General features: G+C 37.5%; 3 protein-coding genes and 2 pseudogenes across 4 annotated transcripts; 3 read left to right on the top strand and 2 right to left on the bottom strand.

Moving 5' to 3' along the window:
• The first annotated feature begins 247 nt into the window (after positions 1-247).
• On the top strand, positions 248-5,306 carry LOC118054255 (putative disease resistance RPP13-like protein 1). 2 transcript variants are annotated; one of them, XM_035065751.2, is made up of 5 exons: positions 248-825; positions 963-4,663; positions 4,791-4,867; positions 4,960-5,034; positions 5,123-5,306. In XM_035065751.2, the coding sequence occupies exons 1-2, from the start codon at positions 317-319 to the stop codon at positions 4,603-4,605; spliced, it is 4,152 nt and encodes a 1,383-aa protein (XP_034921642.1). In that variant the 5' UTR covers positions 248-316; the 3' UTR covers positions 4,606-4,663; positions 4,791-4,867; positions 4,960-5,034; positions 5,123-5,306. The 2 variants fall into 2 exon arrangements, with proteins under 2 accessions (XP_034921642.1, XP_034921643.1); XM_035065752.2 differs by having other exon boundaries at positions 1,041-4,663.
• A 6,349-nt stretch (positions 5,307-11,655) lies between these two features.
• Positions 11,656-13,318, bottom strand: LOC118054292 (protein LNK2). Its single transcript, XM_035065810.2, has 2 exons — positions 12,942-13,318; positions 11,656-12,129 (listed from the first exon to the last, which is right to left on the bottom strand). Exons 1-2 carry the CDS (start codon positions 13,034-13,036, stop codon positions 11,763-11,765), a joined length of 462 nt encoding a protein of 153 aa, XP_034921701.1. The 5' UTR covers positions 13,037-13,318; the 3' UTR covers positions 11,656-11,762.
• A 6,222-nt stretch (positions 13,319-19,540) lies between these two features.
• On the top strand, positions 19,541-25,737 carry LOC118054596 (putative disease resistance RPP13-like protein 1; annotated as a pseudogene).
• Positions 25,738-25,986: 249 nt separating this feature from the next.
• Positions 25,987-28,145, top strand: LOC140955446 (putative disease resistance protein At3g14460; annotated as a pseudogene).
• A 5,575-nt stretch (positions 28,146-33,720) lies between these two features.
• LOC118054597 (protein LNK2-like) lies at positions 33,721-43,016 on the bottom strand. Its single transcript, XM_073408376.1, has 9 exons — positions 42,684-43,016; positions 42,437-42,557; positions 41,578-41,830; positions 41,429-41,470; positions 37,212-37,259; positions 35,914-36,265; positions 35,481-35,821; positions 35,244-35,398; positions 33,721-34,048 (listed from the first exon to the last, which is right to left on the bottom strand). Exons 3-9 carry the CDS (start codon positions 41,674-41,676, stop codon positions 33,721-33,723), a joined length of 1,365 nt encoding a protein of 454 aa, XP_073264477.1. The 5' UTR covers positions 41,677-41,830; positions 42,437-42,557; positions 42,684-43,016.
• Positions 43,017-59,313: the final 16,297 nt, after the last annotated feature.

Raw genomic sequence — 59,313 nt, forward strand, 5'->3', positions numbered from 1 at the left:
AGAAAAGAAAAAAGAAAAGTTTGGGGAAATAAGCTGGGGTGTTGCATATATATTATATATATTATTTATTATATTAAGACACAAGTCATCAATATCAACCCCTCACCATATTATTATATTAATATTCTAATGTACTCCGTATCAGATTCCTCTAATTCCAAAGAAATTGCATTCAAATATGTGCAGTAAAAATACTTTAGATTTTTCGTCTTTTTCTTATCGTCAGTATGGGTCAAATATTTTTTAAAAAAATTAAGAGGGCAATTGCCTCCTTTTGCTCTTACGTGGCTCCGCCACTGCCAGCAACCCTTACTAGATGTTCATGGCGTCTTCTTCTTCTTCTTCTTCTTCTTTGTCTAGACCTGGTTGGGGTTACGATGTATTTCTAAGTTTTAGAGGTGAAGATACTCGCAAAAATTTTACGGATCATCTTTACACTGCTTTACACCATGCAAGAATCCATGCATTTCGAGATGACGACGAACTTCGTAGAGGTGAAGAAATCTCCTTGCAACTCCTCAAAGCAATTCAAGAATCCAAGATTTCTATAGTGGTTTTCTCTAAGGGCTATGCTTCCTCCACTTGGTGTCTTGATGAACTTGAAAAGATTCTTGATTGCAGACACACAACTGACCAGATTGTTCTACCTGTTTTCTATGATATCGATCCTTCTGATATTAGAAAACAGACAGGGAGTTTTGCTGAAGCCTTTGATAGACATGAAGAACGTTTTAAGGAAGAAATGGAGAAGGTCCAAAAGTGGAGAAAAGCTCTTGTGGAGGCTGCAAATTTATCTGGGTTGGATCTTCGCAGTTTCGCAAATGGGTACTTTTTTTCTTTCCCTATATCAATAGCAAATGCTTATAACTTTTACTCTTATTACATTTTGTATTTTAAATTTGCATTAAATTCAAAAGATTATCTTTCATCCATGAGTGATGACTTTCTTTTTCTATGCACAGGCATGAATCAAAATTAATTCAAAAGATTGTTGAAGAAGTTTCTAGTAAACTGAATTCCAGATTTTTGTTTGACGATAGGCCGCTGAAGAGGTTGAAGACAACAATGATATCTGGCGGTGGGCTGCTTGACGATGCTGAGGAGAAGCAGATAACAAATAAAGCTGTGCGGGATTGGCTGGCCGAGTATAAAGACGCTGTCTATGAAGCCGACGACTTCTTGGATGAGATTGCTTATGAAGCTCTACGGCAGGAGTTGGAAGCTGAAGCTCAAACCTTCATTAAACCACTTGAAATAATGGGGTTGAGAGAGATAGAAGAAAAATCAAGAGGCCTCCAGGAGAATCTAGATTACTTAGTAAAACAAAAGGATGCCCTTGGTTTGATCAACCGCACTGGAAAAGAACCATCATCGCCTAAAAGACGAACAACTTCTCTGGTGGATGAACGTGGTGTTTATGGTAGAGATGATGACAAGGAAGCAATACTGAAGTTGCTTCTATCAGATGATGCAAATGGACAAAACCTAGGTGTCGTTCCCATAGTGGGAATGGGCGGGGTTGGTAAAACCACGCTCGCTCAGCTTGTATACAATCACAGCAGAGTACAAGAGCGGTTCGGTCTCAAAGCTTGGGTTTGTGTTTCTGAAGATTTCAGTGTTTCGAAGTTAACCAAGGTTATCCTTGAGGGGTTCGGTTCAAAGTCTGATTTTGATAATCTGGATCCCCTCCAGCTTCAGTTGAAGGAGAGATTGCGGGGAAAGAAATTCTTGCTTGTTTTAGATGACGTTTGGAAGGAAGATTATGCTGAGTGGGACAATTTGCTTACCCCCCTGAAGTGCGGAGCACAAGGGAGTAAGATTCTTGTCACAACACGGAATGAAGGTGTAGCAACAGTCATGAGAACTGTTCCAACTCATTATCTAAAAGAATTGACGGAAGACAGCTGCTGGGCCGTGTTTGCCACCCATGCATTTCGAGGTGAAAATCCCAAAGCTTATGAAGAGTTGCAAGAAATTGGTAGAGCAATAGCGAGAAAGTGTGAAGGCCTTCCTCTAGCTGCAATTACACTCGGTGGTCTGCTACGCACCAAAAGAGATGTCGAGGAGTGGGAGAAGATATTGGAAAGCAATCTATGGGATTTAACCAAAGACAATATCCTCCCAGCCTTGAGATTAAGTTATCATTATCTCCTGCCACATCTGAAGCAGTGTTTTGCTTATTGTGCCATATTTCCAAAAGACCATGAATTTCAAAAGGATGAATTAGTGCTCCTGTGGATGGCAGAGGGCTTCTTAGGCTGCTCCGTAGATGATGAGATGGAAAAAGCAGGTGCTGAGTGCTTTGATGATCTCTTGTCAAGGTCGTTTTTCCAGCAATCAAGTGCCTCTCCCTCATCATTTGTGATGCACGATCTCATGCATGACTTGGCTACACATGTGTCCGGTCAATTTTGCATCGGCCCAAATAATTCTTCCAAGGCGACTAGAAGGACCCGACATTTATCACTCGTAGCAGGTACGCCACATACTGAAGATTGTTCTTTCAGCAAGAAATTAGAAAACATCCGTGAAGCCCAACTTCTACGCACATTCCAAACTTTTCCACGCTATTTGGGGTGTCCTCCCGAAATTTATAATGAGATCTTTCAGTCAACACCTGGGCGCCTACGAGTGCTATTCATGACTGGTTGTAGAGGTGCAACTTTGAAGTTTTGTTCAGCTAGCAAGTTGAAGCATTTACGGTATTTGAATCTTTCTCGGTCAGATTTAGTAACGTTGCCTGAAGAAGCGAGTACTCTTCTCAATTTGCAAACGTTGATCTTGGAATATTGCAAACAACTTGCTAGTCTACCTGATCTTGGAAATTTGAAGTATTTACGACATCTGAATCTTCAAAGAACAGGAATCGAAAGGTTGCCTGCATCTCTGGAAAGGTTAATCAACTTGCGGTATCTTAACATCAAATACACGCTTTTGAAAGAGATGCCACCACATATAGGTCAACTGGCAAAGCTCCAAACGTTGACTAACTTTCTCGTGGGAAGACAGAGTGAGACTAGCATTAAAGAATTGGGAAAGCTACGACATCTACGGGGAGAACTTCATATTCGGAACCTTCAAAATGTGGTGGATGCTCAGGATGCTGTTGAGGCAAATTTGAAAGGTAGAATGCACCTTGATGAGCTGAGGTTTACATGGGATGGTGACACTCATGACCCGCAACACATAACAAGCACACTTGAGAAATTAGAGCCAAATAGAAATGTGAAGGATCTTCAGATTGATGGTTATGGAGGTATAAGGTTTCCGGAGTGGGTAGGAGAGTCCTCTTTCTCAAATATAGTGTCCTTGAAGCTCAGTAGATGTACAAACTGCACCTCCTTACCACCGCTCGGGCAATTAGCTTCTTTAGAGTATCTCTCAATTGAAGCATTCGATAAAGTTGTGACTGTGGGCTCTGAGTTCTATGGGAACTGTACTGCTATGAAGAAGCCATTTGAATCCCTCAAAACATTATTTTTTGAAAGGATGCCAGAGTGGCGGGAGTGGATTTCAGACGAAGGCAGCCGGGAAGCCTTCCCTCTTCTTCGGGATCTTTTCATCAGTAATTGCCCCAACCTTACAAAGGCTCTACCTGGTCACCACCTTCCACGTTTAACAACACTTTCAATTGGAGGATGTGAGCAGCTCGCGACTCCACTTTCTAGGTGTCCAATCATCAATTCAATTTACTTGCGCGATGCTTCTCGTACTCTGGGCTGGAGGGAATTAGATTTACTTTCAGGGTTGCACTCTCTCTATGTTTCTCGATTCAACTTCCAAGACTCCCTACTCAAGGAAATCGAGCAAATGGTTTTTTCACCCACTGATATAGGAGATATTGCAATCGACGGCGTTGCTTCTCTCAAATGCATCCCACTGGACTTTTTCCCCAAGTTAAATTCTCTTTCTATCTTTAACTGTCCAGATCTCAAATCACTCTGTGCACATGAAAGACCTCTCAATGAGCTCAAATCTCTTCATTCTTTGGAAATCGAGCAGTGCCCTAAATTAGTTTCATTTCCCAAAGGAGGATTACCTGCTCCAGTCTTAACACAACTTACGTTACGACATTGCAGAAACTTGAAGCGGTTGCCTGAGAGCATGCATTCCCTCCTCCCATCCCTTAACCATTTGCTAATAAGTGATTGTTTAGAACTTGAGTTGTGTCCAGAAGGGGGTTTTCCCTCCAAATTACAATCACTTGAGATTTGGAAATGCAACAAACTCATTGCAGGCCGCATGCAATGGGGTTTGCAAACGCTCCCTTCACTTTCACACTTTACAATTGGTGGCCACGAAAATATTGAATCCTTCCCTGAAGAGATGCTTCTGCCCTCAAGTCTTACATCTCTTACAATCTATTCCCTAGAACACTTGAAATATCTTGACTACAAGGGACTTCAACACCTCACCTCTCTTACAGAATTGGTGATATTTCGCTGCCCTATGCTTGAGTCCATGCCAGAAGAAGGGTTGCCCTCCTCCCTTTCTTCTCTTGTAATTAACAATTGTCCTATGCTGGGTGAAAGTTGTGAAAGGGAGAAAGGTAAATATTGGCCCAAGATTTCTCACATTCCTCACATAGTTATTTCCCAACATTAGCGGAGCAAAAAAGCAGCAGTTAAAAGGAGGTTTTCTTTCAACCGTCCAACATATTGAGGTATTGCTACTAAATAGTTTATTTTCTTTTCAATAATCAAAGGCAATTTCAGTTAAAATTTGTCATGTTCCACTATTAATTCTATGCTTATTTTTGGCTGGATCCAAATCCAACTTTCCACTTACAGTTCATGAAGGGATTCTCACCCTTCCTTCTTGCCAGAACAATATGCACAGGATAAAATTGATCTGCTTGCTCCCTCAGGTATGACTCATTGTGAACTTTTCCATTCGATGTTCTTTCTCAGTTACTCTGTATTTCTCCACCATTATTAATTCTTTGCATTTTCATGTCAGTATCACCAATTGCGCATTGCAGAGTGGAGCACCATAGTTTCACAAAACAAGATTGCTTTGCCTGCAAACCAACAGGTTTTTCAAATATCATTACGTAGCTATTTGTGTATTTTACGTATCCTTTTCATGCTCTTGGTCTAAATCCTCCATTGTTTCGTTGCAGGATTCTGATCCAAATTTTCCGCTACAAGCAATGGCGGCTCAAAGTTTGGATGATACACAGATATTGTCCATGTCGTATGTTTTTATTTGTTGTGTGTTGAAATACAAATTTTCTTCCCAGCTATTGTCTCTCATTCATCTTCATATATAACATAAATAATCACAAGATCCTTGTTTTTATTCTATTTCATTATCTTTTTTTTGCTATAAGTATTTTTTCGAACCCTACTATTGTTCCTCTATCATGTTCTGCTGCAAATAAACATCACAAGATCCTTGTTTTTCGATCGGGAAAAACTGGAAGAAAAAGGCACAGTTAGTATTTTAATTCAGTACATGGTTTGTAAGGATAAATTCACTGTTGTTTTTTTTTTTAACTGTAACTTACGATCCAAAGGGCTTCTATTGTTCAGAATATATTGAGGTATTAGCTAAACTATGCCAAGCAAACAGAATTTGCATGTCCCTGGGAAGAGTGGATGTCATGCTAGAAATATAAATAACTGATCCCTCCTGAATTTTCACATGTTATTCCTTTCTCCTTCCTACTAACAGAAAACCACACAATGGCTTTACTTTAGGCAATCGATATCATGGTTAAGTCATGGATTTGACATCAAGGATAACTTAATTGATGCATTATTGAAGTGATGACTAAATCATGTAAATCCATATTCACCCAACATCCAAGTTTATTCTCATTCCAAAAAATAATAGCAAGAGATATGAAGAGACGAAGAGGAATTTAAATAATATAATTTCTCTTTTCTGTCGCCATTTTCCATTCCAGAAATGTACTCAGGAAGTTTTAATAAGTTCAAGTGTAAGGTAACTTTTACCCTTCCCAGCTCTAATTAGGTTTCGCTGTCCTTCCAAACTAATTTAAGATCTAATACGAGGAAAACACACTGTATTAGTGAAAGGATCACAATAACAAGATTTTCCAACTTCAATTCACTGATATAACTTTTCTTGAATCCTGGACAAAAGAACTTAGAACATCAAAAGATCATAGCAGGATTCTAAAAAACAGGGATTGTATTTGATGCGGAACAATAAATAACAAGAATTAAAGCAAGAAAAGAAAGAAGCTTTAGAGAAAGAAAGAAACTAAAGAAGAGAAGAAAGGGGATTGAAAATATGCAAAAGCTGCAATTTTTTATTAATCATCAAAAGTCCCTCTCAAAATGACAAAAGAACATATAAATAGTAAACCCTAAAAGTAAACCCTAAAACATCCTACTATTGGGCTCGGCCCATCAAATCAAACTATTTAACATAAATAACAATGAGTAGGCCCAGGTGGGCTAAATAAATAAATAACAATGAGCAAGCCCAAATGGGCTAAATAAATAAAATAACAATGAAATAGGCTCACATGGGTTTAGTCTCCCAACCAAAGCGTGACAGGCTGGGCCATCCTATGTCGTCTCCGTCCATATACTCGTGTAATCTGTGGTGTGGGCCTGGTGTCCCCACCAACTCTCCCGGGGTTAGAAAAACTCGACCCTGTCGAGTGTAGCACTGGCCGACTCTGATAGTACTCCCAAAGATCTGGGTCAAGCTGCTGCAAAGTATCTCTAGTAATCCAAGTGCAGTCTGAGTCAGGCCGACCCACCCAGCGAACTAGAAACCATTGAACCTCACCATTCCTGTTAAAAACAACTTGTTCATCCAGAATAACATCAATATTATCCTTTTGTGCTGATGTCAAGGTGAAAGGGATAGAGGGTTCAATATCATCATCAGTAGGGGAGTTAAGTTGTATCTCAAATGGGTTATTTGGAATCGAAAGTGGTTTGTGGTATGCAACTAGATCCTCAATGTTAAATGTAGAGCTAATGCCAAAATCATGTGGTGAATCAAGAACATAAGCATTTGTACCAACCCGTTGTAGCACTTTGAAAGGCTCGGCACTACGTGCATGCAATTTTTGATTAGCTCCCGAAGGAAATCGTTCGGGTCTAATCCGTATCATAACATAGTCTCCAACATTAAACTCATTAAATGAAGACCTACAGAATGCAAGCTTGTGCTGAAGAAGCAAGAGGACAATTGCCCGCATAAATGGCAAAGGGGGTGATTGTTAGGATATTGTCATTTAGTGGCAATACCCCACCACCAAGCAAGTGGAAGCACCACTAGTGCCACAATTAGTGGCATGTTTTAAGGCATTATTAGCCCCTCCATGTTGACCATGAAATGCCTATAAAAGAGGCATAATTATTTGAGAGCAATGAGAGAGTGAGGGATAACGTGAGAGAGTGAAAAGAAGATAAGAAGAGAGAAAGAGGAGCTGCTGCCATGGGCAGCAGAGTGTGTGAGCAGTGAGTTGAGTTGGAGTGGATGTAATCCTCCCCCTCCATGTATTTATTCTATCCTTTCTCTATCTCTAATAAAATGAACCTCTCCCGTGGATGTAGGCGATTTTCCGAACCACGTTAAATATTGTGTCAGTGTGTTTAGCCTCCAATGGACAAATATCAGAACATCACTGTTCGGAATCCCCAACAATTGGTATCAGAGCACATGGTTTAAAGGGGTGTTTGATTTTGCTCAAAAATGAAAGTTGTCAAAATTGTGTTTTGACCATACCACTGTGTAGAGGAGGAAGAGACGGAGCCACTATTGAAAACCACGTCAAAATTGGACGTAAAAAACGGCTGCACACTCTGTCACGCGCCGACGTGGAGACTGCCCCCGCGTACAGATGCGCGCCACGTGTCACACGCGTCTTCTTCACCCGGATGAGCTGACCCAGCCCAAATTCCAAAAGACCCGACCCATGTGCTAGACCCGGATAAGGATGATGTCATCATGACACCAATATACATAGTCAGCAGACACGTCATCAAAGCGGGACCCACCTGCCACGTCACCAGCCGCGAGTCGAGCTAAGCCGAGTCGAGTTGAGCTGAGCTGTTTGTGAGCCGAGCCGAGCCGCGAGCTGAGGGAGAAGATTTTGTGCAGCGGAGTCTACGTGCAACCAGATCTAAGATTGAATCTGGGTCGTTCATCAGGCCAGAATTGTTTTGATCAAATCGTAGCCGTCTGAAATGTGATTTGGACAATTTCAGACTTGTTTCCAGCTAATTTGATCGTTTCGAATGCAATGGTACAATCCAATTGTTGAGATTTGTGACCTAAAGTGGTGGTGGTGAATTATTAAGAGAGATTGCTCGATAAAGAGGCATCTGAAGGTCATCATGGTGGTCGATGGAGATGATGAAGAAGAAGGTGCACATGTTTACCCAATTACATGTGCTGAACTGCTAAGTAGGGAGAATTTTAACTGCCTTGAGGGAAGGCAAAATTAGGACACTCTGAACACCTGATCATGTGGACAATTAGAGGTGTAGAGTGAAAATTAATAAAGACCAATCTTGACGAATCTAAGAACTGGTAGTCTCGCCAGATGTTGAGAAATCATGTATTAAACCAATATATTCCAAATCACTTGTAAAGGAAAGCCGCAACAAAGCTAGCAAATGGTTGTATATACAGAAAGACAGTACGATGGATAGATATGGCCTAAGAAGTTCTGTCTAGGAGGTTGGGTTTTAAGCAGGACCAGTGTGACCCCTCCAATCTTTCCTGGGAACTTGCTTAGTGGAAGGATTATCCATACGGTATTATTTTCATATATATAGCAGTTTGTATTGAAACAGCTGAAGACTAGCAGGATGGCGGCTGTTGGGTTCCGTATGTTCAAGGATCTGATGGAGAGGTGATTTCTCCAAAGAAGTGAGATTCGGTGACTGTGATTTCTCGAGGGGAGAATTGATGAAGACCTTGATAATGGAAGAGAAATACAGCAAGGGGATAAAGATTGGCACCCTATTTTGACTTGGACAGGTGTCGTGACAGGATGAGCTGCTGTCAAACATAAGCAAGGAATAGGGAGAAATCTGGAGAACAGAAATTGCACGAGGGCACGCAGAGATTGTGCAGGAGTACCCGTAGGATCCAACGAGGTACTATAATGAGACAACAGATGTAAGGAGAAGAAGAGATCCTAGATGAAGCTCAGAGCAGAGACTATGTAGAAGTTGTACAATAGGAAGTCTCTTGTGCTCTTGATGAAGACAACAACGAAGACCTTTCCAATGCATGCAAGGATGGAAAAAGAGTTATTGCAGAGGCACCTAATTGAGGGGGTGCAAACGTCTGTGATAAAAGGCAACCGCCTATGATGATAGGCGAAGACACCAAAGAGAGTTAGTGTAGGTGGAGCTGTCAAGCAGAAAGGCATAGAAGCTCCAAACATAGAAATCAAGGTGGAGGATTGCGAGGAGTATGTATACCGCAAGTTTCTCTTTCTATATATTCAGTGGTAGTGATCTCCCATAGTCCACATGGTGATAGAATTTTAGAGCCACTTTGAAGCATCTTAACTGAAGGAGGATGCGACCACCTATGAAAGGTGAAGACACCTTAGAGAGAAGGTGTAAAGGCCATGATAGGAGCCTCAGATCAGACCGCCCCATGACAATAGGCGAAGACACCTTAAAAAAGGTGTGTGGGCCGTGATAGGAGCCTCGTTTCAGACCGCCCCATGACAACGGGCGAAGACACCTTAGAGAAGGTGTGAGGGCCGTGATATGAGCCCAGTTCAGAACAACCCCAGAGCCAATGTGATGGCTGGATAAGAGTGGACAAGTGTATAGCCAACGAAGTGGCTATGATGAGTATGAAGACAAATACAAGATTGACTTTCATGGATATTGCCCCCATACTAAAGATCAATGAGCTAGAAGACATTTGCCTTGGAGAATAAGTAGGTGACTTGTGGAGCATTAAGACGTGGCTGCTATGAAGGAGCAGAGGGCATGCGCAGGTTCTGGGAACAAGCTGACTCTTGTCAAGGTGGTGATCTCGGTAATGACATTGTAATACTTAGAGTATGAAGACAGATATGGATCAACCTTTAATGGGCTGCCCCTATGGTTAAAGGTGGAGAGCTACCTGGACTCTTAGGACTAAGAGCAAGAAACTCACGGAAAAGTAAGGCGTGGTTCCTAGGGTGGAACAAAGGGTAGGCACAACTCCTGGATGAGTAGACTCTTGGAAGAGTGGTGAGCTTGTGATCACATTGAAATACTCAATAACTGTCGCACTTGGGAATATTCGTTTGAGGGGGTATTGTAAGCCTTGGTGTAAGGCTTGGAAAATCATTCCGGACTGAGCATGATTGATACGCTCGAAGGAGAATGTTACGTTGAAGACGCTTTCAAAATGGTAAGCTTGGAAGACCTGCAGAATGCAAGCTTGTGCTGAAGAAGCAAGAGGACAATTGCCCACATAAATGGCAAAGGGGGTGATTGTTAGGATATTGCCATTTAGTGGCAATACCCCACCACCAAGCAAATGGAAGCACCACTAGTGCCACAATTAGTGGCATGTTTTAAGGCATTATTGGCCCTTCCATGTTGACCATGAAATGCCTATAAAAGAGGCATAATTATTTGAGAGTAATGAGAGAGTGAGGGATAATGTGAGAGAGTGAAGAGAAGAGAAGAAGAGAGAAAGAGGAGCTGCTGCCATGGGCAACAGCCCTGCTGCCATATGCAGCAGAGTGTGTGAGCACTGAGTTGAGTTGGAGTGGATGTAATCCTCCTTCTCCATGTATTTATTTTATCCTTTCTCTATCTCTAATAAAATGAACCTCTCCCGTGGATGTAGACGATTTGCCGAACCACGTTAAATATTGTGTCAATTTGCTTAGCCTCCAATGGGCAAATATCAGAACATCACTAGGCGGAATCCCCAACATTTGGATCATCACATGCTTCAGATTTTGAATTTAGTAATAGCAAATCCATTGATAAAAAGGATTAAAAAATATTAAATTATTTAAGTAATCTGCAACGGATTTTTCATTGTTGACGCGGCAAAATCAAATCTGCAACTGATTCAAAATATAAATTAAAGCCTTAATTATATAAAATCTTCGTTCTCTCCTTTTCTGCATCTTCAAAAATTCAAATTTTTTTCTCCATCTCTTTCTCTAATCCATTCGCCTTCTTCAAAAATTCAAAATCCAAAAACTTTTGATTTATCTTTGATTAAAAAAATTTATTCCATATAAAGCTGAAGTTAAAAAACAATTTTGGAGTGCAGGTAAGGCTTTTTCCAGTCAAATTTATTTTATGGTGCACAGGGTTATTCTTGAAGTTAACTTTCATAAAAGAAGCAGATACAAAAAGAGGAGATAATATAAAATTCATCCGTATTGGAATCACAATTCAGAATCAAGTGAAAGTGGCCAGTGTCACTTGCAAATCTACTAATAATTATTGGAGCATCACCCTTTCGCACAATCAACAGAAAGGATTAAAGCACAGAAAGTCATCATCTCGAGAACTCACAGCAAAGAGTTCAATGTTGTAGTGGATATGTAGCTATATTAACAACATTAATACTTCTAGAATGCACAAATGCGACTTCTTGATAGTTACGCTGCTAAAGACATTTACAAATCCCCATCAATACTGGTGTTTATTCCTCATGACCCTCATTTGGTGATGATCCAGTGAGCTGACAATAAAAGAAAACCTCGGCATTACCAGTAAATCGATATAATCACCATTGCAAGCATAATGCATGCATGGAAGAGATTCAGGTAGGAATTATCCTTGTCTTCATTGAGAGGCTTTAACCTCCCTAGCTCCTTCATCTGCAGGCCCATTGTTTGATGCATCCTCTGAAGCGTTTAAGCAAGGATTGCTTTTACACTGACTCACAGGTTGAACATTGGTCAAGAGACTAGAAAGTTGAGACCCCTTTTGCGAAAAGTTTGGTTTACTTTTTGGAGTCTCAGGCAGGCTTGCCGTTGACAGCTTTGCTAGGCCCATTGTCTTGTGCTCACACGGGAGCTTGGTTGAAAAAGGTGATTCAGGTGTATCAGGATGCTTCCCAGAAATATCCATCGGTCTATGAAACAGCAAATGAGCCACAGTCCGGTCTACGGGATTGGTCTCTGTTTCCACCTCAGGCATCTTAACCACCCTGCAGTAGACTCATAAAATCCATGAGGAAAATGACAGGCAAGTTTGAGATTGCCATACTCTAAACAAATTGATAAACACTTGATTAATAACTTTGTGCAAACAAATTGAATAATTTGAATTGGGAAGGACGAGATGTAAAAGAACAAACCTGTTGGAATAAGAAACAATCACATTGTCGTAGGCAACAAAAAATCAAGTTTCAAATCAAAACAGTTTAGAAATGCATCAAAATAATATTTTTTATTTTTTTAAAAATTATTTTTAACACCAACATATCAAATCGATATGAAAACATAAAAAAATTTATTTTATACAAAAAAAAAAAAATTGAATTTTGAGGGAACCAAACATGCTCTAGCTACAAATGTCAGTTTAATATCTGCCTCTACCTAGGTTGGCCTACAATACCAAAGCTTCTCTCAACTAAATCAAGACATGATGACCAGCACTCACAATCATAACAGAACCAGTGGAAGCGAACTACTACATATTTGATCAACAAGGTCAAATTCAGTCAAGTTTTTAAGGAAATCCAGTGAAAGAGGAACCTAAAATTTTATGTTTAGATTTTCTTCAACTTCGAAGAACAAGCGCTGCCTTAATTGAATTGTTTCAGTCACTATTCCTCCATTGTAAATAGAGGATACCACTTTCAATATTCATTTCTAGAACGAGAAAGGAAAACAGAAAATGGTGATGGCATTAAAAGATCCTAATTTAACATTGCCATAGAGAAAAAATGTTAAGAAAAAAGAGAGGATAGATTAAATTTGAAAACAGAAGCATGAGAAATGCATTGCCTTAACCAACCTTCTTTGACTGCTGCTTTCCTCTTTTGCAGCAACTTGTTCGTCCCTGCTACTATTGTTTGTACTGCCAATATCACTAGCATAATGCCTTTGCATTGCACTTTGAGCCAGCCGGAACAAGCTATCCCGAATACAAAGTCTAATTCTGACATCTAACTGTTGTAAAACATTGGCTTGGAATCGTAACCAAGCACAAATTATTTAGCAGGGAAAGAATGCAAAAGTACTTTGAAATAATATCTTGAAGCCTGTAGAGTACCGTGTCCTCCATTGAATACTCATTAACCGGCAGAGAGACTGTATTGGAATCGTCTTGCTCAATAGGTGAGTTTGGGTCAAATGAAGCAAGTGTACTTAGATCCTCTACTTCAAGGTCAGCTCCTTCATGACGCGGAATAATAAATAAAAAGAGTTAAAGCAAGAAAAGAAAGAAGCTTTAGAGAAAGAAAGAAGCTAAAGAAGAGGAGGAGAGGGGTTGGAGATGTGCGAACGTCTGCAAATTTTCATTCATTCAAGAGTGTCTTTCCAAATGACAAAAGAGCATATAAATAGTCTCAACCTAGAACATCCTGCTATTGGGCTCGGCCCATGAAATCAAACTGTTTAGCATAAATAATAAAAATAACAATGAGCAGGCCCAAATGGGCTCAATAAATAAAATAACAATGAGTCGGTCCAAATGGGAAAATGATACATCTTAATGGGAAAAAGATGTATCATTAACCCAAAATGACATGCCCTACCCAAAATCTCTCTTTGACTGCTATAGATGTATCATTAACCCAAGACACACTATAGGGCTTAGGGTGTGGGACAGACTTTAAGCCTAAGTGGGATACACTACCCGATGAAACTGCATTGATACAACTACCACTGTCTATAATGATCTTACACCCTTTATCTCCACATTTAATGTAAGTGTAAAAAATAGCAGTCCTTCTCCAATCCTCAGTTCCTTTAGGTTGTGTTAAAGCACATCTAACCACACCTAACCTGGTTGTCTTGATTTGAGTGGGTATAGACCTAACACATCCTATCAAGTTAGACTCATCATCCTCATCATTGAGATCTTGAAAATCATCGGGATTGGGTTCATATACCTTATCATCACAATTATCTTCATCACCCACATCCTCTTGCCCCTTGATGAACAATGCCTTATTAGGGCAGCTAGAGGAAATATGACCAAAACCCTGACACTTAAAACACTGAATTCTTGAAGTTCTAGGTGCTTCATGAAAAATACCCTTACCCTTGTCTTCTCAAGGTATCTAGGAAATCAAAGGATTGGGTTTACGAGGTGGGACACCTAATATGGAGTTATTACTACCAGGTTGAGGTCTAGAAGGGGTATTACGAGTGTCCTGATGTCTTGTCCATTGGCTTTTTGTGACCAAGTCATAATTTTGTACTAGGGTATAAGCTTCATCAAGGGTGGAAACACCCCTAAGCACAACCTCTCTTCTAAGGTCATCGTTTAAGCCTTTTCGAAATCTACTTAGGGTCATCACTTCATCCTCCCTAACAGCACACCTCACCCTATACTCATCAAATTGTGCCACATATTCATTGGCAGGCTTGCCTCCTTGTCTCAGGTTATTCCACTGGTCCAAAAGATTTCCTCTATAAGAACGAGGCAAGTACTTTTCTTCTAGCTTAGTCTTCATTTCAACCCAATCAGTAATAGGGGGTTGACCCCTCCTAATCAAAGACTCTTCTACACTTTCCCAATAGAGCTGAGTGGTTCCACTAAGTTTCATCTTTGCAAATCTTACCCTCCTATTTTCAGATAGATTATACCAGTCGAAGAATTGATCCATATCACGGATCCATTTATCAAAAATCCATGGGTCAAGTTGACCCTCAAAAGTTGGGGCTTCTACCTTAATATGCCTCATGACTCGCTCGTCAGGGTCATCATATATGTGATGGCCCTGATTACGGTTGTACTGATAGTTCCTAGGATGAACTGGTCTTTGACGGTAGTCATTGGAATGCTCACTATCATTAGGGTCATCAAAGTCATTATGACCCTGGTGTTGGTTATGGTGTCGGTTCCTACGAGGAACTGGTCTTTGAGGATTTCTATGGTTGTCATTTGAATGTTCACTCTCACTAGATTGTCTTACTTGCAAAGTTTCTATGGACTCCATCCTCCTAGAAAGATTGTTCATCTGATTAGACATGTTGCTCATTTCCATTCGCATAAGTTGTAATTGTTCTTGAATATCTCTAAGAACATTACTGGAGTACGGGTCCATGGTAGCTATGACTTCTAGATTGTTTACTAGGCGACCACTACGTAAATGCATGCAAAACTAATCCTGAGACTGAGATCACAAAATAACACTTGCAAGTAAAATGCAAAATAAAATTATAACTAATAATAATAAAATAAATAAAGAAAAATAAATAAAGAAAAATAATTTATTATTATTATTATTATTTTTTTATTTTATTTTTGAAACTAAGTAATGATAGATTAAACCAGGAAAAGTGCAAGCGAGCAATGTAAGTCCTCTAAATGCACACAAGTAATCCAAACACAATGTTTCAGTTTTCCCACTAATTTAACCAAGCTCCACAATTAACTAAGAGGATCAGATCTTCAATTACTCAAAATTAAAGTAACTCAATTTAAAAGTGGACTATGTAATCTAGTTATAAGCAAGCACAAAGAATAATATTAATGCTAACTGATTAACAAGTGTAAAACATACCAGAATGAAGATTTTCAATGGGTAAAAATTTTGACCGTATGATGTGGCAGTGAAGGGTTACATGGCAGCTGACATGGCAGGATGTGCTGACGAGGCAGACAAGGCTGACGTGGCAAACCTGATGACGTGGCAGCTGTCGTGTCTAGGTTAATTAAAATCCAGCGTTTGTTCCTTTCTTCCTTAGCTTCTGCGACCTGTTGCCGCTGGCTTCTGTGACCTATTGTCGCTGCTATCTGTGGCGATGCACGAAGCCTGCTGATTCTGATGGGTCTGGCGGTGCAAAGGAAGAGGCGGTGGTGTCTGTGGTGGTCGCGGCTGCTGGTTTGGAACTGAAGACAAGGAACTGTTATAGGCGCGACGTTGTGGGTTGTTGAAGGCAGTGAATCGGCGTCTCCTTTTGATCGTTAGCTGTGACTAGCGCTGATGTTGAATGGCCGATCACTCTGTGGGATTGATGTGCAGGTATACCGATGGTTGCGGCTGATGGTTTGGAACCGAAGACAAGGGCGGCGCTGCGGGTTGTTGTGGGTGGTTTTGTGCTGCTGAAGTCGGAGATCCACTGATGTCTCTTGCGGTGTCAATCTGGTGGTTGCCGCTGGTCTGTGTCGGAGGTAGCAAATCGGCGTGGATTGGTGGACTGATGTGCAGGTCTTCTCGGTGGTGGGTCTTCTGCTATGACTGGTTGAGGCGCGCTGATGGCAGAGGCGTCGTTGTGACTGGCTGAGACGTCGCAGATGCAGGGGCGCCGCTGCTGGAAAACCCGATCGATGAACAATAAATTTTTTTTTTTTTGATGAACAGTTACCTTTTTTTTCCAGACTAATCTAGGGTTAAACATAACACATTGATCGATTAATTGTAAGGACAATTAAAAGCCGTGCTCTGATACCAAATTTGACGCGGAACAATAAATAAAAAGAATTAAAGCAAGAATAGAGAAAGAAAGAAGCTAAAGAAGAGGAGGAGAGGGGTTGAAGATGTGCAAAAGTCTGTAAATTTTCATTCATTCAAGAGTGTCTTTCCAAATGACAAAAGAGCATATAAATAGTCTCAACCTAGAACATCCTACTATTGGGCTCGGCCCATCAAATCAAATTGTTTAGCATAAATAATAAAAATAACAATGAGCAGGTCCAAATGGGCTAAATAAATAAAATAACAATGAGATAGGCCCAATGGGCTTAGTCTCCCAACCAAAGTGTGACAGGCTGGGCCATTCTACGTCGTCTCTGTCTAAATACTCGTGTAATCTGTGGCCTGGGCCTGGTGTCCCCACCACTTCAACATGCTGAATTTGATTTTCTTAGGAACACTTTTGATGAACAAGCTGCTGCTGCTGTTTCTGAATGGCAAGCATTGCCTGAATTTGTGGCCGCCTCCTTACTTTGAATCTGCAGATGATCATTAAATTAGAAGGGAAATTTAATTTTGCCCTGTTTATCTAAAATAGTGCAAGTTCTCTGCAACGATGATTCCTGTGAATTTGTAAAGAACTTGTTTTTCTTCTATTTGTCCTTGAATAAACTTATTGCAACTGATTCAAAAAATAAATTAAACCCTTAATTATATAAAATATCCCTTCTCTAGTTCTCTCCTTTTCTCTTTTTCTGCATCTTCAAAATTTCAATTTTTTTCTCCACCTCTTTCTGTAGTCTATTCCCCTTCTCCAAATTCAAAAACTTTTGATTTATCCTTCTCTTTTATTATTTAATTTTTATTAAAAAAAAATTGATTCCTTATAAAGCTAAAGTTAGAAAACAATTTTGGAGTGCATACCTTCCCTTCTCAGCAAAATTTTATGGTGTTTAAGAAATAACTAGTACCATCTTATTAATTATTCTTCGAACATACTTTAATAAAAGAAATTGAAGAGATAATATAAAATTCAGTATCTATAAAAAAAAATATATAAAATTTACAATTTTTTTTCTAGTTACATCTCTTTATTTTTTAAATAAAATTTCCAAAATAACAAATAAGATTAAACAAATTATCCATGAACACCATAATTATATCTTCCCAAAGATGTAAGCCTTATATCACGGAGGAATGTACGAGGGATTCAAAAAACTCTTTCCTTTGTCTTTTTAATTCTTTTTTTTTTCATTAGTTTATTTATTAAGTCGCTTATTAGCTTGAAAGTTTTCCTCGCCTTGTCCAATCTTCGCTAGAGGGGCTTGTTCTCAGACCGAGGAATTTGAAAGAAGAAGTGGATGACCGAAGAGGGCAATTTAAGTAACAGCTTTGGCTTTCCATATCTTATACTAGTTTGTTTGATTCCAGTTTTGCTTCAACTCTCAACAACACTCCCTTCTTTCGTTGCTCGACATCATTTAAATGAACATGGCTTGATTACCTTTTTCAAGCAATGATGGAGTAGGAGTGCAGTTAAAGAACACACCCTAGCTGTTTGACAAAATGCCGATGAAGATGATAGTCATTTTAGTGATGCTGCTTGTAACAACCCAGGTAAGAAAACTAACGACCTCTTGATGTGTTTTTCTAGGAAATAAATTAAATGTTTTTATTTGTTCATGTGTTTTCTTCAGGAGGTGGTGCTAACCAGAGAAAGCTAAAGCAGAGGAGGACGGCCAAGAGGTTGGAAAGGGGAAAGGATGGAGCCTTTTGTTAGAGGTCTAGGTGCTGAAATGGCCATGACATTGGGGCTGGGACAATGGGCTGTCCAAGCCGAGGCAGAAACACAGCAACATTGGATGCATAGGTGCTTGTAGCTGGCCAGTTGGTTTGTGGGGGCTGACCTAAGTACAACCAAATCTTAGGGTGGACTGCCCGACGAGTGTGGGTTGCTTAAGAAAAGCATGAGGGATGAACTGCCTAAGAGATGCATGGGTATAAATAGCTGTGTAGTATGCAAGACATAGTTTGTTCCTCTTTCTTGTAATGTGAGGGAGTGTGATACAATTGGTTGTAGGCAAACACAAGCAAATTTGTGAGGAAAGAATGAATCTAACTGGGGCTGGATTGCCTCACATTGGGTTGAGAATTTGAGTGAAAAAATAGACCCCGCGACACCTTTCATTGTGGAGACTGTTGTTCAGGACAAATAATTAGTGGAATGGCTAATGGCTAAGTTCTTAAATTGGATGACCGGCTTAGCAATTAAAGGTTTACTGGCTACTAAAAAAATGATATGAATTATTAACAACAGAAAATTAAATAAAAAAGAAGCTGATAACTGAAAAATCAGCAACGAAAATCCAATGTTCTTTGGATCTACTTGGAATTGCTTCAATTGACATGAGAAACCTACAACCCAAGCCTTCATAAGCAAGTGAACATAACCATAGTTCACAACTGTTAGTTTTAAAGAAAGAAAGGAGTATAACAGAGGTAGAAGTTTATGGATATGGAGAAGGGAGAAAGATAGAAATAGTAGATAAGGGAATACAAACTGGGAATTCAAATATTATTATGCAGCAAGCTTACATTAAATAGAAATAGAGAAAAAAAACTGAAACCGAGAATTAAGCCATGAACATCAACGTGTGCCATGAACAGCAAACGTGTGCCAACAAACTAAACCACTTCCTAAAAGACTAGGACAAACTAAAAACAGAATGAAAGCATAAAATAATTTCTGATACTTTAGACACGTTGCAGTCCTAAAACAATCAACTAACAACAACAAGGAAGCATCCGCGTTTTGGAATCACAATTCAGAAGCAAGTGAAAGTGGCCAATGTCACTCACGAGAGCAGGCACTTAATGATTTTGCCCTGTTTATCTAAAGTTGTGCAAGTTCTCTGCATTGATGATTCCAGTGAATTTGTACAAATCTTGTTTTCCTTCTATTTGTCCTTGAATAAACTTATTGCACTTGTTGAACAATCTTCTTTCTGGACAATCTTTGCACTCATGGATGCTGCACCAGGGTAAAGCTACAAATGCCAACGCTGATGAAGAGTTACAAGAAATTGGTAGAGCAATAGTGAGGATTGTCTGATGTTCATCTATAATAGCAGCAGATAAATAATTGTAGCTGAAGAAAAGAATGGTGTGCGAGAGCAATTTCATAGAAATGAAACTGCTTGTATTGGACGTGAAACTGCTTGCCTACAATATTTGTGTTTTGATCTTCTAGCCTTTTTTCAAAGATGGAATTTCTCGGAAAATGTATGATCTAGAGAAAAGGCTTTTGCGAGTTCTGTATATTTTTTCTGTATATTTTTCTGTGGTGGTCGCAGCTATTAAATTATTTTTATTGACCTTTTATGCTGTTTGTCACTTTCCTTCGCTTTTCCACTCTTACCACGGTTTTTGCTGTTAAATTCCAAAAACCAAAGCTATTAGTATATTTGAGTGTTTGTTTTTCGTATTTTAAAAGAGTTTTTTAAGAATTTTAAATTTTTTTATTTTAAATTAATTTTTTAATTAACTCAATAATAGAAAGATGTCATCCCCCTAATACAAAACTCTAAAAAAAAACAATGATCGTGCCACCACCGGTCGGTGCATTGTCTGGCTTGCCTTATACGTCGGCATTAGAAAATCGTAGTTAGGACGACCCTTTCTGAGATGGTAGCCGGCCTTGACTAGTTCCAAAAGAAAAGGATTACAAGACAGCTTCATGATAATTCTCAAGATGGAGGGCCCTAAGCATGAAACTTCATTCCTTTTAACAGACTTTTCCCTTCTTGTTTTATAATATATATATATATATATATATATATATATATATATATAGACAAAGAATTAATCACATGATAAATCCATGCGATTCTACAATTTAGCATGACCTTAAGTCTCTGTTGGCCTATCAAAAATTAGTGAAGTAATTCGGCGCCAGTCATATTCCTGACGTTCTCCTGGAGCTTCCTTATTTGACAAAACCTGGACGTCGGAATTATAGCGTTTGATCAGGTTGGAACTTAGACACTCTCGCTTTAGAATTTTCAACCCATCTAGAAGACTTTTATTAATGTGATTGCTGTGTTAGCCAAGAATTAATAAGCTTTTGAGGATTTAAAAATCAGCAACTTCCTTCTTTTTGTATCTGACGTCTTTTACCTGGCAGGATAGAGAGGCTCCTTGGCAACGAATTCTCCTCCCCCCCCCCCCCCCCCACCTTCCCAGGGATCCCAATCCAATGTCCTGTCAAAAGATGTCATCTATTCAAAAGAAGCAAGACTATCTTGTAGAACTTTACCTCCCAAAAAGAGTGGATCAAAGGTTGTTAAAATTGCGATTTTTTTGACATGGCATGGAAAATACAATACAAACTCGGATCGTAAAATTATAAAATTGCAAAGAATTTTAAAATACATTAAACAAAAATTCATTTGCTTCAAAATAAAAATTTCATACATAGTTCAAGCACCTTAAAATACAATACTTCAAATAAAAATTGCATACCCATAATTTAAATAAATTTTTCATTAGCTAATAATTAATTAAGCTTAAAACAAACAATCTGTTGGTGTGTCATATAAACTAAAAACCAGCTTCAATGCCTTCATCTTCCTTCATAAATTCATCAATATCAATACCATCAATTAGAGGATTATTTAGTGTCACTACTAGTACGCAACATCAATATTATGAACATTAGAGCTACTACTAGTACAAACACCAATATCATCAATTTGAATCTCTAAATCATCTTCAGTACCATGACTCTCCATTTCAACATCATTAGGAATTTCTTATTAATCACTTTCATCTTCATTACTATTTTTTCTTCGTGTTGCACTGTCAATAGCACCAAGCAAATCAATGTTCGAATGTTTTTCTCCCTCGGTTATCCAATCATCATCAGATGAAAGATCATCTTCTACACCAAAATCATCAGCTTGCTTTTTGACTTGATTATTATTCAATTTTAGATTGCCCATTAAAAATACCAAGTCATTTATTTTTTTCTGGTGCAACCGTTTTCTTCATTTTGTATGAACCTAAATAAAACAATTCAAAATTTATAGATTTTTATCAAATATGTCAACATTTTAAATAATAAAATAAAAAACTCACAATTTCAAATGCACTCCAGTTACGCTCACATCCAAATGAAGTACAAGTCAAGCTTATAACTCGAATTGCAAACCTTTGTAATTCTAGACATTCATCCCCATAAGAATCCCACCATTGAGCTAGAGTTTTTTTATCTCTTGCTGTCTTAGCAGCCTCAATGCCAAACAACCATTTTGCATCTTTGAATGATTCAAGTTGCAAGTCAATTTTGCACCTTTCACTTGCATTAGAAGCCATCCATTTCTAAGCACTGATATAATCCATTTTTAATGTTGGCATTAACCTTAAAATTAGGATTATAATGATAATGAGGATTCAAATAATAAGTTGCTGCATGTAAGGGCTTGTGGAGTTGAAGCTCTCATCTTGTATCAACAATATTCCATATAGGTATATAACTATATAAAAAGAAACAATAAAAAGATATATCATTATAATTTAGGAATATCTCAATTTAAAAGTATCTCTAAAAACATTTATGATTTATTTATTTAATTTAGCATTTAGTGAAGTCTTTCCAATCAAACCCTTTGTCAAAAAGATGTAATTTCTAGGGACAAATAAATCAAAGACAAACCTAGTAAATTTTCAAAAAAGAAAAAGATAGAATATCATTTCAGTTGCGGCTTGGATACGTGTTTCAAAAATATTTTTTTAAAATTTTTTATTTTTTATTTTAAATTAATAAATTTTTATTTTTTTTAGATATTTCAATGTGTTAATATTAAAAATATTTAAAAATAAAATTTTTATTTTAATATATTTTTAAATAAAAAAAATAAGAGACAACCGTTACCACTTAGATGGACTCCTAAGCATAACAAGTTAAGAGTTAAAAGCCCGAGAGAGAAAAAGCTTTGCCAGTTCTTTACGCAAATTCTTTCCCCTTCTGTCACCCGAAACAAAATCCCTCTTCTTCTTCTTCTTCTTGTTTTTTACTCTTCCTTCGTTACTTTGCAAGAGGAGAAACCATGGCCGGGGCTTTAGTAGAGGAGCTTTTCTTTCTTTTTCCTTAATGTTTTGTTGACAGGATGCCTCTCCCCAGGTGGTTGCCTTCTTGAGAGCAAAAAGTCAACGATAGGCTGCTAACGAGGTTGGAGACAGCAATGACATCTCTCAGGGTGGTGCTTCGATGCCGAGGAGAAGCAGATAACAAACAGAGCTGTGCGGGATTGCTGGACCTGCTTAAAGACGCTGTCTATAAAGCCGACGACTTCTTGGATGAGATTGCTTATGAAGCTCTACGGCAGGAGTTGGAAGCTGAAGATCAAACCTTCACAGGTCAGACCAGAAGCTTCTTTCTTTCATAACCCACTTGAAATATTGGGGTCGAGAGAGATCGAAAAAAATTAAAAGTCCTTCTTGCAGGATCTAGATCCCTTAGTTGAACGAATGGCAGCCCTTGGTTTGAACAACCGCAATGTAGAAAATCCATCATCGCATAGAACACCAACAACTTCTCTCGTGGATGAATCTGGTGTTTATGGTAGAGATGACAGGGAAGCAATACTGAAGTTGCTTCTATCAGAGGATGCAAATGGAGAAAACCCTGGTGTCGTCCCCATTAGGGAATGGGCGGGTTGGTAAAACCACACTTGCTCAGCTTGTATACATCTACAGCAGAGTACAAGAGTTTCGTCTCAAAGCTTGGGGTTTGTGTTTCAGAAGATTTCAGTGTTTTGAAGTAACCAAGGTTATCCTTGAGGGGTTCGGTTCAAAGCCTGCTTCTGATAATCTGGATAAGCTCCAACTTCAGTTGAAGGACAGATTGCAGGGAAAGAAATTCTTGCTTGTTTTAGATGACGTTTGGAATGAAGATTATGCTGAGTGACAAGTGCTTACCCCCCTGAATTACGCTTCCACCTCTTCAGAGCACAAGGGATGAGTAAAGATTCTTGTTACAGCCTACTTGACGCAATGAAAGTGTCAGCATCACCATTGTCATGAGAAACTGTTCCCCTAACTCATCATCTAAAAGAATTGACGGAAGACACTGCTGGTCGTTGTTTGCCAAACATGCATTTCGTGGTGAAAATCCCAATGCTCATGAAGAGTTGCTAGAGATTGGTAGAGCAATAGCTAGAAAGTGTAAAGGCCTTCCTCTAGCTGCAAAAACACTCGGAGGTCTGCTACGCACCCAAAGAGATGTCGAGGAGTGGGAGAAGATAATTGGAAAGCAATATATGGGATTTACCCAAAAGACAATATTCCTCCCAGCTTTGAGATTAAGTTATCTTTTATCTCCCGCCACATCTGAAGCAATGTTTTGTTTATTGTGCCATATTTCCAAAAGACTCTTTATTTCAAAAGAATGAATTAGTACTCCTGTGGATGGCAGAGGGCTTCTTAGTCCCCTCCGTAGATGATGAGATGGAAAAAGCAGGTGCTGAGTGCTTTGATGATCTCTTGTCAGGGTCGTTTTTCCAGCAATCAAGCTCATCATTTGTGATGCACGATCTCATGCGTGACTTGGCTACCCATATGTCCGGTCAATTTTGCTTCAGCTCCAGGTTGGGGGAAAATAATTCTTCCAAGGCCAGCAGAAGGACTCGACATTTATCACTCGTAGTAGATACGAGAGGCGGTTTTTCAAGCACAAAATTAGAAAACATCCGTGAAGCCCAACATCTACGCACATTCGGAATTTTTACACACATTTGGATGTGTCCTCCCGAATTTGATAAGATCTTTCAGTCAACACATTGTCGCCTACGAGTGCTATCCTTGTCTAATTGTGCCACAGGTACAACCTAGCTAAGTGCCTTTGTTCAATTAGGGCAAGTTGACAGCATTTGCGGTATTGTCTTTCCAGGTCAGATTTAGTAACGTTGCCTGAAGAAGTGAGTGCTCTTCTCAATTTGCAAACGTTGATCTTGCATGATTGCCATCGACTTGCTAGTCTACCTGATCTTGGAAATTTGAAGCATTTACGACATCTGAATCTTCAAGGAACACGTATCGAAAGTTGCCTGAATCTCTGGAAAGGTTAATCAACTTGCGGTTATCTTTAACGTCTCAGGACCACGGCCTTTGAAAGAGATGCCACCACATATAGGTCAACTGACAAAGCTCCAAACGTTAACTGACTTTCTCGTTGGAAGACAGAGTAAGACTAGCTTTAAAGAATTGGGAAACCTACAATATCTACGGGGAGAACTTTCATATCAGAGAACCTTCTACAAAATTGTGGTGGATGCTCGGGATGCTGGTTGAGGTTGAGGCAAATTTTGAAAGGTTAAAAGCACCTTGGATAAGCTGAGGTTTTACATGGGATGGTTTGACACTCATGACCCGCAACACGCGTAACAAGCCACTTGAGAAGTTAGACAAATAAAAATATCAAGGATCTTCCAGATTTATCACTGTTATGGAGGTGTAAGGTTTCCGGGAGTGGGTAGGAGCCTCTTTCTCAAAATATAGTGTCCTTGGAGCTCATTAGATGTACAAAACTGCACCTCCTTTACCACCCTCGGCAATTAGCTTCTTTAGAGCATCTCTCAATTGCATCATTCGATAAAGTTGTGACTGTGGGCTCTGAGTTCTATGGGAATTGTACAGCTATGAAGAAGCCATTTGAATCGCTCAAAACACTATCTTTTAGAAGATGCCAGAGGTGGCGCGAGTGGATTTTAGACGAAAGGCAGCCGGGAAGCCTTCCCTCTTCTTGAGTTTCTTTTAATCAAAGACTGCCCCAACCTTACAAAGGCCCCACCTGATCACAATCAAAGAATTGAAGGATTTTGGCAGCTCACGACTCGACTTCGGTTGCGCTATCTCGATGTTTCTGGACTCCACTTCCTAGAGTCCATAATGGAAGAAATTGATGGATCGCAGAGAACACTAACAACTTCTCTGGTGGATGAACGTGGTGTTTATGGTCGAGATGATGACAGAGAAGCAATACTGATGTTGCTTCGATCAGACGATGTCTTTGGAGGAAACCTAGGTGTGGTTCCCATAGTGGGAATGGGCGGGGTTGGTAAAACCACGCTTGCTCAGCTTGTATACAATCACAGCAGAGTACAAGAGTGGTTCGGTCTCAAAGCTTGGGTTTGTGTCTTCAGAAGATTTCAGTGTTTCGAAAGTTAAACCAAGGTTATCCTTGAGGGCTCGGTTCAAAGCATGCTTGTGATAACCTGGATCAGCTCCAGCTTCAGTTGAAGGAGAGATTGCAGGGAAATAAAAATTCTTGCTTTGTTTTAGAATGACGTTTGGATAATGAAGATTATGATTGAATGGGATGGTTTCTTACCCCCGAAAGAAAAGGTCTGAAATTGTACGGAGCACAAGGGGAGTAAGATTCTTGTCACAACACGCAATGAAAGAGTAGCATCAGTCATGAGAACTGTTCCAACTTATCATCTAAAAGAATTGACGGAAGACAGCTGCTGGTCCGTGTTCGCCAAACATGCATTTCGTGGTGAAAATCCCAATGATTATGAAGAGTTGCTAGAGATTGGAAGAGCAATAGCTAGAATGTGCAAAGGCCATCCTCTAGCTGCAAAAAAACTCGGAGATCTGCTACGCACCCAAAGAGATGTCGAGGATTGGGAGAAGATATTGGAACGCAATCTATGGTATTTACCTCTTTGTTACGCGCTCAGACGCACTGAACAGGAGGGTTACCTGCTCCAGTTTTGAGAGGACTTCGTTTAGAAGGTTGCAGCAACCCGAAACTGTTGCCTGAGAGTATGCATTCCCTCCTCCCATCCCTTACCCATTTGATAATAAGAAGTTGTACAGAAGTTGAGTTGTGTCCGGAAGGGGGTTTTCCCTCCATTTTACAATCACTTGAGATTCGTAATTGCAACAAATTCATTGCAAACGCTCCCTTCTCTTTCACACTTTGAAATTCATGAAGATGAAATTGTTGAATCCTTCCCTGAAGAGATGCTGCTGCCCTCAAGTCTTACAACTCTTGTAATCGATGACCTAAAACACCTGAAATCTCTTGACTACAAGGGGCTTCAACACCTCACCTCTCTTAGAGAATTGAATATAGGTTAATGCCAGAAGAAGGGTTGCCCTCCTCCCTTTCTACTCTTTTAATTTTCTAGTGTCCAATGCTGGGTGAAAGTTGTGAAAGGGAGAAAGGTAAAGATTGGCCCAAGATTTCTCACATTCCTCGCATAGATATTCGGAGCATTTAAAGGAGCTAATACATGAATCACATTCGTCCAACATATTGAGGTACTAAATAGTTTATTTTCTTTTCAGTAATCAAAGGCAATTTGTCAAGTTCCACTATTAATTCTATGCTTATTTTTGGCAGGATCCAAATCCATCTTTCTACTTACAGTTCATGAAGGCTCTGTCGCCCTTCCTTCTTGCCAGAACGATTACTTTGTATTTCTCCACCATTATTAATTCTTTGCATTTTCATGTCAGTATTACCAATTGCCCATTTTCACAAAACAAGATTGTTTTTCAAATATCCTTTTCATGCTCTTGGTCTAAATCCTCCATTGTTTCTTACTTTCTTTGCAGCATTCTGATCCAAATTTTCCTCTACAAGCAAGGGCGGCTCCTATGTTTGGATCAATGAAAATACAGATATTGTCCTAGAAAGTTGTTTTGTTTTTATTTTGTTGGATGTTGAAATACAGATAATATCTTCCTATTGTCTCTCATTCATCTCCATAAATAATAATCATCATTCTATTTCAATATCTTTTTTGCTATAATTAATGCTACAATTGTTCCTCTATCAAATGCGGCAAATAAACATCACATGCTTCAGATTTTGAACTGCCAGCGCCACCCTTAAAAAACAAGTGTCCATCTTAAAAGACAACGGGCCTAGCAGAGCTGAAAAGGATTAAAAAATATTTAGGTAATCTGCAACAGATTTTTCATTGTTGACGCGGCAAAATCAAAATTCAAAATCTTTTCCCCACCTCTTTCTCTAATCTATTCCCCTTCTCCAAAAATTCAAAATCCAAAAACTTTTGATTTATCTATTTTATTATCACTTAACTTTGATTAAAAAAAATTTCTTGAAGTTTACTTCCATCAAAGATCTTTTATAGATATAAAAAGAAGAGATAATATAAAATTCATCCGCGTATTGGAATCACAATTCAGAATCAAGTGAAAGCGGCAAATGTCACTCGAGAGAGTAGGCACTTGCAAATCTGCTAATAATTATTGGAGCATCATCCTTTCGCATAATCAACAGCAAAGAGTTCATTGTTTTGCAGTCGATACGTAGCTATATTAACAAATGCGACTTCTTGATGGTTACGCTGCTAAAGACATTTACAAATCCCCATCAATACTGGTGTTTATTCCTCATGATGATCCAGTGAGCTCACAATAAAAGAAAACCTCGGCATTACTAGTAAATCGTCACTGCAAGCATGGAAGAGATTCAGGTAGGAATTACCCTTGTCTTCATTGAGAGGCTTTAACCTCCCTAGCTCCTTCATCAGCAGGCCCATGGTTCGATGCATCCTCTGAAGCGTCTAAGCAAGGATTGCTTTTACACTGACTTACAGGCTGAGCACTGTTAATGGTAATAAGACAGATGCTCATGGAAACAATTCAACTGCAGCTGTAAGCCAGCAACGTGGAAACCAACATGGAAACGAATCAGCCCTCATGGAAACAAATCAACTGCAGCAGTCATCAGCAACATGGAAACAAATCAAAGAGACGTTGGCTAATTAGAATCGCCAGCAACAATGGAAACAAACCAACTCTCATGGTAACAAGACACAAACAGAAAGAGACGTTGGCTTGTTATGGAAATAAATCAACAGCAGCAGCAATGAAGTTTATGACAGGAACCAGAAAGAGAAAGAGACGTTGGATTGTTATGGAAATAGATCAGCTAAGAATGGCAAGTCAATGTATCCAAATTAAGCAACTTGTAATGTTATAAAAAAACAGCAGCTCGTATAGAAGAGCAAGTTGTATATTCACGTTTAATATTCAAAGAAACAGAGAAAACCTTTCTTCCATTGAAACATCCTTATCTTTCTTCAAATTTCCGCTTGGTATCAGAGCCCGTGTGAATATACATCTTAGCAGAACCAACAACATGTCAACTCTGTCACTCAATGTTGGTAATTTCATTACCCTCAAGCTCAGCCCCACAAAATTATCCACTATGGAGAGAACAAGCCTTAGCTCTTGCAGAAAGTCAAGACTTGGTTGATCATCTCATCAATGAAGATTCAATCCCAAACAAATATACTGTACCAGATTCTACAACCACCACAGATTCTTTACCAAGACTAACAGAAGAATATATTGTTCTGGAGGAAGGCAGATCGACTACTTCGTGGCTGGTTGATTGGTACTCTTTCAGAACATACATTAGGCCTTGCAGTAGGCCTAGACACAGCCTTTGCTGTCTGGAGTGCTCTAAAGAATGAATATGCAGAAGACTCCCAAGAACGAGAATTCACCCTCAGACAACAAGTCACCTATTTTCGCAAAAAGATGACAGAACCGTTGGAGAACACATTCGAATCTTCAAAGGACTATGCGATGACCTTGCAGCTATTGGGAAACCAATTTCAGATAAAGAAAAAATCTTTTGCCTCCTCACAAGTCTCGGCCCTCAATATGAAACCTTCACTACCACAATGCTGAAACCACCAAGACCTTCTTACTCGGAGTTGGTCTCTCAATTACAGAGCTTAGACCAAAGAAGAAGCTGGTTCACCAATCAAACAAATAACTCATTCACTCCTCAGCTGGCATTCTACGGGCAAAAGCACCAGCGCCCTCAACATCATTTTTCAGGAAACCATGGCAGCAGACAAGGCTTTATATCTACCGGGAGAGGATTCCATGCACAACAACCTAAAGATAAAACTCATACGTACACTGCCAGATCCACTTCAGATTCAAAAACAGAAACGACCTCCTCCATCTGGAGAGCATCGAATGACTCCTGCAGAACGTGAGCTATACAGAGATGAAACCTGCCAGTACTGTGGTGTTCCAGGTCATATTGCAAAGATATGCTGGTGGGTGCCTAAACGATCAAATCAACACGGAGACCTACCACAAGCTTTGGCTGCTCTCACCTTGGACAATACTATCACTGAAACGGAATGGATCTCTGATACAGGAGCTTCCAACCACATGACAGGTAATCCAGGTATGTTAAAAAATATTCGCAATCACTATGGTTCAGACTCTGTTCTTATTGGTGACGGTTCTTCTATATCAATACATGGTGTTGGAGATTCCTCCATCACACAGAAAAATAAAATACTGCCACTTAATGATGTATTGTTAGTACCCGACTTGAAAAAAAAATTTACTCTCTGTAAGTCAGTTAACATCTCAATTTCCTGTTAATTGTGAATTCTCTGACGTTGATTTCTGTATTAAGGAACGACAGACAGGACAACCCGTGATCACAGGATGGCGCAAGGGTGACCTCTATGCTCTATCCACCATGCCTGAGCTCTACTTTTCTAATCGTTTCAGATCAGGACCAGCAGATATCTGGCATCAACGCCTAGGACATCCACATTTTTCTGCTTTACAATTATTGCACAATAAAAGTTTGATAGATGTTAAAGGAACCACAAAATATGAACATGTTTGTGACAGTTGTCAATTTGGAAAACTTTTTTTCGATTACCTTTTTTTCGTTCTGAACATTCTAGTTCTGGTATTTTTGAAAAAATCCATTGTGATTTATGGGGACCTGCTCCTGTTTTATCAATAGGAAAGTTCAGATATTATGCGTGTTTAGTAGATGATTTTTCTAAATACACTTGGATAATCCCATTACTACATAAGTCTGACTTTGCTGATGCTTATTTTGCCTTTGAGCATTATGTTACTCGACAATTTAACAAGCATATCAAGGTCTTTCACTCTGATGGAGGGGGAGAGTTCATAAATTCCAAACTATCATCACACTTCCTCTCAACAGGAGTGGTTCATCAGATATCATGTCCTTATACACCGGAACAAACAGGTATAGTAGAAAGAAGACATCGAGTAATACGAGAACTAGGTATGACCATGTTATTTCATAGTGGTGTTCCTTTATCTTTATGGGTTGAAGCTTTCACTACTGCTGTTTATCTTATGAATAGATTGCCTTCTTCCGCACTTAAATTTGAATCTCCATATTTCATGTTACATGGTAATCATCCTATATACTCATCTCTTAGAGTCTTTGGGTCTAAGTGCTTTCCCTACACATGGGATACAAAACAAAATAAATTTGACCCAAAAACAGTTCTATGCATTTTTGTAGGATATAGTGATAAACATAAAGGATACAAATGCTTTCACCCTTCTAGTAAAAAAATGATTATTTTCTCGTCATGTAGTCTTCGATGAGTCATTTTTTCCTTATAAACAAAAAATTCAGAACTACATCACTCCATCTCCTACACATGTTATAAGCATTTTTGATTCATGGCTGCCACCTACTATCTCTAACTCTGCTGCAGAAATACAACCCCCAATGTCCACTCCACCATGCTCAAGCTCATCACTAAACACTTTACCATTTTCTCTTAATTTACCTGATGTTTATGCAGAACAACATGCTAGTGCCGTTGAAATTGCAGAACACCACAATGCGATGGATTGGCAGAGCAAGTCACTATACCATCTTGTCTCAATTTACATGATGATGTTATTACTAATACAATTGCAGAGCAGCAGGACAGTGTTGATGTAGTAGCCGAAACACAACAAGAAGAACACAACCATGCTGTTGGAGTGGGAGAACACAACAATGGTGTTTGGAATGTCAGAAAAAGTAACTGTACCATCTTGTCTTAATTTACATGCTGATTATGTTATCACTAATACAGTTGCTGAAACAGTAGCCGATACACAACAGGAAGAACACAACAATGTTGTTGGAATGGCAGAGCAACACCTTAGAACTGATAATATAACTGAAATACATTTGGTAGAATCTGACCATGAAGATGAAATGCATCGACAACACCTCTCTCACTCACAACCCAATCCTGCTTCTCTGGAATCAAACTTGCAACTTGGTTATTCTCCACGTGCAAACCCCTCCTTCACATACCATGGTTACTAGATCACAAAGAGGCATCCTTAAGCCTAATCCAAAATATGCCTTAATATCCTCTAGGACTTCAGCAACCATTCCACGTGAGCCTTCTAACTTTCGGTCTGCATTAGCTCACCCTGGCTGGAAAGCTGCAATGGACGAGGAACTTGACGCTCTCCATAGAAATCAGACTTGGGAACTTGTCCCTCGCACACCTGTCATGCATGTTATTGGGTCTAAATGGGTTCTAAAAACAAAACTCAAACCTGATGGTTCATTAGACCGCTTGAAAGCTCGATTAGTAGCAAAGGGGTATCACCAAGTTGATGGATTGGACTATATTGAGACTTACTCTCCAGTTATCAAACCAGGAACTATTCGTATGGTTCTCTCCATAGCACTAGTTAACAAATGGTCCATACGTCAACTTGACGTGAAAAATGCCTTCTTGCATGGTTTTGTTTCAGAAGACATATATATGGAACAACCTCCAGGAACAGCTGATCCACGGTACCCATCACATGTGTGCAAGCTCAAAAAGGCTCTTTATGGTCTCAAACAAGCACCCCGTGCCTGGTTTGATCGGTTTAGTATCTTCCTTCTTAAATATGGGTTTTTTTGTAGTCTTGCAGATCCATCACTTTTTATTTTTCACTCTAACTCTGATACTTTAATCCTTCTTCTTTATGTTGATGATATACTCCTCACAGGATCGTCTGTTTCCTCTGGTTACGCACCTGATTCAACTGTTGAGCTCCGAATTTGCAATGAAAGATTTAGGACCCATTCATCATTTTCTTGGCATTGAAATTACTCACACATCTGAAGGACTCCATCTCTCTCAATCACACTATGCGCTGACAATCCTGGAACGAGCTGGTATGGTGGACTGTAAACCAATGAGCACACCGCTTGAAGCTAAGACTAAAATGGCAGCAACTGATATGCTATTGCAAGATCCACAATTTTTTCGTGGGCTTGTTGGTGCTTTACAATATCTCACACTCACAAGACCTGATATATCTTACAGTGTCAATTTTATCTCTCAATTCATGCATGCTCCAACTGTTATACATTTCAAAATGGTTCATCGTATTTTAAGATATGTCAAAGGCACAATTGACACTGGATTAAATTTTACTTCCCATTCTACACTTGATCTTTGTGCTTTCTCAGATGCAGATTGGGGAGGTTGCTCTACAACAAGACGCTCCACAACTGGATACTGCACATTCCTTGGTAGTAATCTCATTTCCTGGTGTGCAAAGAAACAACCCACTGTCTCTCGCTCCAGCACCGAGGCAGAATATAGAGCTATGGCTAATACAACGGCAGAGCTTACATGGCTAACCTTCATTCTACAAGATCTTCACATATCACCTTCTTCACCACCTATCCTCTACTGTGACAATCTCAGTGCCTTACACATGACTGTCAATCCTGTGTTTCACACTCGTAGCAAACACATTGAATTGGATTACCACTTTGTACGTGAGCGTGTTGCCCTTGGTCTTCTCATCACTCAGCACATCTCCACCCATGAACAAATAGCTGACATCTTCACCAAACCCATGTCCAAAAGTGCATTGGCTTACTTCAAAGACAAACTATGCCTCCGACTCCGGCCTAGTTTGAGGGAGGATGTTAATGGTAATAAGACAGATGCTCATGGAAACAATTCAACTGCAGCTGTAAGCCAGCAACGTGGAAACCAACATGGAAACGAATCAGCCCTCATGGAAACAAATCAACTGCAGCAGTCATCAGCAACATGGAAACAAATCAAAGAGACGTTGGCTAATTAGAATCGCCAGCAACAATGGAAACAAACCAACTCTCATGGTAACAAGACACAAACAGAAAGAGACGTTGGCTTGTTATGGAAATAAATCAACAGCAGCAGCAATGAAGTTTATGACAGGAACCAGAAAGAGAAAGAGACGTTGGATTGTTATGGAAATAGATCAGCTAAGAATGGCAAGTCAATGTATCCAAATTAAGCAACTTGTAATGTTATAAAAAACAGCAGCTCGTATAGAAGAGCAAGTTGTATATTCACGTTAATATTCAAAGAAACAGAGAAACCTTTCTTCCATTGAAACATCCTTATCTTTCTTCAAATTTCCGCTAGCACTGGTCAAGAGACTCGAAAGTTGAGACCCCCTTTGCGAAAAGTTTGGTTTACCTTTCGGAGTCTCAGACAGGCTTCCCGTTGACAGCTTTGCTAGGCCCATTGTCTTGTGCTCACACGGGAGCTTAGTTGAAAAAGGTGATTCAGGTGTATCAGGATGCTTCCCAGGAATATCCATCGGTCTATGAAACAGCAAATGAGCCACAGTCCGGTCTACGGGATTGGTCTCTGTTTCCACCTCAGGCATCTTAACCACCCTGCAGTGTACTCATAAAATCCATGAGGAAAATGACAGGCAAGTTGAGATTGCCATACTCTAAACAAATTGATAAAGACTTGATTAATAATTTTGTGCAAACAAATTGAATGATTTGAAACGGGAAGGACGAGATGTAAAGGAACAAACCCATTGGAACAAGAAACAATCACATTGTCGCTTACAACAAAAAATCGAGTTTCAGCTTATGGTTTTGGCTGGAAGCATCCCATTTAGACATAGATGAGCCGATTAGAAGATGATTTGAGTTCTTAAATTTTCTTGCTTAAAATGTAATGTAACATGAATCTGCAGATGATCATTATATTAGAAGGGAATTTAATTTTGCCCTGTTTATCTAAAGTTGTGCAAGTTCTCTGCATTGATGATTTCAGTGAATCTGTACAGATCTTGTTGTCCTTGAATAAACTTATTGCACTTGTTTAACATTTTCTGTCTCTCTCTCTTTGTTAAATCTAGCAAAATTTATCAGGTATGTTGTGCCACTCATTTAGACTTGGATGTGCGTGTTTAGCTCTCCTTTTCGGATTAAGGTGATTATGCACAAATTCACTGGAATCAACATTGCAGAAAACTTGCATAGATTTTGTTAATATTGGAAAAATTAAATTTCCTTTTCTAATTAAATGAAAATCTCTACTAAATATTATGCTATTTGAATTGTCACCTCATGACTACTTGCTGCACTGCACTCATGAAAGCTGCACCAGGGTAAAGCTACAAATGTCAGTTTAATATCTGCCTCTACCTAGGTTGGCCTACATACAATACCAAAGCTTCTCTCAACTAAATCAAGACATGATGACCAGCACTCACAATCATAACAGAACCAGTGGAAGCGAACTACTACATATTTGATCAACAAGGTCAAATTCAGTCAAGTTTTTAAGGAAATCCAGTGAAAGAGGAACCTAAAATTTTCTGTTCAGATTTTCTTGTACTTCTAAGAACAAGCGCTGCCTTAATTGAATTGTTTCAGTCACTATTCCTCCATTGTAAATAGAGGATACCGTTTTCAATATTTATTTCTAGACTGAGAATGGAAAACAGAAAATGGTGATGGCATTAAAAGATCTAATTTAACATTTCCATAGAGCAAAAATGTTTTTTAAAAAAGAGAGAGAATAGATTAAATTTGAAAACAGAAGCATGAGAAATGCATTGCCTTAACCAACCTTCTTTGACTGCTGGTTTCCTCTTCTGCAGCAACTTGTTCGTCCCTGCTACTATTGTTTGTACTGCCAGTATCACCAGCATAATGCCTTTGCATTGCACTTTGAGCCAGCCGGAACAAGCTATCCCGAATACAAAGTCTAATTCTGACATCCAACTGTTGTAAAACATTGGTTTGGAATCGTAACCAAGCACAAATTATTTAGCAGGGAAAGAATGCAATAGTACGTGAAGCATACCTTTGAAATAATATCTTGAAGCCTGTAGAGTACTTTGTCCTCCATTGAATAATCATTAACCGCTAGAGAGACTGTATTGGAATCGTCTTGCTCAATAGGTGAGTTTGGGTCAAATGAAGCAAGTGTACTTAGATCCTCTACTTCAAGGTCGGCTCCTTCAACATGCTGAATTTGATTTTCTTGGGAACACTTTTGATGAACAAGCTGCTGCTGCTGTTTCTGAATGGCAAGCATTGCCTGAATTTGTTGCCGCCTCCTTAATTTTTCAATCTTTTCCTGAGGTGTCATTCTCTGGGGTTTTACTGGACAGTCAGCTAACTTGTTTATAGGATTTGCATTGCCTGAAACTTCATAACCAGAAATTTTAGGTCGATGATTAAATGACTAGAAATTTTGTTGGAAAGTCAGAAAACTTTAACAGGATTCGCCTTACCTGAAGAAACTTCATAACCAGAAGCTAAAGGTTGATGCTTAAAATCCCCAGACTGAATGTGGGACAACCCAGGCATAGAATATGGATTTGTAATACTCCCGTAGGCAGAAGGGGCCACAAATGGATTGGATATCTGCTGGTACTGCAACTGCTCGGAACCCTGTAGCTGCTTCTGTTGACTGAGAATTGAAGGGGGAGAAGATTGCATAATTTGGGGTTCTAAATGATCCTTAAGTTGACAGGCTGGGATTCCAGATGAAGTCCAGTTTCCATAAAAATCTTGGTATGATTTCAGTGCACCTTTTTCTTCCAGTTTTTCCCGACCTTTCAAGATCTTCTTTTGGCTGTAACGCTGATCACAGAACTATAATAAATAGACAAATTACTTAGAATAGATCAACGTTTTAACCATCTAGGCCTGCAGGGGAGAGTGACTAAGGCACAGTTAGTATTTTAACTCAGTACATGGTTTGTAAGGATAAATTCAATGTTATTTTTTTTTTTTTAACTGTAACTTACGATCCAAAGGGCTTCTATTGTTCAGAATATATTGAGGTATTAGCTAAACTATGCCAAGCAAACAGAATTTGCATGTCCCTGGGAAGAGTGGATGCCATGCTAGAAATATAAATTACTGATGCCTCCTGAATTTCACATGTTATTCCTTTCTCCTTCCTACTAACAGAAAACCACACAATGGCTTTACTTTAGGCAATCGATATCATGGTTAAGTCATGGATTTGACATCCAGGATAACTTAATTGATGCATTATTGAAGTCATGACTAAATCATGTAAATCCATATTCACCCAACATCCAAGTTTATTCTCATTCCAAAAAATAAAACTAAAAATAATAGCATGAAATATGAAGAGACGAATAGGAATTTAAATAATATAATTTCTCTTTTCTGTCGCCATTTTCCATTCCTGAGAAGTACTCAGGAAGTCTTAATAAGTTCAAGTGTAAGGTAACTTTTACCCTTCCCAGCTCTAATTAGGTTTCGCTGTCCCTCCAATCTAATTTAAGATCTAATATGAGGAAACCACACTGTATTAGTGAAAGGATCACAATATCAAGATTTTCCAACTTCAATTCACTGATATAACTTTTCTTGAATCCTGGACAAAAGAACTTGGAACATCAAAAGATCATAGCAGGATTCTAAAAAACAAAGATTGTATTTGGTGCTTATTGAGTCTAAAAGTTTTCCTGGATGAAAAGGGTAAAAATCAGTAACATGTCTGGTTCAGTATCAAGATTTTGAAAATATCAAAAGGAAGGAAAAAAAAAGGTACCTTGTTTGCTAATTCATTTGGAAAAGCACCATTTTCCTCTGTCAGTTGAGAGTTGTTGAATATTAAACTCAACATCCAGAAAGTCAAGGAAGGCAACCAGCCACCAGCCGTCGCCGCCAGCCGCCTTCACACCTCAGAGTTGAATTTTCTTGTTTTGATTTCGTGTATAAATAGAGTGCCCAGCTTCTGTTAAATTGTGTGGAGAGAATTGAGAGAAACACTAGAAAGAGAATAGAGAGAGAGAGGGCGTGTATTGAGCTTCTTTTGTTTTAATTGTTAAGCTTGTTTCTTGTAATAAAACCTTGTGTTTTATCCCCTCTGAGTATTTCAAAGCTACCACCAGTGGTTTCTCCCACCAACAATTGGTAGAAACACTAGAAAGAGAATAGAGAGAGAGGGCGTGTATTAAGCTTCTTTTGTTAATTAATTGTCAAGCTTGTTTTTGTAATAAAACCTTGTGTTTTATCCCCTCTGAGTGTTTCAAAGCCACCACCAGTGGTTTCTCCCACCAACAATTGGTATCAGAGCCCCGTTCGTCAGAAAACAGAAGAGTTTTGGGGTATATCCGAATTTTTAAAGTTGTCAAAAACAAGTTTTGATCATTCCACAGTGTAGAGCTCATCCATACGAGCTCACTGGTGCAAGAATCAGCTTCATCAGAGCAAGAGGTAGCCCACACGCGCCACCTGAAGATTCTGCACAGAAGACCACGCGCAGCCCACGCGCCCAGAGGTTGAAGACGAGTGCCGTCCACGCCCGCCATATATTGAGTCGCGCCGAGCCGTATACGCCGAGTTCTAGCCGAGCCGCAAGCCGAGTCTAGCCGAGCCCCAAGCCGCGCCGTCCTCCGCACCAAGCCGAGCCGCTTTCAGATGCAGCCGAGCCGACCGAATATTCCCTGGAATATTCCCGGTTCGATCCCAGCGAACCGCCCGCCGTACAGAATTGTTTTTTTGACCGGTTCACCTATTTTCTGACCCGATTTCTTCAAAGTCAGACCGGTTCCCTACTATTTGGACCATTCCGGATCGATCTATAGTGTCCGTTTGTCCAAATTCGGCTCCAAGAAAGGTGATATAGTCATTCAAAGAGCAAAATGACTATAGAAGGTACACATACACTCATCCCAAAGCTAACCAAAGACAACTATGATAGTTGGTGCATCAGATTGAAGGCATTCCTTGGTTCATAAGAGTGTTTGGATATTGTACAACATGGTTATGATGAACCAGAGTCCAAAGAAGAAGAAGATGCTTTACAAGAGGCACAGAAGCAAGCCCTCAAAGTCAACAGAAAGAAAGACAACAAAGCAAAGATCATTATCTATCAAGGTCTTGATGAAGATACGTTCGAGATCATAGCTTCCGCTGAAACATCAAAAGACATATGGGAGGCTCTCCAACAGAAATACAAGGGTGCTGACAGAATCAAGAAGATTCGTCTTCAATCTTTACGAGGAGAATTCGAACTATTGCAAATGAAGTCCTCATAGTTTATTTCTGATTATCACACAAGGATTATGGTGATAGTCAATCAGATGAGGAGAAATGGAGAAGCCATCGTCGATTCTCGAATTACGGAGAAAATTTTGAGATCCCTAGATCCAAAATTCGATTTTGTTATTGTCGCAATTGAAGAGTCCAAGGAAGTGGACAAGTTGACAGTTGATGAGCTTATGAGTTCTTTGCAAGCTCATGAGCAGAAGATCGTAAAGCGAAATGGAGATAAGGTCATTGAACATGCCTTACAAGCAAAGCTGTCTCTCAAGGACAGATATGAGCAAGGGGAGACTTCAACAAGTGGATACACCACTCAAGCAGGAAGTCAACAATCCAGAGGAGGATTTCAGAGATTCCAAGGAAGAGGATCTTGGAATACAAGCTTTAGAGGAAGAGGTGGTAGAAACACCACCAGAGGAGGTCGAGGATAACAGGCATTCACTCCTAGAGGAAGAGGAGGCGGTTACAATAACCGTGACAGGAGGAATATTCAATGTTATAGTTGCAATCAATTTGGGCACTATAGCACTGAATGTCGAAGGAAAGCTCCGTTAGAGATACGAAAGCAAGCCAACTATGCAAAGAAGGATGATAGAGAAGAAACTGCATTTCTTGTCCAACAAGAACTTGGTGAGAACCAGGAGAATATATGGTATCTAGATACTGGAGCCAGCAATCACATGTGCGGCTACCGAGAGTTATTTGGTGATCTAGATGAGACCAAGCAAGGTCTAGTTACTTTTGGAGATACCACAAAGGTTCAATACAAAGGTAAAGGCAGCATCCCAGTCAAGTTGAAGAATGACGATTCCAGCTACATCGCCAATGTGTATTATGTTTCAGCCATAAAGCAGAACCTGATCAGTTTAGGTCAACTTTTGGAGAAAGGCTATACGTTTTACTCGAAGAATTGTCATCTAGCAATTAGAGACAACAATGGGAGATTAATGGCCTATGTGAAAATGTCCAAGAATAGGATGTTTCCTTTGAACATCTAGTATGATGCAATAAGGTGTTTGAGTGCCATCACCAACAGTGAAGAATGACTTTGGCACCTGAGGCTTGGACATCTGAATTTCACAAGTCTGAAGATGCTAGCAAGCAAGAAGATGGTCAAAGGTTTGCCTCACATTGATCATCCAGAAGAAGTCTATGAAAGTTGTGTCCTCAGCAAACATCACAGATCCAGTTTTGCCAAAGAAGTCAACTGGAGAGCAAAGAGGCCACTGGAGTTAGTGCACACAGATGTGTGTGGCCCAATAACACCTATGTCAACTGGACAAAATAGGTACTTCCTCACTTTTATTGATGATTTTAGTAGAAAGACATGGATATATTTTCTGAAGAGGAAGTCAGAAGTATTCAATTGTTTTAAAGATTTTAAAGCAATTGTGGAGAAGCAAACAGGTTACACGATCAGAACCGTAAGATCTGATCAAGGTGGAGAATATACAGCAAATGACTTTGAAGCTTATTGTACACAACAAGGCATCCGACATCAGACAACACCAGCTTATACACCACAGCTGAACGGTGTAGCAGAAAGGAAGAATCGAATGATTCTTGACATGGCAAGAAGTCTGCTCAAAGCAAAGAAATTGCCCAAGCAATACTGGGCTGAAGTTGTATCATGTGCAGTGTATCTGTTGAATCGCTGCCCAACCAGAAGTTTGCAAGGAGTCATTCCAGAAGAAGCATGGAGTGGTCACAAACCAAGTGTTACTCATCTACGAGTCTTTGGTTGTGTGGCATATGCAAAGATCCCAGATGCAAGAAGGAGAAAGCTCGATGATAAAAGCGAGAAATGCATCTTTGTCGGATATGGTGAAAGAAAGATGGGATACAGGCTGTATAATCCCATCATGAAGAAAGTAATCATAAGTAGAGATGTTATTTTTGAAGAAGATAAATCTTGGGCATGGAATGATGATCAAAAAGCAGTCAAATGGATCAACACTGATTTGATCCTTGAAGGTGAAGAAGTACCAACAGTACTTATAGAAGAACCGATTGTGCCAACAGCTGAACCACAAAGTCCGGTGTTTATACCAGCAGCTGAACCACAAAGTCCGGCACACAGTTTCCCTGTATTCAACAGAAGGAACACACCAGGAGCATCATCATCAACACCACCATCAGCATCCTCATCAGAAGGACCAAGAAAGATGTGAAACCTTGAAGAGTTGTACGATGCCACTCAAGTCATGGAAGATACAACTCTGTTTTGTTTCCATGCAGATAAGGACCCACCAGAAAAGAAGAAAGCAAAAGGTGTCAAATGGGTCTACAAGACGAAAGCCAAATTAGTGGATAAAGGCTACAAGTAGAGAGAAGGCATTGAAGGGAGAAGTATTCATGCTTGGCATGATATCTCTCGATTGAGTTTAACGGGGAGATTTGTTGAATATTAAACTCAACATCCAGAAGGTCAAGGAAGGCAACCAGCCACCAGCCACCAGTCGCCGACCAGCCACCAGCCGCCTTCACACCTAAGAGTTGAATTTTCTTGTTTTGATTTCGTGTATAAATAGAGTGCCCAGCTTCTGTTAAATTGTGTGGAGAGAATTGAGAGAGACACTAGAAAGAGAATAGAGAGAGAGAGGGCGTGTATTGAGCTTCTTTTGTTTTAATTGTTAAGCTTGTTTCTTGTAATAAAACCTTGTGTTTTATCCCCTCTGAGTGTTTCAAAGCCACAACCAGTGGTTTTTCCCACCAACAAGAGTTAGCCGCCGTGTTCTTTCCCACAACAGCCAAATCTGTCTGCAAAAGCACAAAAATAAATAAAAATGCTAAGCTTCTCTCAGCTCCTGCACTTGAGCATGGGGCATTAATAAGTGAACTCATTACTGAAAATTAAGTCGCTATACCTGCTCCTTCAGTATAGGCTTGTTTTTACCTTCATCATATTCTACATGATCAAGGCTTGCCTGAGTATTCTGCAGACCATGAGATGCAGGGTCGTTCATTTTTCCATAGCCAAGGGCAAACAGCTGGTCCTCTTCTCTCGACGCCACAGATATTGGAAAGGGCTTTACCGGGCTGTTAGTTGTACATTTTGAAGAAGACCATAGCTCATCAGCATTACCAAGGTTTACATTGCCAAATATTGGGTCATCATTGCTGCAAAATCACCACTTGTGAGGATATTGAGTCAGATGGTTATCACTGTACTCCAACAAAATATAAGAGCATTAGTGAAGAACAGAAATGCAGGAAAGCCCTTCCACAATTGAACAAGCTCACCAATTCCTTACAAATCCAGTGCTGCTATATTACATTCTTTCTGCCATTTATACTTGTAATTGAGGATATTGTGCTGCTAAAAACTGGCATCCTTCAGGTTCTTTTCCCAATTAACAAAATTAAGCCAAGGATCAAAAACCATAAATTTTCAAACAACTAGTCATTTTTTGTTAGTGTTGCTTTCAGCAGACAGCACTTATTTGGAAAAGGATATAGATCCAAAACAGAAGAAACTACAATTATTAAAAGAGTCTGGTTGTTTTTCCTTCACAACAACACTCTTGTACTACATGATTTTTTTCTTCTGAAAAGAAAATAGACAGTGTGCATAATTATTTTGTTCGCGAAACTTTCACTTCACATTCAGTAATAAGAATTTGTTCAAATTATCAGAATAATGAGATATACAAGCTTCCATATCAGGGTGCTGCTGACCATCTTTCATTTAGGTGCAGAAAGTAAGAAATGGTAACTGTGCTTTACCTAACAATTCGATCAAGATCATCAAAGCTTCCAATGCTAGCCCAGCCATAATCAACAAAATCACCTTGCTCTTCACGTTCATGAGGATTTTGAAAAATCTCAGTGTCCTTATCAAGATGATCTGTCTCCGCGTTTTTTTTAAAAAAAGAATTAGAATGACAGTAGCATGTAAGATACTATGCTATGAAAACGTCATGCAACTCGTCACCCTATTTACATTTTTTCCTTGTAATTGAAATCTCATCACCTGCTGATGAATCAAGTTTGGTAATCTCAGTTAGATTGTTAGAGATTGAAGTTTCCAAGGAATCCTACTCAGTTTTGGCAGCATTAGGTGAGGACAAGTTAGGCCATCGGTCCATGTCAAGTCCTAAGGAAGAAGTTCCTTCACTTGTGTCAACATTCGAAATGCTCTCCAGCTTTCTGCCATCAGTATCAACTTTAGCACCAGGTGCCTTCTGCTCACTAGATTTAATGGTGCTAGCTTCTTCACTCGATTCCTTTTTCTTGCAATAATCTTCACTTGCCTCTGGATATGGCACGATATGGTCATCACTATCTTCAGCCTCACCCCATATTATGTGAGGAACAGAAATGCAGGAAAGCCCTTCCATAATTGAACACGCTCACCAATTCCTTGCAAATCCTCAAGACATATTTTGGAAATCTTTTTTTTTTTTTAATTAACGGGAATGTTTAGATCAATTTGTGTATAACTCGATTAATCTCATGGGTTCTAATGTTAATGATCATGTAAATTTTCAGTCACCTTAAAAAAACTCAAATTCATGATTATTAGAGAGTAAACTTAATGTCTGATAAATTAAGCTACTTTTCATAGTTCTTTTAAGTGTATAATATGTTGCATTTAAGGCAAAATTAATAGTTTTTAATGTTTTTATTACTGAAATGCTTTGGAGAAGCGCGTGCGGCTTCTTTGCTGGCCAAAAACTGACTTCTATTTGTTGTTTGGAACTTTGGAGAAGAGCACGAAGGGCTGGGTGGTGGTGGGCCACAAGTACGTGGATTTCTTTTTCTGTATTTTTTCCCCTCTTATGGTAAATTACCAAAGTTTCCTTTTATTTTTCTATAAAGAATTTGATTTTTATTATTTTATTGTTATTTATTTGATTTTTATTTTTTGTAAATTTGTTTTTTTTAATTTTATTCTTATCATTTGATTTTTTTTAATTTTTATATCAAGTTTGGCCCTTATTCTTTTAATTGCTATTTATTTATTTATTATCTTTTTTCTAATTGAATTTTCTTTTTAAATTCATCTTTTAATATATGATTTCAATTTATTTTAATGTCAAATTTAATTAAAAAAAATTTATTGCTATATATTTTGTTTTAAATCTTTTTTAAGTTGTATTTTTTTTCCCAGTTTTATCTCTCATTATCTTGTGATAAAGAATTTAACTTCATTATTTTTTAAGGTTTGTCTTTTGTAAAGTTAATACTGAGCTCATTATCAAAGTCACAAGTTTCAAATATTAACACATATTAACTTCGGTTTTTTTTCAGTGTTGTTTTTTTTTAAAAAAAAAACTTATCGTGCAATGTTTGATTTATAGAGAATTTATCTTCATGTTTTTTATATATATTTTTTTTCTACATGTTATCTCAATCTTATATACATAATTATTAGAATTAAAATATTAACCCATGTTAACTCAAATATTTATTAAACGTATTCAATTAAATGAACGGAGTCTTTGAAAATGCTTATGTCCGATTAACTAATTATATTTTACAATGAAAAAATCTAGGACGGCTAAAATCTTGATTAAAGAGAACATTAACAAGTCTAGTAGTAGTGCATGGTCGTTTAGAAAGAAAGCAAGAGCAGCGGATTGGGAGCGTTTATTGGGGCTTTCTGGCCTCTACATAACCTTCCAATGTTACTTCTAGGCCTCCCAAACTCCTCAAAGTTCTGGTGACAATATAATGCTATTCCATCTTAAGTATGATGCCAACTTAAGTTTTTTTAGAATCTTCAATCTTCTTAAGATCAAAATATTGATTGCATCTATACAAACCATTTATGGGCATCTTCCCCATCAAAGCTGAGAAAGTCACATATGGGTTTGTGCGTCCTAAACCGAGAGTGCTCACCTTCACTAGGTAATCAAGTTATTGCAACTTATGAGTTGTTTGTTTGTCTCGGGTAGGTATTAGTCTCCCCTGTGGAAAGTTTTAGTGATCGAAGAAGGGATGTTTGTTGATAAGCTATTCCACTAATGAGACCCTTGAGTTCGTTAAACTTAGCTTCATGGTTGCTTTCTGTGGTACCCAGTTTGTGATTGTAAGACTCCAACATTTTCATCATTTGTTCATAATCTTATGCTTGATCCTTGCTGACAGCTTCAAGGGAGCTCTCCAGCTTTTTGATGTCTTGAGATCCAGTGTCAGGAGCGATCGATCATTTGTTCACATTCCGAGGATCGATCGCTCTAATACCACTTGTAGCAAGTATGATGGAATGATCTCCCACCAGGATAGAATCCAGTAGGACTGTTAGGTCACTACACTGATTTGAGGTTTACAATGGAGTCTACTAATCACAGGGATCAATAAACTCGCAGGCCAACTAACAGAAACACCTAATGATAGGGAATAAAGAAGAAGAGAGTGGAGACAAGGACATAAATTGGTTAAGCCACCATTTTTCGTTCTTCTATTTTCACGCAGGCATTGTGTTACAAATGCTAACTGAAAGAGCGGCTAATAACAACTTCCAATTATCAAGCAACAGCCAACACGTGGCAAGAGTCATAAAAGAAACAGCAACATTTAAACGATGTGTCTAGGTAGTAATTGAACGGTGTGTTTTGTGACATGATACCCCTACAATCTTCTAATGGTCATACGGTGCGTTTAGTAGGATTCTAACATCTTCCAACGGTCACTAGATTCAAATTTGGAGCAAAGATATCATATTAATATTTTTTTTTCTTTTATGAAAATCTTAAAAACATATCTTTCTCACTAGCACATATATAGTCATCACAACTAAAATATACATTTTTGATAACGTTATTATATAATGAGAAGGATTAATTTGTGTGATAAAGCCATCACAAATATCTGATGTAAGAACAGAGGAAGTTACAGCTTCCTATCATAATTATCATGGCCAATTAAATTTGCATCATCATGATGCATTATCCAAAATCCGAAACGTAAGTATTTATCTTGCGCTGCTAATTCATTTTATTCTTTCCAACTTTATTTTTTTTAACTGAAAAATAATCTTTTATTCTTGCACTGCACAGGCATGTGTTGGCAAAAGTCGTGCGCGATATATATTTCTGAAGATACATATGGCTGGTGATTAGCGGATGATGGTGTCATTAAGCCTCTTGGTGTGTCCCCTCATCCTTTCTGCTTATCGTCCAGTCCATTTGCAGCTTCAATGGCTACTATCAGTTGCTTTGGAACCTGATATCACTAGTCTCGTTATGGTACAGACAAGCTCAGGATATTGATCAATCCTTGAGAATCCACATCCAACCAGAAATAAACAGAATTTCGAGCATAAATGACTCGAGGATACACTATCACCATTAGTTTGGGAATCAGAAACACTATCATAAATGCTAGGTCCCCACTACTTGTCAGGACAGCTTTGGCACCTCCTTCAATCCTAGTTTGGGAAACAGAAGCACTCTATCACCATTAGTTTTCACCGAGGAAGACAGCACCCCCATTCCCTCCTCCTGTGCTGATGATGGGGCATGAGAGAGAGTCCATACGATTTGAAAATAAAATTATCAATATATAATTAAATAAAATTCAAATTCATCTAAGTAAAATTTTATATAGACAAATGCCGGGATACAAGAATTTAATCCCGGGAACATGAAATATTTTACTATTTGGAATATAGAAGGAATTTAGTAAAATTTTAGCGTATGTGTGCGTGCTCCAGTAAAAAAAAAAAAAAGAAGAAAAAAAAAGGCTGAAACTATCATTTACATGGGAGAGAGATAAAATTATAACGGAAACATAAAATCTTAAGGGTAGATCTTGAGGGAAAGTAACTAAGCTTTGTGAGCATTAATTGGAAGGAATAAAAATTAAATGAAGGTGAGTAGAAAATAAGAGAGGAAGTTCAACCAAGATTGAAGAGGAGGAGGAGTTGAAAGCTTGATTTGGAAAGTGTTTAGAGTTTAATTACTTGCTTGGTAATGCATTCTAAAGATATTTGATCTAAATTTTAATTGCTTAAAGTTCTTAATTGGTTAAATTTTTGAAATTAAAAAGTTAGGTTTCTTGAATAAATTTGAGGAAAATAAAAATTTATTTTAATTTGTCATGGGAAATAATGTGAAAATTAGGGTAAAGTGATTAAATTATTGTAATTAAAGTAAAAATTTTGATAATTAAATAGAGCTGGTGGCCAGCCAATGATGGGAGATTTTAGAGGATTTAATTGTGAATAAATGTTGTGAATTGATGAATAATATAGTAAGTAGAACTGTTTTTTGAATATCTCTTTATAACTTTTTAAATTTTATGAAACACTTGTATTGATCCTTGAAATTGTGTGAAATATTACTACCATGAAAATGAAAAAAGGAATTGATGTCTAGATAAGAAATATCATTGAGTTGTTGGTTAAAATCCATAAAACGGTCTAATTTTTAGAAATATAGTTTACTATGAAATTTATTTGATAAAAGAAAAGTAGGAACTTTATGGTATATTTCCTTGACAATGAGTACCCGATTAAACAATATTTATATTAAATTAAAACTTATGACATGTATCCTTGACAGCGAAATAAAGAAAAGTAGGAACTTGTAATATCTAGGTAATTTTTATGCCCTTTTAATGAGCCCTACAAACTGAGGCTATAATGAGCCCATGACAGAGGGAGACAGAAAAGCATAATTTCAGAAGACCATGACACAAATCAACAGCTGAAATCCAATCACTTAAGGGATGGTGACATGTCGCATGAGTGGAGACAACTGGTCTTCAGTACAAAAAGAAACAAAGCGTTTTCATTGTTTAATTTGTTTTTTGGAGTGTCTTTGTTCTCGTGATTGCTCTTGTGGCGATGGAGACTTTAAAAAGATAGTTTATAAAAATTATTTTCACTCGTGATTTGTTTGATTTAAATAAATATTTAACTAAAATTATAATTAAAAATGTTTAACTAAAATTATGATTAAAATGGATGTTTTAACTTAAATTACCACAAAAGATACTGGTGAAGGTGGAGAGGATGTGAGAGACGATGGGTTATCTTATTTAACTGTCAAAACATCAACTGTTGTGGTCAATTCTGGTGGACTAAAAGCCATCAACTTGATTAATGACAAACACTTCAGGCTCCTTTCCCGTTCTTTTCCTCGCTAGATCCTTGATGTCTTCGAGGGGTGGAAGCGCCTTGTTCGAGGATTGAGCATAAGAAGACTAAAAAGAGTTAAATAAATACTAAAAGACATAAAGTGAAGTTTTTATAATATTCATAGCAATGTTCATCAGCTCATTTATAATTTATTTATCTACTTTATCAATGAAATAAAAGTAATAAAAGCAAAGGAGAGAAGAAATAAAGTGAAGTCTTCTTCCGCGTTATTAGCACATGTGAAAAGAAAGATTGGCATATATAATAAAAGTTATTCCAATCAAACCCACTTTTTAGACGATGGGATCTCTTGGCAAATAAAGCAAGTAAAATTAATAAAATGTGGGACCTAACTCCAATTTCCTAGCACCCGCAACCCACGCATACACAAGCCCGCACTTTATCAATGAAGGAAAAGTGATAAAAGAAGAAGAGAGAAGAAATAAAGTGAAGTCTTCTTCTGCATTATAAGCACATCACGTGAAAATAAAGACTGACATATAATAAAAGTTATTCCAATCAAACCCATTTTTTCGACGATGGGATCTCTTGGCAAATAAAGCGAGGACAAACCGAGTAAAATGTGGCATACACGCATACAACAACACTAATTTGAGATATTTTTTTTACTTCGGAGTTTACAGGCAAATAAAGTGATGGAAGAAGGTCTTCTTCTGCATCATCACATCACGTGAAAAGCTTAGCATTTAATGAAGTTTTTCCAATCAAACCCACTCTTTTCAAAGATGGAATTTCTAGGAAAATAAATCAAAGACAAAACCTGTTGAAATACAAGAAATAATAGAGAGCTTTAAACAGTAACGGTTTGCACTAGAAAGCTGGGAGTAATGCATGCTTGATTATTCATTGATGCTTATGGCTGTTAAATAGCCTTACAATAACAGAAATAACAACCCACGATTGCAGGACCTAGGATCGTGGTACATGACTAAATCAACAGAAAATAAAATCTTCTCCCTCAAGTAACAGAGAGCTTATTTGCAATACTAAATAATAACAAATAATGCTAACTTTATCATCCTCCCTTAAATTGAATGTTTTCAACATTCAGTTTATTCAGAATATTCACAAACACCCATTGATTCTCGTATTTTTGAAAAAACTTCAATCTTCAATGGTTTGGTCATAATATCAGCAACTTGATCATGAGTAGAACATTGAGTTAGCTCTATTACTCCATCTTTGACTAGATCACGAAGAAAATGAAAGCGAATATCTATGTGCTTGCTGCGACCATGCAATACCGGATTTTTTGAGAGTCTGATGGCAGATATATTATCACAATACACCAGCATAGGTCCAGACAACACATGAGTTAGACTTTTCAGAATTCTTCTTAACCAAACAACCTGACAGGCACTTGATGCTGCAGCAATAAACTCAGCTTCGGTGGTAGAGAGAGTAACTATTGGTTGTTTCTTTGAAGACCAAGATATTGCACTTGGATTCATCATAAAAACATAACCTGAAGTACTTTCTATCATCTTGATCACCTGCATAATCATTATCTATGTAACCATAAAACTCTGCATCTCCTCCCTTCTTATAAAACATTCCGAAACTAGTTGTCCCCTTTACATATCTTAGAATCCTTTTTGCTGCCAACAAATGAGACTCAGGGGGATGTTCCATGTATCTACTAATTAGACTTACCACAAACATTAAATCAGGTCGTGTGGCAGTTAGATACATGAGACTTCCCACCATTTGCTTGTAGAGTGTACTATCAACCTGCACTCCTCCTTCATCCCTTGACAGTTTAAATCCAGGAACAATTGGATTTTTGACTGAGTTGCACTGACCCATGTTGAATCTTTCTAGAACCTCGTTAGCATATTTTCGTTGGCTAATAAATATGCCATCTTCCTTTTGCAATACTTCAATGCCCAAAAAATATCTCATTTTTCCAAGGCCAGTCATGTCAAATTCAGCCATCCTTGACTTCTTAAATTCATCGAACATAACTTCATCATTGCCAGTAAAAATAAGATCATCAACGTAAAGACAAATGATTAATATTTTACCTCCAACTGTTGTCTTTATGAACAAAGTATGTTCATAAAGACATTTCGTGAAGCGTTCTTTGGAGAAATAGGACTCTATATGACTATACCAAGCTCAAGGAGCTTGTTTGAATCCATACAATGCCTTCTTGAGTCGGTAGACTTTTGTTTCTTCCCCTTTCTGCTCATAACCTAGAGGCTGATCGATGAACACTTCTTCATTAATTTCACCATGCAGGAAAGCTGATTTTACGTTAAGTTGATATATCAACCAGCTTTGTTGTGCTGCAAAAGAGAGCACCATACGAATTGTGTCTAAGCGAGCCACGGGTGCAAATATTTCTGCATAATCCACCCCATATTGTTGGTTGTAGCCCTTTGCAACTAGACGAGCTTTATACTTATCAACCTCCCCAAGTTCGTTGAGTTTGGTTTTAAAAATCCACTTCACTCCAACTGTTTTTCCTCCTACCGGCAGAGTTGTTAATTCCCATGTCTCATTCTTCATAATTGCTGCAATTTCCTGGTTCATGGCAAGCCTCCAGTGTTCACTTTTCACAGCTTCTTCAAAGGTTGTTGGATCACTGTTGGTGAACAAAGCTAGATGAGCTATATTCACATCTGTTTCAGTGAAGAAATTGTGATCAATTTCATAGTCTGTCAGCCATGCAGGATGTCGGTGTGTTCTACCTTCTGCAATTGTGGTTTCTGCACTGGATGAGTTAGTTGATCGATGAGTTTCAACACTAGTATGTGTTGTGCCATTTTCATTCAGTGTTGCTGCATCTGCATGTAAAGGTTCTTCGTCAAGAAATCTCTGTGCAGACCCATTTTTCCACCTGTTCTTCAACTGTATGAGACTCATCCTCATTTTTAGTGACTTCCCATGCAAAATCAGCTGTTGTGACTGGCTTGTGATTATCATCCCAATTCCACTGTTGGTCTTCTTCAAAAACCACATCCCTGCTAATAATAATCTTCTGTGAAATAGGATCAAAAAGCCGATATGCTTTAGAGTTCTCGCTTACCCCTAGAAAGACACATTTCAGACTTTAGGCATCAAGCTTCACCCTTCTGTGATCAGGAACATGGACATGAGATATACAACCAAAAACTCTGAAATGTGCTACTGAGGGCTTGATGCCATTCCAAGCTTCTGCAGGGGTCCTATTTTTCATGGCAAGAGTGGGACTTCTATTTAGGATATGCACTACCCAATTCACTGCTTCTGGCCAAAAGGATTTTGGAATTTGTTTCTCCAACAACATATTGCACACCATATTCATAATGGTGCGATTTTTCCTTTCGGCAACACCATTTTGTTGAGGTGTATATGGTGTTGTCAGCTGTTTGGAAATTCCATTCTCATTGCAGAAACTATTGAATGCTGATAAAGTAAACTCACCCCCCTATCTGTTCTTAGACTTTGAATAAATGTGCCAGTTTCTTTCTCAACCTTAGCCTTATAGAGTTTGAATGTAGCAAAGGCTTCTGACTTGTCTGTCAAGAAGTAAAAACATATTTTTCTACTGAAATCGTCAATAAAAGTAATGAGATACCTTTTGCTGCTGTTGGAAACTGGAGTTATTGGACCACATAAATCCGCATGGACCAATTGAAGAATTTTTGATGCCCTCCATATGCTGCATTTTGGAAAAGAATCACGATGTTGTTTTCCTGCCAAACATCCTTCACACACCTGTTAAACAGCTTTAAAATGAGGCAACCCGTCCACCATTTTCTTTTGCTGCACTAGATTGATGTCATTCCAGCTGAGATGTCCATAGTGATAATGCCAAAGAGTAGACTGATCAGTGACCGGAGGAAAGACATTGCTGGTATGTTGATGGGGAGCAGTCTGCTAGCAGAATAAACATGCGATTATGAGTCATTTCAGTCTCAATAATCAAACCTTTCTTAGGATGAAAGATTTTACAATTCCTTTGTTGAATAAGCACAGTAAGTCCCTTTTCTTGGAGTTGATCGATGCTGAGCAGATTGTTCTTCAGTTCTGGTATAAAAAATACATTTGTAATCATATGAATAATGCCATTCACCTTCATCCGAATCCAGCCTTTTCCTTGAACATCAAGACTTGAGTCATTCCCCATCTTTACTGATTCTCTGAAGCTGCTATCAAACTGATAAAATATGTCCATCTACCCACACATATGGTTGATGCATCCAGAATCAAGAAATCATATATGTTTTGTTTCAGCTTGTTGGAAATCAACATGAGCCATTAACATCATCTCTTCTCTTGTTTCTGCATAGTTTGCCTTTTGATCCCTTGCTTTCCTTTCACACTCTCACTGAAAATGTCCTAGTTCACCACAGTTATAACAGTCTATGGTTGTTTTGTCAAACCCAAATCTGCCTCTTCATCTTCCTCGTCCTCGCCCACGATAGTTATTTCTACCACCATCTCGTCCTCCTTGTTGTGCCCCATAAGTCATCTGCAATGCTTGTTCTTCGATGACAACATGGCGGCCAAGGTTGTCAAAAACGCTTTTTTGACACGACACGGAACATTCAATTTAAACTCGAGTCGTAAACTCAAATCGTAAAATCATAAAATCGGAAGTAAAATTTTTTTTTGTAAAATCGTAAAATCGGAAGCAAATTTTTTTTAACTAAAATCGTAAAATCGCAAGTAAAATATTTTAAACAATACAAATATCCAAACATATAAAATTACATAATTTAAATAAAAGTAAAATAAACAATACAAATATCCAAACATCTTAAAATACATAATTCAAATAAACAATACTAATATTCGAAGTTTATTACAACCATTATTACATTCCATTTTTTTCTTCTAATCATTATTACAACCATTTTATATTCCTTGAGTCAATTCGAAGTTTGTTTCTTTCATGCTTCCAATCTGCCATTTTTTTTTCTTACAATCATTATTAAAACTAAAAACCATCGTTCGAAGTTTGTTTCTTTCATGCTTCCATAAGTCAATTTGAAGTTTGTTTCTTTCATGCTTCCATAAGTCACAGAAATACAGAATCACGATAATTCAAAATCATCCATTATCTATGCAGTCTTCGATGGGAACTGATCAAAATGATTCACGAAAACGATAATCACATTACATTCAGCAGAAAACGATAATTCACGAAATCAAAAAATCACATAATCATATAATCACATAATCACATTACATTCAACTACATCTTCTTGCAGCAAATTACATTCAGCAGGGCTTCGGTTCAGTAATCACCGATTCCAAGACTACCAAATCAAGCAAGATCAACAGGGCATTCGGTTCAGTAATCACCGATTCACAGCAAACCCAGACGATGAACATAGATTCACAGCAAACCCATATAATTTTTTGTCTCCAATCACTGATTCACCACCATTAGATAGAAAAAAACAAAGCTTGGGTTCCCAATTTGTACCTTCGTCTCGCTCTGGAGTGTGAGATAGAGAGGGGATGACTGGAGTCCAGGGAGGTGACCGTGTGAGACAGAGACGATGAAGTCACTGAAGAAGCCGCGGGACAGGGACGAAGACGAAGGGGACGGACGAAGACGAAGTCGAGAGACAGGGACGAAGACGAAAAAGACGAGGTCGGCTGCTTGGGCACTCGGGTGGGATTTGGGAAAGAAAAGAGATTGTGGTTTACTGCCACCGTGGCTTGTTTCATAATTTTCAATGTTTCATTTTTAATTTTCGGCCTTCGCAGGAACTTTTGACAAACTCGGAAAAACGTTACGTTTGTAACGTTTTTTACGAGTCAACCGAGTTTTCTGCGAGTTTGACCAAGTCAACTCAATTTTGCTGATTTTCGAGTTTTAACCCCGATTTTACACGTTTTCTGTATTTTAACTCGTAAAATCGGACGATTTTACGAGTTAAAACGCATTTTTAACAACCATGATGGCAGCTAATCCTCTGTTCATGAACCAACAAGCTATTTTGTAGCTCATCAATGGATAAAATATCTAGATCATTGGATTCTTCTATAGAACATACAACATAGTCATCTTTTGGAGTCATGGACCGTAATATCTTCTCAATGATCACCACGTCCTTCATGCATTCTCCATGAATTCTTATTTTATTAGCAATAATGAGAGTTCTTCCAAAATAGTCGTTGACTGATTCTGTAGCCTTCATATGCAGTGTTTCGAACTCTTTGCGAAGAGCCTGCAATTGAGCATGTTTTACACGTGCAATGCCTTGATATTTCTGTTTCAAGGAATCCCAAATGTCCTTAGTTGTGTCCTTCTTCAATATTGTTTCTAATATTGATCGATCAAGGGCCTGAAATAGATAATTTTTGCACTTTAGGTCTTTTAACTTCTGCTCATCAATCTGTTTCTGTTGAGCTTCCTGGGATCAACTCCTTCTATTGCTGCAATGATCCCTATCTCCACCAGGTTCCAATACTCTTTGGAACATAGAAAATTCTCCATCAGCATATTCTAGTGATCATAGTGTCCATCAAACTTTGGGATTGCAGGTTGTACAAAACTGCTTTCAGATGCCATTGTTTCTTCACACTGGTAACAGTGTTGAAAAAACTCAATAATTTTCTGATTCAACTGGTATGTGTCTTCTCGGCTGAAAGCAGAACAAATTGTGATTGTAGAGTTTGTTTTGTGGACAAGCTCTCATATCAAATGTTGAAATACAAGAAATAATAGAGAGCTTTAAACAGTAACGGTTTGCATTAGAAAGCTGGGAGTAATGCTTGATTATGCATTGATGCTTATGGTTGTTAAATAACCTTACAATAACAGAAATAACAACCCACGATTGCAAGACTAAATCAAAACCGAGTAAAATGAAATTCCCGACATAATGATTATTTTTTAATGTATTTTTTATTTTAAAAATATTAAAATAATATTTTTTTTATTTTTAAAAAATTATTTTTGATATCAGCACATCAAAATTAAAATAATTTAAAAACATCAAAAATATATTAATTTAAAATAAAAAATTTTAATTTTTTTCAAAAATACTTTCCACCAAAAACATATTACTCAATATCTGCATGATTAATTATGCACTTTGCAACCATAAATCTTCCTTCAATCATAAGAATATCTGCTGTTACGAGTCATTCAAGTATGATTATTCACTTAAATAATTAATTATGTTTAATTAGATCCATCCATAAGTTTGCAATTGAGCTAATTGTTCTATAATTACGGTAGCTATGAAAAGTCAAGCACAATTTCATCCAAAACAAAACTCGTTATTTTCAAAAAGAAAAAATACCCCAATTTTTTTCTTATATTTAAAGGCAGTATAGTTGTAATATTTTCAAGTAATCGAAACAACCACCTATATATCAATTATATGATATACTGACTTGACTTTCCAAGTGTTTTGACTCTTGAGTACTAGAAGAAGAAAATATATTTCTCTCTAAAAAATTAGGAAATTTCAGATGTATTTTCTTTTAACTGGCGAAAAGACAGGAAGACGAAGAAAGGAATATCATGTTTCTTGTAGGAGTATGGTTAGCACGAGCTATAAGAGATGTACACGAGAGAAAAGAAAAGGGAAAGGCCTATCGACTCTCTTTTTTTCTATCTTCACAGGTAGTACGGATCGCTTACTATGAAAGCTAATGGAAATGCTCTTTCTCCATCAAAGCTAATGGAAATGCTCTTTCTCCATCAAAGCTAATGGAAATGTGTATAAATCATCATTTTGTCTTTATGTAGCATATTGTCCGAAGATTGGGAAATTTCGAGGAAAATGAGTTGATGTTAGAGGCAGACAGGAAACGTAATTTCAGAAGACCAGGACTTAAATCAGCAGGTGAAATCCAATCACTCAAGGGATGGTGACACGTTGCCATGGGTGGGAGACAGCTGGTCTCCAGTACGAAGAGAAACAACAGCATTTTCATTGTTTTAAATTGTTCTCGTGATAGCTCTTGTGGTGGTGGATGTTTAAAGATGATTGGGTATCTTAGTAATTGTAAAAACCCATTGATATTTTTTTTTATGAAGTTGTCGGTGGATGAGAAAATACTGAGGTTGTAGCTTAGTAAAAACATGTTGATGTTACTTTTTATTAGCTCATGGTTGGCCCATAAATTGTAATGGATCCCACAATCACAAACCTATGATTCTTCACATGTAATTTATGTTTTATAACTTTTTTTAAAAAATTATTATTATTTATATTTTTATACCATTTTTATGTTAAAAATTTTAAAAATATTATTTTAATATATTATTAAATAAAAAATATTTTAAAACACAATAACATCAAACACCCTAATGTTCGGATTGGCTCTGCGTTTCAACCTGTTTTGTCAAATTTCAAAAAAAAAAAAATTATTAAAATTGAGTGCGGTTTGTATTTTTTGGATCGTTTTGATATGCTGATATCAAAAATGATTTTTTAAAAAATAAAAAAAACATCATTGACATGCATTTTAGTATAAAAAAATTATTTAAAAAACAACCTTTATCACACTTACAAACACGCCCAAATTCTTTACAATCGCTTTTACATTTCTTTATATCACATTTGAGAATGCGGTACACCGCACACCACAATAAAGTCCATCGTTGCTTCATGATTAAAGGTAACTGTCTTGCATTTACCTTTAAATGCTATCAAGAATTAATTAATTGCGTCAATTCAATTATTTCTATTGACATTGATACCAAACATGTTAATTCATGATATAATTAAGCAATTCAATACAAATTTACTAATATAATTTATTTCGGCTTAAACCTTTGAATATAGCCAAACACAGAGGTTATGCAAGTGAAATACCTTAATAATTAAATTAAAAAAAAGAAAACAAAATATAATAATATAATTTATAATTTATTTATTTGCTTTATCAATGAAAAGTGATGGAAGGAGGGAGAGAGAAGAAATAAAGTGAAGTCTTCTGTTTGTGTGATCCAGAGAAAAGGCTTTTGCGAGTTCTGTATATTTTTCTGTGGTGGTCGCGGCTATTAGGTTGCTGACACTGGATAGAGAGACTTCAACCACCGATCAAATTATTTTTATTGACCTTTTGTGCTCTTTGTCACTTTCCTTCGCTCTTTCTCTCTTACACGGTTTTGCTGTCAAATTCACATATAACCAAATATCTTGTTTTTGTTATCTGCGTTAAAAAAGCAAAAACTGCTAAAAAACAAACACATTTGATCGATGAACATGTTTTTAAGTTGTTTTCTTAACTATTTTTTAATTAAAAAAACATTAATCGATGAAGTTTAATAATTATATTTATAAGGAAGTTTTGGAATAAAATGATCCATCTACATGAAAAACAAGGTCATTTTTTACAGGTGGAAGATAAAACCAATAAGACCTAATCCTATTGAACTGCATCTTGTTATTCAAAAGCAAACAATCAGTATCTTTAATACTGATTAAGGATATTTTTATTTTCACAATTCAACTGTAATTCCTAATATAATGATTTTTTTTTATTATAACTTGCTCCACAATTCTTTTTAGAGTTAAACAAATACTACGCAACATTCTAGAATGTATAGTGAAGTTTTTTATAATATTTTATAGCAATGGTCATCAGCTAATTTATAATTTATTTATCTACTTTATCAATGAAATAAAAGTGATAAAAGAAAAGGAGAGAAGAAATAAAGTGAAGTCTTCTTGTGCATTATTAGCACATCACGTGAAAAAAAAGATTGGCAAATAATGAAAGTTATTCCAATCAAACCCGGCGAAGAAAGCAAGGACAAACCAAGTTACTCCATTTTCCTGTCACTTTTTCAACCGATGGGGCTTCTTCGCAAATAAAGCAAGGACAGACCGAGTTGATGCGCTACCTAACTCCTTTTTCCTGGCCCGCGCAATTCACGCATTAATTAACATCCCGTAAAAATATACTTTAATATAGAAAAGATTTTAAAATCTTATTTTTTTTAATTTAATAATAACAAAGTTTTTATATTAAATTGGTTCAACTAATTTAAACCTCTTAGATTTATAATTCAGGTTATAAAATTATAATATCTAGTTTCCCAAATAACCAAATATGATTAAGTTTTTCTAATCAAAACTCTTTTTTTTTTTTAAGATGTAATTCCTAGCAAAAATAAATCTAAGACAAACAGAGTAAAACTTCACTATTTTTATTAAATATAATTAAAAAAATTAAAGTTATAAAATAATTAAAAAATATATATATTTAATATTAATAATTTTTAATTTAAATATTATAGATTTAACTGATGTTATTATATCATAAAATAAATAATATTGATATCAAATATTTTTTATTATTTCCATTAAACCATGTGAAATGTCATTACATACAAAATTTATCCAACAAGGACTATATTTTTTATGGTTTCTTAAGCGCGCAAAACAAAAAACTGAAATTTTTAATTTATATAGTGTTATTAAATAATAAAGATTGTGATATCTTTATTATTGGAATTGCGATCAAAATCCAAAAATGTTACGTCATCATGCAATATATTTCTAATTTATATAGTGTTATTAAATAATATTAAATACTAGTTTTTCGAGTAAAACATAATTTTTTTTTAAAAAAATTACAATTTAATTACGTACAAAAGTCATTCGACAAGAACTACAGTTTCTTTTATTTTTTTGAGCATGTAATTAAATTAGGTAAAATATTATCAGGAATAAAATTAAGATCATAGTACGAGTAAATTTAATTCACCTTAAAATAATTTTTTTTAAAATATTGTTCACGATTAACTGCACTGATTTTTTGGGTGAAAAAAAAAAAACTAAACTTTTTTTATTGATTTTTTTTTAAAAAAAATAAATAGTGCGATAAACATTGAAGCCATGCTCCACTATTCCTTCAAAATACCCCCACAAAAGACTGCTTCTCCGATCCTTACGCTGGGCAGGAAAAATTAGTGGGTCTTGTCCAGCAAAGTCAGTTTTGCTTGCATTACCAAACACTAATATATGTGACTGTAAGAAAATTTAACCTGTAATCATATTACCAAACAGCATCTTTGCAGTAAAAACATCAACTGTTGTGTTCAAAAAAGCAAGGGCAAACCGAGTAAAAAAAATTAAAAAAAATATATTGATTAAAATGTGAAGTGTTATTCTGCATTATTAGCACGTGAAAAGAAAGACTAACATTAAATAAAAAATATTTTAAAAAATAATAATATCAAACACCGTGAATGTTTTATAAATTTTTACAATCATTTTTATATTTTTTTTAGATAACATTTGAGGATACAGTACACCATAATAAAGTCCGTTGTTGCTACATGATTAAAGGTAATTAATTGTCTTGCATTTACCTTTAAAAGCTGCTATCAAGAATTAATTAATTGCGTCAATTCAATTATTTCTATTGACATTGATACCAAACATGTTAATTCATGATATAATTAAGCAATTCAATACAAATTTACTAATATAATTTATTTCGGCTTAAACCTTTGAATATAGCCAAACGCAGAGGTTATGCAAGTGAAATACCTTGATAATTAAATTAAAAAAAAAACAAAATA

This window comes from Populus alba, chromosome 3 (genome assembly GCF_005239225.2).
Source record: "Populus alba chromosome 3, ASM523922v2, whole genome shotgun sequence".
Lineage (NCBI taxonomy): Eukaryota > Viridiplantae > Streptophyta > Magnoliopsida > Malpighiales > Salicaceae > Populus > Populus alba.

Coding starts and splice junctions, on each gene's coding strand:
- LOC118054255 (XM_035065751.2), top strand. CDS start 317: ATGTTCATGGCGTCTTCTTCTTCTTCTTCTTCTTCTTTGTCTAGACCT. Junction 826..962: donor CTTCGCAGTTTCGCAAATGG/GTACTTTTTTTC, acceptor TTCTATGCACAG/GCATGAATCAAAATTAATTC.
- LOC118054292 (XM_035065810.2), bottom strand. CDS start 13,036: ATGCAAAGGCATTATGCTAGTGATATTGGCAGTACAAACAATAGTAGC. Junction 12,130..12,941: donor GAAAGCAGCAGTCAAAGAAG/GTTGGTTAAGGC, acceptor AGTCTACTGCAG/GGTGGTTAAGATGCCTGAGG.
- LOC118054597 (XM_073408376.1), bottom strand. CDS start 41,676: ATGAACGACCCTGCATCTCATGGTCTGCAGAATACTCAGGCAAGCCTT. Junction 35,822..35,913: donor TGGTTATGAAGTTTCTTCAG/GTAAGGCGAATC, acceptor ATGAAGTTTCAG/GCAATGCAAATCCTATAAAC. Junction 35,399..35,480: donor TTCAAGATATTATTTCAAAG/GTATGCTTCACG, acceptor GTTTTACAACAG/TTGGATGTCAGAATTAGACT.